Consider the following 60,948-nt stretch of genomic DNA (forward strand, 5'->3'; position numbering starts at 1 on the left):
TGAATATATATATTGTATTAATAGAGTAAGGAAAATGAATAATGTGTAAAATAATACGTTATTCTAAATATTTTAGAACGATATGTTATGTATTAAATTCACAAGATATTCTTTTCTTTACTTTTATTTTTATTAAATAAATATATAGATATTGTTAATGATATAATTGCGAAAATATTATAATTTTATATTGTATAATTTGGGTATTAGAATTAGGCGTTACATTTAATGGTATCAGAGCAACGTTCCATGTGTAACTTGGGGAAATGTGCTAACCATGTTTCTATTATAAGCTAATCTATAAAATTACAGATGGCAGGAAGAAGGAATACCGAACTAACAGAGGCTGTACAAGCTATTAGGGACATGGCTGCCGCCTTGTTAAGGAATCAACCACCAGGAAGAACAGGAGAGTCACAAGGACTTGTAGAATTCAGAAGCAATAACCCTTCCCAATTTGATGGAGGATACAATCCTGAAAAAGCTGAATTATGGATTAAAGAAATAGAAAAAATATTTCGAGCTATGAACTGTCCTGACAACCAAAAAGTAAATTATGCAGTATTTATGTTAGTAGGAGAAGCAGAATATTGGTGGGATAGTACCAGGAGATTATTAGAAGGAGGGGGAATAATCATTACATGGGAAGTATTTAAAACCAAATTTTTTGAAAAATATTTTCCTAATGATGTTAGGAGGGCTAAAGAAATAGAATTTATGCAGTTAAAACAAGGGAATATGACAGTGGGAGAATATGCTTCTAAGTTTGAGGAATTGGGAAAATACTCTACTTTCTTTTATCACCCTGATGAGAGGATGAAGTGTATTAAATTCGAGGATGGACTTAGATCAGAATTAAGAAAGGCAGTAGGGATATTGGAAATCTCTGATTTTCCCACATTAATACACAAGTGTCGATTTTTGGAAGGTTTTGATCATAATAAGGATAATAGACCAAAATCTTTTGGCCCTCAATTTAGTAAGAAAAGGGATAATGAAAGAAAACCTTATGTTCGACCACAATGGAAACCCCAATCTTCTCAATTTGCAGGAAATTCCAGTAGGTCCATTAATAATCAAGCCAAGTGTTTTAAGTGTGGACAGGGTCATTATACTAAAGATTGTCATCTCAAAGGACCTGTTTGTTTCAAGTGTGGAAAGCCTGGTCATGTATTTTCTGAGTGTGGACAACCAAAGACGCACGTGAATACTTCCGGATCCAAACCAAGACCTTCTACAACTGGAAGAGTTTACACCATGACCGGAACTGAAGCTGCTCAAAACAATGATCTAATACAAGGTAAATGTTTCATTAAAGGCAAAACTTTAAATGTACTGTATGATTCAGGCGCAACTCATTCTTTTATCTCCAATAATTGTGTTCAATATCTCCAATTACCAATTTCTTCTTTAGAGAATAATTTGATTGTTTCAACCCCTACAAACAAATCTGTAATTGCCAATAAGGTTTGTTCAGACTGTCCTATTTTTATTGGCGATAAAAAATTTCTTGTAAATTTGATCTGCTTACCTTTATCACAATTAGATGTGATTTTAGGTATGAACTGGTTATCTTCCAACCACGTTCTTCTTAATTGTGCAGAAAAGTCTATAATATTTTCTGATCCTAAGGACCTATCGATTTCATTATCTAAACCAATAAACAAGTTTCCTTGGGGTAAAGTTCAAGGATATTTAATCTTATCCTCTATGGAAGCTAAAGAGGAAGTCAACTTGAAAGATATAGCTGTCGTTCAAAATTTTCCTGAAGTCTTTCCTAATGATATTCCTGGTTTGCCACCTGACAGAGAGATTGAATTTTCGATTGATTTAATACCTGGAACTGGACCAATTTCAATGGCACCTTATAGGATGTCACCTTCTGAATTAGCTGAGTTGAAGAAACAATTAGAGGAGTTACTTGAAAAACAATTCATACGCCCTAGTGTATCACCTTGGGGGGCTCCTGTTTTGTTAGTCAAAAAGAAAGATGGAAGCTTTAGACTGTGTGTGGACTATCGGCAATTAAATAAGTTTACCATAAAGAATAAATACCCTCTTCCTAGGATAGATGATTTGATGGATCAATTAAGAGGAGCCACTGTATTTTCTAAGATAGATCTAAGATCAGGATACCATCAAATCAAAGTGAAAGCAGAAGACATACAGAAAACTGCATTTAGAACAAGGTATGGTCATTATGAATATCAAGTAATGCCTTTTGGAGTAACCAATGCACCTGCAGTGTTCATGGATTATATGAATAGGATTTTTCGTCCGTATTTAGACCATTTTGTGGTGGTCTTTATAGATGATATCCTCATATATTCTCGAACTCATGAAGAGCATGAAGAACACCTTCAAACTGTTCTCCAAATCCTGAAAGACAAACAACTGTATGCCAAATTTTCTAAGTGTGAATTTTGGTTAGAGGAGGTTAAGTTTTTAGGACATGTGATTTCCAAAGATGGAGTGTCTGTGGATCCATCTAAGGTAGAAGCAGTTCTACTATGGGAACCTCCAAAGACGGTAACAGAAATCCGTAGTTTTTTGGGTTTGGCAGGATATTACAGGAGATTCATTGAGGGATTTTCTAAAATAGCTATGCCTTTAACTCAACTCACCAAGAAAGGACAACCCTTTGAGTGGACCGAAAAATGTGAGAATAGTTTTCAGGAGCTTAAGAAAAGATTAACTACTGCACCAGTCTTAGCCTTACCCAATCCTAATGGACAATTTGTCATATTTTGTGATGCCTCAAAAATGGGATTAGGGTGTGTTCTTATGCAAGATAGAAGGGTAGTAGCATATGCTTCTAGACAGTTAAGAGCTCATGAAAGGAATTACCCAACCCATGATCTAGAACTAGCTGCCATTGTTTTTTCACTCAAAATATGGAGACATTATGTGTATGGTGGTAAGTTTGATGTTTTTAGTGATCATAAGAGTTTGAAATATTTGTTTGATCAAAAGGAACTGAATATGAGACAAAGAAGGTGGATGGAATTTTTGAAAGATTATGATTTTGAATTACATTACCATCCAGGGAAAGCCAATGTTGTGGCTGATGCACTGAGTAGAAAATCCTTACATGTCTCCTCATTAATGATTCAAGAGATGAATTTGATAGAAAAATTTAGAGACATGAGTTTATCAACTACGGTAAGTCAAGATAAAATACAATTGCATGCGGTTCAAATTACTAGTGACTTACATGAACAAATTGGTGAGGCTCAGGTAGTTGATAAATTCATTCAGAAGAAAAAGAGGTTGATAGGTCAAAAGGATGGTGAAAAGTTCGATTTAGATCAAAGAGGAGTTTTGAGATTTAATAATAGGATATGTGTACCAAATGATTCAGAAATTAAGAAAATAATTTTAGGTGAGGCACATAAGAGCAAGTTGAGCATACACCCTGGGGCAACAAAGATGTATCAAGATCTCAAAAGGATGTTTTGGTGGCCCAAAATGAAAAAGGAAATAGCACAATATGTGGCTACATGTTTGATTTGTCAAAAAGCTAAGATAGAACACCAAAAGCCAGCAGGAATGTTACAACCCTTAGATATACCTGAATGGAAATGGGACAGTATAGCAATGGATTTTGTAGTTGGTTTACCACGAACAATTCATAAGTTTGATTCCATATGGGTTATTGTGGATAGACTAACAAAATCTGCTCATTTCTTACCCATCAACATTAGGTATTCTCTAGAAAAATTGACTGAACTGTATATAAGAGAGATTGTAAGGTTGCATGGGGTACCATCTAGCATAATATCTGATAGGGATCCTAGATTCACTTCTAGATTTTGGGGAAGTTTACATCAAGCATTAGGAACTAAGCTTCGTCTTAGCTCTGCATATCATCCTCAAACAGATGGACAATCAGAAAGAACCATACAATCCCTAGAAGATTTATTGAGAGCTTGTGTGCTAGAGAATTCTGGTAGTTGGGACAAATACTTGCCTCTGATTGAATTCACTTATAACAACAGTTTCCATTCTAGCATAGGTATGGCACCCTATGAAGCTTTATATGGAAGAAGGTGTAGAACTCCTTTGTGCTGGTTTGAGACAGGAGAGAATTTAATCTTGGGTCCTGAATTGGTGCAACAAACCACGGAAAAGATCAAAATGATTCAAGAAAAATTGAGAATGACTCAAAGCAGACAAAAAAGTTATGCTGATAAAAGAAGACGACCTCTTGAATTCCAGGAAGGTGATCATGTATTTTTGAAAGTTACACCAACAGCTGGTATTGGTAGGGTAATGAAATCAAAGAAACTCACTCCTCGATTTATTGGTCCTTATCAAATCCTTAGAAAAATAGGTCCTGTTGCTTACCAAATTTCTCTACCACCTTTTCTTTCTAATCTCCATAATGTCTTCCATGTGTCTCAGTTAAGAAAATATATTTCTGACCCTTCTCATATAATAATGCCTGATACAGTACAATTAAAGGATAACCTTACATTTGAAACAATACCTGCACAGATCGCAGACAGGAGGATCAAGCAGTTGAGAGGCAAACAGATTGCACTGGTAAAGGTAATCTGGAATGATGTTACTGGAGATGCTACTTGGGAACTCGAAGAAGAAGTTAAGAAAAATTATCCTTACTTATTTTAAGCAATAAAAATTTCGAGGACGAAATTTCTGTAAGTAGGGAAGAATTGTAATATCCCAAATTTTATTAAATAAAACAAGTTATTTTGATTTTAAATATTTATTGAGATTATTAGAAGGTTTATCATATTTTTATTTACGTATTTTACTATTTACATATACGTATTTTACTATTCACATATACGTATTTATGTATTTATGAATAGTAAATATATTATTATTTTAATGAATAGTAAATATAATAATATTTTAATAAAAAGTATATATGATTAGAATGCCAATCATTCGAAGGAAATACGTAAGCCCTTACGTAAGTTTTCAAATAATTATATTAATATTAAATTATATTATATAATATTATGAATAGTAACTTAAGAATTGTTATAAATAAGAGACGGAGGTTTTGAAAAAAATGATACAATCGAAGTGGAAATTTAGAGAGAAAGATAGAGGGAGAGAGAGAATCCAAAAGAGGAGGTTCTGCTCAAGTTGTAACTCTTGTTTATCTAGGTAAGGGGGAGGAGAACCTTATCTTTTTAAAATTTTATATACTATTATGTGTAATTATTTATGCATTTATTTGATTATATTTATTTAGTGGGGTGCCCCTAACCTCACTATATTTATATATTTATTCAGTGAGGTGTTTCTAACCTCACTATATTTATATATTTATTCAGTGAGGTGTTTCTAACCTCACTATATTTATATATTTATTCAGTGAGGTGTTCCTAACTTCACTATATTTATATATTTATTCAGTAAGGTGTTTCTAACTGCACTATATTTATATATTTATTCAGTGAGGTGTTCTTAACCTCATTTAACTACTTAACTTTTAATTACAATGTTTATTTATGTTATTATTATATTTATTCAGTGAGGTGTTCCTAACCTCATCTAACTACTTAACTTTTAATTACTATGTTATTGTTATATTTATTCAGTGAGGTGTTCCTAACCTCATCTAACTATTTAACTTTTAATTATTATGTTTATTTATTTACGTTATTATTTAGTGGGGTGTTTCTAACCTCATATATTTGTTTAACCTTTAATTACTATTACTTATTCTATGATTATTCTTAAATCTATTTTGAGTAATTTTTTATGATTAATATAATTTGTTAAAATGTCTTTTACTCATTTTAAAGATAATTAATACTCTATGGCCATAGACGATAAAGTTTGAATTATTTGTAGCTGGAGGTTTAACCTTGGGGATTTAAATGAGTAAGAAATGGAGGTGGAATATCTTTTGGTTGGTATTATAATGATGCTCATTTATCCTGACTAGTCACTACAAGTATAATTCAAATTTTATTGTATCAAGAAAATCTAATATTTAATCTGTATAAATATATATTTATATATATATATATATGTTAAAATTTTATACATAAATAATTATGTTTATTCGTTCGAATTATTGTATTTATTGGATATTGTTCTTACTCTTTTCTTTTCTTTGTTTTTTTTTTAATTAAATATATTATAAATAGATGGATCAACTTGAGATTCCAGATCATTTTGCTGTTATTGTTACTGCTGTCCTACATGGAAGGAAATTGGAATACGGAGGCTATTTGATGGATCTGTTATAACTTTACTTGTCAATCATATTATTTTAATTGTAATTTTCTTTCCGTTATGAATATATATATTGTATTAATAGAGTAAGGAAAATGAATAATGTGTAAAATAATACGTTATTCTAAATATTTTAGAACGATATGTTATGTATTAAATTCACAAGATATTCTTTTCTTTACTTTTATTTTTATTAAATAAATATATAGATATTGTTAATGATATAATTGCGAAAATATTATAATTTTATATTGTATAATTTGGGTATTAGAATTAGGCGTTACATTGGTTGGATTGTAGGAGATAGATTATTGAAATTTATTTTATTCTCTACTTTTATTGTTTGGTAAAACACTATTTAGATTTTTAAAAATGTATTTCATTGATATTTTAGTTCCTAAACTTATAAAAAATTAAAAAAAATTCTTAAAATGTAAAATGTTACTCACTATTAGTAGGGATGACAAAACGAGCCAACCTAATCCGTTTAGGTTTGCCCTACTATTGGCCGGTCAAAAATGGATCGATCCAATAAGTGAAAACAAATTGGACGTTTTGTCCCGCCCTACCTAAGGATGGGTTGGTTAGTCAACCCTAAAAATAAAAGAAGAAAGAAAAAAAATGCATATTTATTTCTCAATATCTAAAGAACCAACATAAATTAGTGTACCTCACTACTAGAAAGTGACTGTTCAACATCACCAATTCTACATCGATTTAGGTAAAAACGATGAAAAAATCAAATGCAGTGGCATTTTTGTAAATAAGAGTATAATATAAAACATATTTACATCGGTTATGGCTGAGACCGATGTAAATATTGAGTGTTTTACATCGTTTTTAATTTGTGGGACTGATGTCGTTTTGAATGCGCAGTGACAATTTTGTGAAAAATTACAAATACATCTACATTGGTTCACCCAGTAACCGATGTAGTATTGAGACGCATATCCACAAAGAACATTTTGTTCATCTTGTTCAGTTTTGGTTAGACCTAGCATTATGGTGAAGCCTCCGCCACGCACACTTGTCGTGGCACCGAAACCCCAGCCGAGAACTCCGGCTCCAGCAAGCCACCGCCGCACTCAAACGATGCCGTTCTCGAGGACCTCCTCAACCTACTCTACTTCAGCTCGCTCTTCGACGTCAAGAGCAACTTTGCCTCCACGATGCTCACCTAGACGCACGAGTGTGGCTACTGCTTGACCTACGACTACGTCACCGACGACGCCATCGATCTGCTCGGCAAGAAGGACCTCGATTCAATCTTTGCCTTGCGCGCCCTTCTCATTTCACGCCCCGTCGATTCCAGCTTCTCGCACAAGAACCTACTCTAGCGCTGCATGGCACACGCTAAGCTATGGCTCAGCAAGTCCGAGCAGCCCATTGGGCTTGATGCTGATGTCACTTGTATGCTCCTATTGGGTTTTGCTTGTGTTTCGTTGTTGTTTGTTAACTTATTATTGATGTTTTCTTTTTCTGGTTTCTATTTTTAGATGTTGTATTGAGGGAGATGTTTAATAAGATTATGTCTTCGGAGTGCTTTACTACCACTCTAGAGATGAAGGCTTCGGTTGAAGTTGTTGTCGCTGCTGTTGGGGGGAATTACGTGTCTTTCCATGTGCCCGTGCATGGTTCTGTGGTTCCGGTTGAAGTCAAGCAACCTGTTTTCAGTCTCAAGAGAAGGTATAACTGTTATGCTAGTTGGATTTTGGTTGTTTTATGAAATATTTGTGTTTGGATGTGTGTTGCTTGTTTAGAATTTGTAAAATGTGGATTCAGTTTAGTTATGTTCATGGCTTGGATGATGTTTAGTTTAAATTTTTTGGATTGCTTTGAAAGTGAGGTACACTAGCGTTCTACATTACTTGATTTGGTGGGGCAAAATGTTGCAAAGTGAAAACTAGAGTAGAAAACGTGTCTTGTAGTAGTGCCTAAATAACAATAAATCTCAAATTTACCACATAATAAAATAGATGTCATAATAATAATAATAATTTTTTCAACAAATTTGTTACACAAAAATCTCAAATTACATGTAATAAAATAAATCAAATGCATAACATATTTATTGCACAACAAATTATAAATTACTCATATAATAAATCTCATATAACTTATTTAAACTTAACATATAAATAAAATAATAAAAACTTAGGTAGGCCAACTCACCCGGGCTACCAACCCACCCCGATTCGTCATTTATCTCACTAGGCTGACTGACGAGTTAAGTAGGGAAAGCTAGTGGGTTAGGATGCTCAACTCGACCTGCCAATTTTTTGTGGTTCAATGGCCAACCTACAAATCGGGCGAGTTAGATAAGGGTAACAGGCCCCTACTACTTGCTCTACCGAAGAAATATTCGTCTTACATATGTCCCCTTATCCATGTGAGTATTTGTTAAGTATGTACTCACATATTTTTCAATATAAATATATGTGAATGTTTATTTTAAAAATAATAAATAATTTTTCAAAACATCTTAATAATAATTTTTATTTATTCTAATAATTTCTTTAGAAATAATAGTTTAAAAGTCAACTTAAATTGTTCAAATATTATTCACAATTTTTTTTATCAAGATTCTTTAATATAAAAAACTAAATTTAATTGTTAAAGTACTTTATTCTCATAAATATAAATAAATTTAATATGAAATTATATAATTAAATATTAGCAAAAATCCAAGAGTACAAATACTGTGAAACTCGTACTTGCCTCGTTGATGTGTGTGTATAAAAAATATGCGTACTTTGTTATATGTGGATATCTATTTACAATTCATTTTTTACTCATAGTAGATTTTATCTACAAATACATACTCACTATAATCCAAAATTCAAAAAAGAAACATATAACTTTCTTTTATTCATTAAAATTATAATAATGACACTAGTGTTTTATCCAGAAATCTTATGCATACTAAAATGACAATAAATAATCTCTCTTAAAGACTTGAATTAAATAATTAAAAAATTTAATGACTTACATAATTTTCTTACGTTTAAAAACTAAAGTGCTGGCAAGATGTATTTTCCTAAATATCGACATACCCTTTATTATTTTAGAAGCTCTAAGACGTGACTGTTTGTCAGTTTGTTAGGGTCTATTTTGTTGCTTTTTTATTTTTTCCTTTGTACCTAAAAAAAAATTCTCCATCTATACATATCAGAGTAATAATTAAAAAATAATCATTGTGTCACAATATCTAGTCAATATAAGTTAAATGGAACTGTAACAACGTTAACGAGTGAGAAATTTAACTACAAATGTTTTAAAATACATATAAAAAATGAATTAAAATTTTGAAAAACTATAGAAACATACGAATTAATTTAACCAACATAAAAACACTCCAATAAAGTAAAAATAGAAAGAATCTCGAATATATCCCTTCTAATTATCTTAGTTAATTCAAATTAATAAAAATATAGACAGATTAATGTAAAATATAGACAGATTAATGTATTGTCTATTTTTGTATTTTTAAATTTTAACAAACAATGTCTTTTTTTTATAGATTATTAACACAACTATAAAATTAACAATATTTGTAATTGTTCATTTTTTATAAATCTAAAATAATAATAATATATTTCTTAAGTTTTACTAATGCAACTATAAAATTAATAATATTTATAATAAAGAAAAAAGAAAACTCCATGAAATAATATACATATAGTTAGATTTTATATACATACATCACATACTATTTTAAAATATTTACAATAACGTATTTATTTAAAAATTATTTATTTTTACACTTTTACAATAATATTTACATTGGGGTTAAAAATAAAGTTGCTATAAAATTATTATGATTGACAGGTGATAGAAAGAAAGTCATTATAATCGATCCAACAATAATAGTAGGATTCTTTTGATTGGAGAAAAATGTAAAGGAGGACAATCCAGTCCCTTGAAAAATAATGGAATTAGAAAATGCATCCACATTCCAACTCTCTCCAAGAAAAATAACAAAAATAACAATTGTAAAGGGGCCTAGGATTACTAGTAGATCAATCTATTTTGTAATTTAAATTTAATTTTATAACAAGGAAGAATAAGGAGTGAAAACAATTATCCAATAAATACAAATAAACAAATAGAATGTACAAAATTATTTGTAATTAATATTAATTATATAATTTAGATTTTTCTTGTTGTTGTGTAATTTGAATTATTCTTATAGCGGCTAGTCAGGATAAATGAGTTTTATCATAATCTCCAATATGACAAAAGGATATTTCACCTTAAGTTCTTTACTCATTTAAATCTCCAAGGTCATATCTCTAACTACAAATTAATTCAAACTTTCATTCTTATGGTCATAGATTAATATTTATCTTTATAAGGAATGATAATATAATAATAAATTGAGCTTAGGAAGATTAATAAAACTAGATTATAGTTATAAATAATAAAAATGTTTAAACTAAACGATTTATAATAAAAATAACATAAATTAGTAAAACCTTATTAGCTATTTAGAGTTAAAAATATCATAAAAAAAACAAATGAATGAGGTTAGGGGTACCTCACTAAATAAATATACTTAAATATGACATAAAATAAATAAATAAAATAATATAGAGAATTTAAAAGGGATAAAAGTTTCCTCCCCTTATCTTAATAGAAAAGTAGAATTACTTTGAGATAACCTAAGACCAGGTAAAAAAAGAAAAAAATATTCACACTTTCCTTCTTCTTGTTATTTCTTTCTCTTCCTTCTCAATTTTCCTCCCCCTCCTATTTATAGAAAAATTTGAAATAATTACTTAGTTGATTTCTAAAGCTTGGTTAACTTAGTTTAGTTTCTATCTAACCATTCTTTTTTTACTTCATTCAATATCATCATGTGATACCGCAGGTAGACAAGAATACAATATAATCAATATGTACTTCATCATTTTGTGCATGAATTTGTCAAATTAGATTTGATTTGATTTTTTTTAACCCTTGTCTAAAGTAACGCAAACACATATATAAACAAAACAAATAACTATGATTATAAAATACACTATCGTATGATATATATATATATATATATATATATATATATATATATATATATATATTATGATAAGATAAATATATTTTATATATATATAAAGAAAATAGAATTTCAATTGAATACTAATACTAAAACATCAAATTATACTATATACAACTTTACTAAAAATAACAGTCTTACACTTATGAAGACTAAGAATTGACAACTGAGAATTTAGAAATCAACTAAGTAAGTTTATTATTTATATTAAATATTTAAGATTTTAACTATTTTAAATATTTATATTTCATAATAATAATTAAAATATTATATTAAAAAATATTATAAATAGGATGTTTATAATATTTTTATATATTTCCATTTTATTTTAGTGGAAATATAAAAATTTTAAAGTATTAAAAATAAAAATATTGTACTTTATCTTTCTTTTTTTTAAAATATAATAACTAAAAATTGAGACTATTATTTTATAAATAAAATAATGATAATAAAAATTTAAAATATTATAATGTTATATCAGAAATTTAAGATATTACAGATTAATATTATATTGATATATATATATATATATATATATATATATATACTACAAATCATCTTAATTATTATAAATAATATAATAATAATTATATTAATTAATTAATTTTATGAATAGAATGAATTGTTGATGAAATAAGAACAATAAAAAAATCCTTAATAAGTTATAATCAACATTCTTTTGAGAAAATATAAAAGAAAATAAAAAGTATTGCTTAAAACTTTTATGCTCCCAAATTAAACAGGCCTGTCTGGAAAATGAGCTAGTTGCCACTGCTATATTGCCAAAGGCCCAAACATAAGCCCATTTGATATGAACTGTTTGGACTACATAGCTATGTTGCGCGTTTCTTGCCATCACAGTCACCACTGATAACGATTTAGAGATCCTTTGTAGTCAAAATAAATTGCAAGGATCGAATTAAAGCGTATTTCACACCTAAAACATATCTGTTCTTTATATATTCCACTAGTGCCATCAATATAATGTTAGGCCTGATTAAACTAACAGTTTGGAATTAGTTCACATAAAGAGTAATGAAAACAATATTCGGTTTAAGTTCACTTTTAATAAAGTAATTTTTTTAAATGTCTAATTTTGGACTCCGAAATTTTATTACAAATTTAATTTCTTTTAAATTTTAAAATTAAATAATATTAATTCACAAGTTAACATATCATTCAAAATTAACTTAAAAAAACAGATGTGCTTGTAGCAATTACTTTGTCGTATAAGCTTATTTTTAACTATGTTCATTATACATTTTTTATTTTTCTCAAAGGAGCAGAAAAGTAAATTAAAACTAAATCACAAACCAATCCAAATCCAAATCTCTTATCAGATTGAATTAGATCAAAATTTAAGTTTTTATCCAAACCCAATGAACAATGATTTAAAAAAATCAGTGTTGGAACTTAAATTTGGATTTAAGCTTAATTTAATCTAAAAAAAACTTTTTTCACATTTAAAAAAAATTCAATATAAAAAACTAACTTATAAAATAAAAGTTATTCTCTACTTACATACAACATTTATTAAACTCTCACATATTTTAAAATAGTAGTAAGAGTTTATTCTAATAGTTACTTTTAAAAATATCAATCAAATCACCTATTAAGTCATTAATTATTGAATAACCTATCTGACAAACTTCAAAAATAATGGTGTGAAGGGATATGGTGGGGACTGTGGAGGATGCACAATATTATCGCAATGAGAAGAATCTTACGATCAATTAATAAAGATGAGATACCATAATATTACCTTTGAAGAACCTTCGCCTATCATTTTTCCAACCTCAAAAAAAAAAAAAGAATGACAAAATATATAATATAGTTAGGTATATAGGCATCCCTACTTTTTAAATTTTTATATACCTAAAATTTATTAGTTTTTGTCCTGCATTCAAAATAAGTTTGGTTTACACACATGCAGTTGCATATATCATCACCACGTGAAGAATGGACCAGTATGACCACAGAAGCCAACATTTTGAAGAAATTAACCAACAGATATATATTCTTGGAGAGAATCGATTCGTTTTGAACTGAAGTTGCTGTCATGCATGATCCACATGTAATAATGGCCAAATAAGACGTATTTAGCGTGGTCCGTGACCCAGAAAAGCTACAAGGTAGACTCACCCTTTTCTTAACTGAATTTTGTTTGACATTCGGAATTATGATCATAAACATATATATGTGTGACTGTAATTAAAAGTTCATGAATCTATACATAGGTTCGCCTTTTCATTTCACATAAATTCTAGAACTGGGACATGCAGCTTGCCTAATTTAGCCAACTCAGATCAACTATGGATAGTGATATGCATCATATATGAAAGACTTTTGTGGCATGTCACTTTGTGGAGTATTTGGTTGCGAGGCCATAATCTCATGTTCCAGATTTCTTTTTTATTTGATGAATTTGTTACACTTGGTTAAATTTAGATGTTGGTTTTGGATTGTTACATCCGTTGGGTTTAAAGGTCTTGAATTTTTGGATTGGTCTTATTGTGGTGTTGATTGCATTAAGACTATATGTCAATAGTAGTTGTTACATGTTTTCTTTTTAGGTTGTTAATCTTAAAGTGTTTTTTAGAGGATTGTCTTTAATTTGTTGGTAGTTTATATTAATTTATTCTATTTGTATAACTTTATAATGTTGACTATCTCTTGTACTCGACTTTCAATATATTTTCTTTGATTTATAAAAAAAAAATATTAAAGCCATTTAGTGACTAGTGCATAAAATTAGGCGGCTAATAAAAAAATAGAAGCGATTTTTTAATAATTTAAATTTGCCCAATTTCTCTCAATGATGCTGCATGTTTACTATGAGTTGTCAGTTATGTGCCAAACATGTCTCCTCCTTTGAGTGAACTTGCAAAATCCTAAGTCAATGTTGCTTGTATATTTCAAGTATCGTACGTGTTAACAACTTTATAGTGGATTTTTCTAAGATTACTCGTAAACCTACTGACCACACTAATTAAGCTCCCAACAATACTTGAATAAGAAAATTTAATTTTACAATCCTTCTTTTCTTAGTTCTAGGTATAATGTAGTGCTACCAAGTCTTGTCAAAGAAGTACTAACTAGCTTAGAGTTTTCCATCTAAAAAGATTGTGACATTTCGATGTATTTTCGCTGAGATACATAAACTAGCTAGGTCTACTTTCCTATTTCTCAAAATCACCATGCCCAAAATCTTCTTGGTTGCAATGACCTTTGTCATCTAAAACTCATCATCGCTATGAAACGATTACTTTCAACCTTCCTCTAAATCAATACGTTGTACATATATATCGGAGGGAATATATATCTACCAAAATCATATGACAACTTTATAAAGTAAATATAGTTTTCAAATATTGCGCAAAATATAGTTATCAAATATTGCACACTACAAAAGTGTATCGGTTCATCAACAACCTCGTTTGTAGTAGTGCTTGGCTACGATTAATTAAGATTAACTTCTCATTAAATACTAACACTAAAACATTCTATATTTTTAAGTGGTCATGGGACTTCAATTAATTTTAATTTTGACAATTAAATTTTTATTTCACAATATTAGAGTTTGACATTCTCATTATATATTAAATTAAAAGAACATTTTAACATTTATCCTCAAACAAAGTAAAAATAAAAAAAAATTAGATTAACAACTAATTATAAATCATGATAGAGCTATATTCAATGTAGTTATAATATAAATTAACAAAATTATCGTACATAACAATTTGATCAATTAATAATGTAATTTGTTTTTAACATTGTTAGTGCATGTTCTATTTATTCTTAAAATAATTTAATTTTTTAATATATTTATGTTTTATTTATTTATTTCTAGACAAACACAATAAAAGAAAAGGAAACTAAACATTTTTTTTCTTCCATTTTCTTTTATAAAAATAATTAAGACACTACAAGGAAAGTGAGTATGTTTCCGTATAGATATTTTATTTTTACAGAACATGATTATTGTGGGTAAAACAAAACTACATTTGTTATAAATATTTAATGTAGGTAGAATTTAAATACTTGCAACGTTCATATATAAATGAAAAACATACATTTTTCTACAAATTTTAACTTTTAGTGACAATGTCCATCATTACAAATCAATTTCTTTTTTATTGGAACTAGAGAAAACTAAGATATCTTTGATTTGATTAATTTTATACCTTATTGTATACAAAACTAATTGATGAAATAAATTATAAGACAAAAAAAAAAAAAAAGGAGAGAAAAAAAATGTAGAATTACATGTTGCTGAAGGAGATTCTGATAAGGTTGAAGCCAGGGGTGGGTTTGGAGAAAATGGTGATGATGGTACACTGCCATGGATATTGTTGGGAGTCAGATTCTGGGTCACAGGGCGATTCATGAACAGAGGTTAGGAGTCAGATTAAATGGTGGTGATGGGTTAATGGGTCTTGGTTGTTGTGGCAGTAAATGCATATGCATGGCACAATGGTTTTATGTGTTGGGTCGACAATTTCCGATAAGGTTCAAAGAAAGTCGTCGGCAAGGAAGACAATGGGTACGGTTGTTGCTATGTTGTCGTAGGTGTCGTTAGCAATTTTGGATTCTTGGATGGAGGTTGAGATTTCTGGGTTTTGTTATGACATTGTGTTAGCACATGTTGTGTTCCATGTCGTAGGCATGGGCCTCTTTTAAATGCCTTGCTTCTGCATACGGATGGATGATGCTTCATGAAGAACAACTCATGTACGGATGGCTTCATGGTATTCCGAATTCAAAGATTTGTTGCAAGATTGTTTTCCATGAATCCACTTATTTGCAAAATTGGCACCATGAAAATAAAGGAATGTTCTTTTTCAAAACATTTAACTTGTTCTTAATTCTCGAACTTCTTCTTTTTTTTAAAAAAAAGAAAAATTTCATTGTGTGGATGTTATAAAATATTTATTAATTTTATTGATAATTAATTTTTAGGGTAAATAGTCATTTAGGTTCATGACAATGATGAGTGCTATTGTATTTGCTTTTAAAATTAAGAAATGTAAATAGAAAGTTCAATAAGTTTATATAAACCTAAATTTAATTATTTGTTGTTATTTTAGTTCTTAAATATATTATTATTATTATGTATTTTTTAATTTTTAATTAATATGATTTCCAATTTACATTTTGAATGACCTATTTGAAAAAAAAAAATCATGTATTAATATAATATCTCTCAAATTTAAGAATTAAAATGTCTATTTACTCTTAATTTTGAAAGAAAATTTGACTAACAATTTTTAATAAAGATATCTTTCATGAACACATTGTTTTTTATTGACAGAGTTCAATTCTTAAATATATTATTTAATAAGTAATTTGATGGTTGTTTTACTTAGTCTTAAGACCCACATTTAATTGCTTTATTTTAAAAAAAAAAAACACATTTTGAATATAACTTAATTGTGTTTTCCAAACAAAATCAACCCTTATAATGTATGTTTTCTATTTGTGAAAATAGAAAAGTATTTTACAAAACAGTAAGATCCTTAACTCTTGTCTTTTAACCTTTTCTCTTTTTTTTTTATTTTCTTTTTTTTTTTCTAATTTTCTCTTTCCAACTAAACATGTCATTACAATAAAGACAAATTAATTTATCAATTATGGAATTCACTATTATCTGTAAGCTTATCCTTATCCCTTATTCCCTTTCTTAGCCCCACGCATGTTACAAGTTCTTCTAAATTCAATTGGTTAACTGTTTGGTGATAAAACTTGTTTCCTTCCGGAGTAATAATAAGAAGAAAAATGTACATATCCTTGTTTTATTTATTACCCCGACAAAATAAAACAAAAATAATTAGTTTTTGAAATAAAATAAAAGCATAAACATAAAATATAAATAAAATAAACACATCAATATTCTACTCCTTCCACTTTCATCAGTCATTTAATATTTATCATACCATAAAGCACGTCTAATATTTAATTTTTTTTTTCTAAAAAATGACACTTTTCTGGTTTTGCAAATATAAGTTTGTAGAAATATAATTAAGGTGACGAATTCTTCATTCACCCAGCTTTATGTTTTAATTAATTAGGATGTATTTCCAAAATAAAGTATAGTTAGAGTGAGTTCAGTGTTCTTCTAGTGTACTTAAACTCAATTTTGTACATTATTTAAAAAATAATTACGTGGAAGAGTCGATGTATAAACAATATGTTATATATGTCTAGCTAATAAAAATGCGAACATTTGGGAACATTATTGGAAGAAGACAAGACCAGAAAAAACATTCGATCTAAAAAACAATGCTTCTGTTTCTGGATCGTGCATGCTTGTGTTTGAAAACAAGATCCTTGGAAGAAAACAACACAAGTATCACGTTTGGATGAAACGTAAATCTGTAGTGTCATTTCGCATAGATTTGTTGCTCGATGCAACTAAGGAGATTTCAGTTGTGACCCTCTTGTCATTAGAAGAATTAGGCATGAAACTGGGCAATGGGAACACCATGGTTCCTAACTGGTGGGCATTGGGAATTGACAACACAACAACGCGGAATCTTTGGAAAGATATGGTCATTAAACGAAGGGATAGGGTTCGATTTTTTCTTCAATGTGGACATGTTACCAATCTCTTTAACCCCAACAAGTGTGAAAGAATATGAATATGAATATGAAAATGAATATTTCATGGTGGGGGTTTTGGACTTTTGCCAAGAGTGAAAATCGTAGTGTTCTTTAATGCAAACTCCACGTTTCGGATGGATAGCCATAAACTGACAAATGCATTTAATGATTAAATTTCTCTTCTTTTTTGTATATATTTAAACGAAAGTTTACTCGGAGGTTTTGTAACGGGGTTTGCTTAGGGTTTTTAAATTTGATGAGAACCAATTTTTGTAGTTTCAATATTAGAAAAATTGACATGGCAGTTTTAATTATTTATTAAAATTGATGCGTATATAAGTATTCATTCTTAACGGGTTTTAAGGATTTTAAGGTAATTGTATGACTCGTTTTAAGTTTTTAAGTATGGTATAATTAGACAGAAAAAAAATATTAAAATTCTTAAATCTCATTTGACATTGTAGTGCCCTCCAAAAATGAATTAAGAAAATTCATCATTGTTGCAACATTTGAAATATTTTGAGATTTACGAACATGGGTCATGCACCTAGGTCATGTTTAAATAAAAAAAAAAAAAAAAAAATCTTTGTAAACACTTAAGAATAAAAAGAAAAGATATATAAAATTAGTTAATTTTTCTAAAAATTAAGATAAAATCAATTAATGCGCTTAACATTTATACAACTTGTTTCATAATTAACTCCAATAAAAGGTAATTAACCAAATTTAATTTTAATTTATTAATTTATTTTACCCTCTTATATAATTATCCTAAAAACATTTAAGAATAAGTTTATATAAACAAGTTATTCGGCAAAAATGAAAACCATGATACAACTATACTCGACAGAGAAATAATACTCTGCTACTTTTTATTTGTCTATTTAAGATTATAACTCATAAATCATATAAAAATCACTTTATTCTTAATAATTTTTTCACTATCTTTTATAATAATAATACATTACTAAGTTTAAGAATTAAATAAATATAAAAACATAACAAAAATTTTAACTTAGATATTTTTTTAATTCTTGTGAGTATGATTAAATTAGTCTTAAGCTTCTAGAGATATTTCATTGAGTGTAATTTTCGTACATTTAAAAGCTTTGAAAACAATTTCTCAGTTGTCACCACTACTAAATGATAACATAACAAGTATTTAGTCATATCATGTCCATGATCCTTCATCCTTGGCATGTAACATAACATGTCGAAATGTATATCAAGTCATTATTAAGTGATGACAAGAATTATCTTAAAGACAATTATTTAAAAAACCTAATCATATTTATGAGAGTATTTTTAATAAGAAATTTAAGTACAAATACACGGTGGTTAGACACGTTTCCATGACCAATAAAGCTCCACATAGTTTTCCACGGACAAATGGCCCATCCCAACGTGGGAAGAGAAAGAGAAGGATCTAGACATAAATCATGGTACCCATCTATGTACGTACTTCCTATCTGCTAGCAATCGACTTGTGTCCTGCGAATGGGACCATTTATGTGTTACACTTTGAAAAAAAAAATACTAAAATCAACTATTCTAACCTTTTTTTTTTTTTAACGACAAATATTAATGGTTAGTTTGTTAGTTGTTATTGGGGAGATTCGAACTCACACCCTCTTAGTCACTCAACCTTATATCCCTCTCCCCAAACCACTTGAACCACCCTTATCACTCCTCAACTATTCTAACCTATTATATACCTTTGGAATCTCAAAAAGATTGGACAAGCTCACATAAATAACTCAAGTCAAACTGTAAAATTACACATCAATATATGCCATGTATTTAGTTCACTTTATTTATAAAAAAAAATATAAAAAAAAAAACTACCATAAATTTTCTCACATTTTTAACAAAATATTTAAAAAGTGATTTTTCCAAAAATAATACAAACTAAATATATTTATAGTTATCACTTGAAGCTATTATTTTTTCTTATATATAATTATGTTGTTAACAAAATTTGACTTTTGTAATACTCTTTATTACAATTGAACTTTTCAAAGTAAATTATACATCTCTGTAATTACATTGAACTCTACCAACAAATTCAAATAGAACTGGTTTTTAGATATTATGGAAGGTTTGAAATTCGAATTTTGTAAATAAAACATTAAAGTAATTAGAAAAAAATATATCACTAAAAGTGTCAAACAAATTTAATTTTTGACTGAAATTAATCATTAAAAAATTAATAAATGCTTTATATCAATAATTAATGCAATTTTTATTTAAAATTATTTAGTAGGGTCTTAGTAATGGAAATTAGGATAGTATGTTCATGGTGGTAGATTAGAACCTTATTGTTATTTTGTAATTTCTATGAATAAAAAAAGTTATTTACATATTATTTTGCGAGTTTAATATATACTGTAATATTTAGTCCCGCTTTAATAAAAAAAGATTCTATAAAAGTAATTTATTTTTTTTCACTTAATCGATATAACTAATTTTTTGTGACTTTAAACTTCAGAAGATAAATTAACGGGGTGAAGTACCAAAGCCAATAATAGTATGAGTGTTCTAAAAATTGATAATTTTATGTTCAAAATTAACTCATGAATTGAAGACCAATTTTAGGAACTGTAAACCTTTTAATATAAGTTTATGTGACTAAGTGATTGTATAATAGACGAATCCAAATGAAACTCTCAAATAAATCATTTACAATTTGTTCCATTGAGTACGATAAAAATAACAATATATATTATATTGCACAATTTTGGCGTTTCTCCTTTTCAATTGTGTTAATTGAGTACGATAAAAATCGTATTGTTCTTTAATGCAAACTCCACGTTTCGGATGGATAGCCATAAACTGACAAATGCAATTAGTGACTAAATTTTTCTTCTTTTTTTGTATATATTTAAACGAAAGTTTTCTTGGAGGTTTTGTAACAGGGGTTGCTTAGGGTTTTTAAATGAGAACCAATTTTTGTAGTTTCAATATTAGAAAAATTGACTTGGCAGTTTTAATTATTTATGAAAATTGATGCGTATATAAGTATTTATTCTTAACGAGTTTTAATAATTTTAAGATAATTGTAGGACTCGTTTTAAGTTTTATAGATTGTATAATTAAACAGAAAAAAAATTATTAAAATTCATAAATCTCATTTGACATTGTAGTGCCTTCCAAAATAAATTATTAATATAAGTTTATGTGATTAAATGATTGTATAATAGACGAATCCAAATGAAACTCTCAAATAAATTATTTACACTTTGTTCCATTGAGTACGATAAAAATAACAATATATATTATATAACACAATTTTGGCGTTTCTCCTTTTCAATTGTGTTAATTGGATCCCAATAATATTTCTTATGTTTAGGTAGACATCAACACCTCACTATTAGATCCCTTCGTCAGTGTGTCATTAATTAATAATAACGCAGAAGGTGTAAATTGATGCAAATAAGAATGACTTTGGGATCATGTTTCATTTTCATCTAAGATTCCTAATATAAGGGTGTTAAATAAATTTAATTTCTAACTTTACCTATTAATTTGTTTAAACCCCAATTCCATAAACAATTAAAATTTTATCCATAATTAAAAACCTTAATTTCCTTGTGTGGATTTAAAAAGGAATAAAAAGTAAGGCTAAATAATGAAAATCTTTAATCTAATGACTATTCCCAACTTAAAGGATTAAGGCTCATGTTATAGAATACATTTTTAATGCTATTTTTTATTCACAATATAGATCAAAGATCATCTTAGGTTAGTTGAATGAACATAAATATATATATATATATATATATATATATATATATATATATATATAATTATAATATATATATATATATATATAAATTAAATATTAATAACAATTTAAAAATCAATGTTATCAATCATAATCAAATTGATTATTAGTTGAATTAATAGGTCATTATTTAAATTGCTTGAATCATTATTTATTAAAAATGTTAAATTTTATACTAAAAGTATTATATATAACTTAAAATTGTCATACTTTTATATAAAATGTTGCATTGGTGCAATGGTTACACATTGATTTTAGTTATTCTAAGGAACAATGTTTAAATCCTTGCAAGACAAAATTTTCGTGCAATGTGTGAAGTTGGAAAAGGTAAAACTAGTGAAGTGATGACCTCTTGTGATAAAAAAAAAAAACAAAAAAAACAAAAAAAAACAAAAAAAACAAAAAAAAACTACCTATTTATTGGTTTATTTCACTAGAAAATCGATCAATTTATCTTAATTTTCATTGGTTTAAAAGTATGTTTGAATGAATTATCAACTCAAACTAATTGTATCACCGATTCCTAGTTCAACTTGTTGATCCAAACAAGTTTTAATAACATTGTTAGAAATTCATGTGTTGCATTAAAATTCACTTAACCCTAATAAAAGAAAGGTTATAACTATATGTGAAAAAGATAACCTAAAGTATAAATATTGAAGAGAAGAAAGAAAATTCCATATCCCTAAAAAGATGAAAGTTTTCACCATTTTTGTTTATCTTTTTATGTGTAGAGCTTCTAATAAGAGAGATCTTCAAATACCAAGTGCAACTGAAAGTTCCAAAAATGAATCAAAGATTCCTCAATCTTTTTTTCTCTAATGATACCAAAAAATTGTTGACTATTATATGATTAATACAACAATTTTTTTGCTATTGTTAGGACACACAATGTCTTAAGCTACCTATTCATCGGTTTAACCAAAAAAATAGCAAATTTATCCTAATTCTCATAGGTTTAAGAGCATGTTCAATTAAATTACCAATTTAAACCACTTGTAACATTGATTCCTAGTTCAATCTAACGGTCTAAACAAGTTTAAATAACATCATTAGAAATTCATATATTGCATTAAAATTTACTTAACCCCAAATAAAAGAAAGGGTTATAACTATGTGTGAAAAAGATAAACTAAAACACGAACATTGAAGTGAAGAAAGAAAACTCGATATATCCTTAAAGAAATGTAAATTTTCACCATTTTCATTCTTGTTTTACATGTAGAGCTTCTCATTAGATACATCTTAAAATAACAAGAGCAACTAAAAGTTCCAAAAATGAACCAAAGATTCTTGGGTCCTTTTTTTTCTAACAATTTAAAAAAAATTGCTTTTTAGATCTAATACAATAATTTTTTTTTGCTATTGTCAAGACACTTGTTGTCTTAGAATATTACAGTAAATTCAACTATATTTTTTCTTCTTTATAACCTAAAATTAAAATATCAAAATAAATTAAAATAATTAAGAAAATCAAAATTGATTACTTTGAGATGTTTCCTCAAAATTTAAGAGAGTTACATTAATTACTTTTCTTATTAACTAAATTAGAAAAATGATATATTTTCTTCATTTTCTCTTCACGCAGTTTGTTACATTCCCTGTTATTCCCTAAAACAAACTATGTGAAAGTTAAAATAAAATTGCTTAAATCTAGCTTACAACCTAAAAGCATGCAAATCATTTTTCATCTTTTTTTAACATTTCTTATAGATATCCTTTCTCATAGAAAGTATTTCTAATAACACAATTAAGTACAAAATATAAACACAATTTAATTGTGATTTAACACCCTTTGTAAACAAATTGTCTTTTTAGATCTAAATCATGTTTATACTTGATTAAAAATACATCAACAATTTTTTGATGTTCAATTTTTTAGTCTTGGTTTGTCCAATATATATGTTCGATGGACAGAATATCTTAGCACTCTAACACTCAAGTTAATATCTTACATGAATATCTATGAGAGTAATAAATGAACAATATTTTTATCTTGATTTATATAACTATTTATACTAATCGTAAATGACTTGAATTTGATAAACTTTGACTTTTGATTACCAATTAGGTAATGCAAGCACTAATGACAAATTCATCTACTAACCTTAATTATTTATTTCATTAACCATGTAATTTGAATTATCGCAGCCTAGGATTCTATATATGTATAACGAGTTTTGATAGATGAAAACACCAAAATCATTATGATAAGGTCAAAATGGTAGAATTTTACGCACAAATGATCTTCGACAATGTCAAACCCATCATCATAAGGTCAAAAAGTGTTACAATGGATGAAATAAAACAAGTAAACATCTATCACCTAAAAACTTATGGTGGTTAAAAATACCAAAAATAAAATATAATTAATATATTCATTCGAGATTATGGAAATCGTGACATTTGAGTCACATTCTCCATAATATCTTCGGATGTAATGCTAATATTAATATTATAATTTTGGTGTGAGGGCACAAACTTATGATGCTAACACCACATTGCAACTACCCGTTTTGGTATGATGCCTCTACATGCACTAATGATTTCCTAGGAATAAATTCCCCCGAATAAATTTACATGGCCAAATATGCAGAACATAATGGCTTCATTAATTTGTTGCAAGAATTCATAAAAGCTTATGGGATTGTAAAGGGAAATAGGAAGCATATTGTCAGTCAATCATGCTTGCTTGAAGGGCTACCCAACTTATCCGATACAATCATAGTGTTCAAATAAAGTAGAGAGTGATAAATATTGAGTGCTAATGATTACAGATTACATGGTGTATTATTGGCCAGCAATACACGATTTCTCTTACCTGGTTTGGTTTTGGTACATGCACATTAATTAATATTACTCTTCCTTCATTCTGTGCCTGGCGACAAAAATGTTTGGAAGGCCTCATCTACTACACAGGTTTTGAAGCTAATGCTAGACATGATATCACTTTAAAAAGAAATTATTAACCATGAGAGGAAATCCTTGGATGACCATATTTTAATGACCAGTGCTTTATAGCAGCTTCATTTTATCTCTAAACAACTCATGTGCAATGTATTTGTGCTGTTTGTGAACTTCGCCTTTGCAATTTATTTTCTCCCATGATAATATAGACAAATGACGATTATTTTCAAAAGCATTATTAAACAAATACGTACAAGATATTATTCTAAGCTTAACTAAATTCAATATCCTTTTAAATAGGGTTTTGTGTTTAAATTATATGTATGAAAAAATGTAATTGAGAAGGAGTGTTCCAAGGTTACTTAGCAAAATTTTCAATTGATAGTCAGAAATTAAATATTTTTAATCACGAAGAAATTATTAAAATAAGTTTTTTTTTTAATAATATATTTGTGTGTATATATAAATTTATGTTTATCTTTTTATTTTCACGATATGGAACTTTGATTCTTTTCTAACGATAATTAATTAAGACCATATTTAATATGTATTGTTAAATATTTTTAAATATTTGATATAATAAATATTTTATATTTTATCAAACAATTCTTTACCTTTTCTGAAGGGGAGAAAAAAAACTAGTTAGGATTTGACATTAATAACAAAGCAACATATATAGTAGAGATTGGGTTGCCTAGTGAAGCCACGTTGTGAGTATTTATATGAATGTGAATATGAACACGAATGCTGCAGCAGTTTCTTGTTCCTCCTTGTTAGGCAGGTGGGAACCGACCCCTTACCATATTCCTCCCCGTTAGTTAGTGCCCGTTAAATCAAACGCCACGCCAGAGACACCGTTTATAAATTATAATAAAAGTGATACTTTTTTTCTCCAATTTTATCTTCTTAAACATTCCTTAAAGTACTCTATAAATTACTCACTTCTTGTTTGACTATCCATTAATATATGATTTTTTTTTTATAATTTCTTTCTTTTCATTTTTTTTTTGAATAGAAAGATACCGATCGAGTATCTGTTTTTCTTACCAATAATGAGAAAAGTGATAAAAAAATTTTTTGAAAAGTATAATTGATGTCTAAAAATCATTCTTCCAAATATTATATATATTGTTCGTTTCATCTTATTTTAAAAAATTTCATCAAACTTCTGTTAACTTTTATAATATAGAAAAAGTTTTATTATCAATTTTTTTTATACACTCTTGAAAACTATCAATCAATCTCCTCCATCATTTCTTTAATATTAAAAGTAATGACGGATCCAAAAATTTTAAATAGTGAGAGCAATATTTATACATAAATTTGTAGCATTAAATGTGTAATTTATATTTTTTTGAAATATAAATATATATCAAATTATTCTTTGAGATTTCATATTTTAAAAATATTGAATGATTTTCTCATTTTCAACACTTTCATCTCTTTCTATATCTCATATAAAAAATTTGACCTTTTTTCATTTTTAAAATAGTATATTATGAATTTAGGTTAATCATCACTCCTTAGTTTCTTTACCAACTTGACTTAACTATAATTAGTACTCTCATTATCTCATAATAATTGGTACTCTCATTATCTTATAATAAGTATGATTTTAGGTTGTTCTACATATGCTAGAAAAAGAAATCTTGTGATTAATCTTCTTTACTATAAACAATACAATACAATATTCACTTTCTAAAAAATATTATGAAGGGTATAAATAAAAAAATTAATATTATATTAACATAACACTTATTTTAAGATTTATTTTTATTCAAACATGACTCTTATTACGAGCCAGAGTATATTATATATACTGTGAAGAAATACTTCAAAAACTTAATATATTAACTTTGACTTTTTTAACAAAATAAAAATATAGAAAAGAGTGAGAAAATTTAGATTTAACATGGAAAGTGTGAGTACATTATTATAAAGAGTGAGAACATTTAGATTTCAAAAAATCTTTTTTTAGTTTTTATACTCAAATTTTGTTAAAGAATCTATCAAATATTGCTACCTAAAATCTATCTACTGACGCCTTTATCAGTAAAGATATCACATTAAATTCAGTTAAAATTATATTACTATCTCAATTTTTCATTTTTATATATGTTATTGATGACTTAAGAGACTAAAATGATATTTTTAAAAATTATAGAAACTAAAAATAATAATTTTAAAATTAAGAACATAAAAATATATTTGAATCTTGATTATATATATATATATATATATATATATATATATATATATATATATATATATAAATTAAATATAAAGAATGTTAGTGGGGGAAAATGCCCCCACTTTCATGCATGTGGATCCGTCAATGATTGAAAGTGGATGGACCCACAACGCTTGGGAGAGTATCAACCAATTACATTGGTAGATTACATGATAAGATACTAGCAAAGATATTATCAAAGAGAACGAAAAGGGTTTTACCAGATTTAATTGATCAGTCATAAAGTGCCTCTTTGGAAGACAAAAATTTGATGTACAATGTGATGATAGCAAATGAAGTAATAGAAGAGGTGAAAAGGAAAAAAAAAAAAAAAAAAAAGGTGCATCCTCTTAAAAGTAAATCATAAAAAGGCCTATGATTTTGTTAGTTGGGATTTTTTTGATATATTTGCTACAAAGATTGAGTTTCTACAAAAAAGTGGGTTGGGTGAATTAATTAGGAGTGTCTTGAGATGTCAATAGAATGGAAGTCTAACAAGGGAATTCAAATTACGTAAGTAGTTATGGTAGGGAGACTCCTTAGCCCCCTTCCTCTTTAAAACTATGGCAAAAAAAACTTGGTGGAATAATGAGGGTAGCAATGAAAAATAATTTATATGCAGGTTATTTGGTTGGGAAAAGAAAAGATACAAGTTAATTCGCTGAAATATGCTAATGACACGATTTTTATGGGAGAGACAAAACTCAACAATATCATTACTATTAAAAGCATGTTGTGATGCTTTGAGTTATCTTGGAATTAAAGGTAAATTTCTCTAAGAACAACTCTAATGTGCATGACACTTTTTATGACGAATAAAAATGACTTTTTATGTTGATTTTAAACATGTCATAGAACCCAAATGACATAGAAAGTAATTGACTTTTTATGTTGATCATAAAAATAACCAACATAGAAAGTCTTAACTTTTTATGTCGGTTATAAAAATAACCAACATAAAAAATCTTTTTAAAGTTAATGAATGCTTCTTCAATGTGCTCTTTCCCTTTCGTTGCGTCTTTTTGTATTCCATCGTCGCACCTTATTTTCTTCTCATTGTCGCATCCCCTAATGTTTCATCGTTGCACTCTTTCTCTTTTATCAAATTTCTTCACGTTTTGCCGTTGCACTTTTTTCTCTCATCGTATTTTGTTGCCATACTTTTTCTCTCTTGTTGCATATTTTTTTCTCTCTTTAGACCAACAAAATCAAACAACACCAATGTCATACATGAAATGAATGAAAAAAAAAAAAGATAACAATAATGAACTTGGGAGCACGAGAATGAATGATATATTACGAAACGAGAAAGAAGAGGAGAAGAGTACGAGAAAGAATGAAAGGTTTCACTAGAAATCACCTCAACAATCATTGGTGTATCAAAAATCACCTCTACAGTATACAAACACTTATCGCCAAAAATCACCCCGATCACTTGAATGAAGAAGAAGATAAAACAGTAGAGCACGAACTAGGTTTGCACTCTCACTATTAATAATAAGAAGACATTCTATGACTAGTGATAATTTACCTATCATAGAATATTTCTTTCTATAATCGGTAAGTCAACACTCGTCACAGAAAGGTTGGAGTTAAAGGCTGACCAACACATTGTATGACGAGTGTTGACTTAGTCGTTATACAAAGAAACATTCTATGATGGGTAAGCCAACACCCGTCATAAAATATTTTGACATATTTACAAGTATGTCACTATGTCACTTTCAATGTTGTGTGGATAACACCTAACATAGAAAATGCATCAAAAAATCTTACTTTCACACTTGTGCAAGCTTGGTGCAATAGGGGTGGAGTCAATAAATTTAGAAAAGTTTGTAATTCTCTTAAACTACAATCTAATGTTTGTACCTTTCTCATATTTTGGCATCTCGATTAGAGCTAACCCAAGGAAAGGACAAACCTATAGGCCTATTATATTGACAAATTCAAAAACCTCTCTTCCTCGAAAAATAAGGTTTTATCTATAATTGGAAGAGTTTGTCTGATAAATTATATATTATCTACTCTTCTTCTGTATTTCTTATCTTTCTACAAGGTACCTAAAGATGTGGTAAAGGAATTGGTGAGAATCCAAAGGTGTTTCTTGGGGGAGTAGAGGAAGGAAGGAAAATTTTTTTCATAGATCAAATAGGGAAGGATTTGCAAACCAAAAAGTCATGGAGGGTTAGGAATTAAAGACTTAGAATTTCTTAATGACTCACTACTAGCTAGATGGAGATGGAATCTATATATTGAAAAGGACAAGCTGTGGGGAGAAATCTTGGAATCTAAACATGGAGGGTGGAAAATTTTATGCGAGGGAGATGTGTGTAGCTTAGCATCAATATAATATGGTGGAGAGTGTAACACCCCAATTTCCTTAAAAGGATATTTTTTATTAATAATGGCATTTTCGTAATTATTGATGGCATTTTCGTAATTTTAATAAAGGGACAAGGGTATTTCTGGGTTTCGGAACGGGCCGTTCCAAATGCAGAACGGGCCGTTCCAAAAGAAGGAATATGCTTGTTTTTAAAGACCCAGAACAGGCCTGGAACGGGCCGTTCTGGTATGGAGAACGGGCCGTTCTGGAAGCAGTACGGGGCGTTCTGCTGAGATTGAGAACGGGCCGTTCTGGTTTCAGAACGGGCCGTTCTGCTTTTTGGGAACGGGCGTTCCGGTTTTGGAACGGGCCGTTCCAGTTGAGAAATTTGCCCACGTTTGAAGGATCCGGAACGGGCCGTTCCGAAATCAGTACGGGCCGTTCCGGTTGCGCCAGGAGGCCTATAAATAGGGGCAGGGGGGTGAAAATTTTATATTCAGTAAGAAAGTGAAATCCTAGAGAGAGAAAGAGAAGAGAGAGAGAGAGAAAGAGAGAGAAAAGGAAAAGAAAGAGGGGATCCAGAGGAGGAGGTCCTGCCCAAGTTTCAACTCCGCCTATCCAGGTAAGGGGGGGAGTGAGAACCTCGCTCAGGGGTGTGGGGATAATTGTTGGATAGTTGTTTGTCGGATTGGCCCCCAATCCCTTGCCGTTGTTCTGTCTGATTTTCTATTTACTCTATTTTGTTCCCTGTTGAGGATGCCGTTGTTCTGTTTGATTTTCTATTTACTTTACTTTGTTGTTTGTTGAAGGTGCCGTTGTTCTGTTTGATTTTCTATTTACTCTACTCTGTTTTTGTTAAAGGTGCCGTTGTTCTGTCCGATTTTCTATTTATTATACTTTGTTCTTTGTTGAAAGTAATAAATGAGTATGAAATTAATGTTAATAATAAATGAGTTTTAATATGAACAAAAATGCTCTCTGTGAATACCTATGCGGACCTTATGAGGAGTATTGATGACATGACCATGTGAAATATGGACAAATGACATGAGACCTAAGAATGGACTATTGAGACAAACTATGATTATGATACTATGACAAATAATGATATGATGTACTAAATGAAATTATGTAATAAGTTAAATGTTGAGTCCATGAGATTATGAATGTATGACATGCATCATATGCATATATTACTCCAGGTGTGCCGCTGAGGCCGCATACCCACGACTAACAAGGTGTACCTTATGGTCACCCACGACTAACAAGGTGTACCTTAGGGTCACCCACGATGTAACATGTTAACAAGGTGTACCTTAGGGTCACCAGTGATGTAACCAGGTGTACCTTAGGGTCACCAACGATGAATTGTGAATCTTCCGTATGGCGCCACATGCATGCATTTATGAGTTGAGTCCATGACATCATAAGCATGATAAATGAGTATATATATGTGATATTGACTATTTATGTATTGTTTACATGTGACTTATATATGTTGTGTGTGTGTGTGCTATCTAGCAGTTATTTCTGCACCTGAAACTGAGTGAGATGTTTCTCACTCCCTTGTTGTTTTTGTATATGTTTTAAATTGTGTTGCAGATGATCAGCATCATGAGGATGTTGGTGATGAGGCTTAAAGGCTTCAATTGGGCATGCTCTGATAGGATGTGACATCGGGGCATAGTTATTTTAGTTTAATATGTTATTGTTTTAATAACTTTAGTTTCTCTTCTTTGTAATTTCTAACGAAGAGATAACGTAGATAAAGTTTATAATTTAAGGAAAATGTATGTTAAGAATTGTAATTTGAACGTTCTTGATAAAAGACCAGAATGAATATCTTTATTTATATTTTATTACATGATTTGGAAAATATAAATTGATTCCTAACCAGGAGGCACTGCCACCTTTACTGGAGTTAATTTATATTTCCTTTATTATTATTTGTATATATATGATTTCTTGTTTTTCACTAAATTGTATTGAAAATCTTAACTTCTTTTCTTTTATAATTCTTTTACACTGTAGTTATGATTTATGAGTTACGAATGTGAATCTTCTACCTTGTGATATTTGAAATATTTGTCAACTATGAAAGATTTTATTTACCCAAAAAGAAGAAAAGAAATATTTTATTGTTACATTTGTTGTATATTAATAATGGGGTAGAGGGTGTCACAGAGAGACCTCTACAAAGTGTGTGGGAGTCAAAACCAATTGAAACAGTTTGACGAAATAGCATAATAGAGAGTGAAGGGAAAAAAGCACACAAGATTTGGATTGGACAATTGGCTGGGGGAGGACTGTTTGGCAAAAACCCATACAAGATTATTCCTAAACTTCAAACAATAAGAAGAAAAAATTATGAGCCTGGGTAGATGGGAAAAAAATGTTTGGGTGTGGGATCTCAAATGGAGGTGAGACTAGTTAGAATAGGAAATAGGGCAAATGGAGAATCTTAAACATTTGTTGTAGAACACCAAAATGGCAAAAGGAAAATAGGACAACTGGCTTTGGCTTCATATTACTACATGGATATTTTCAATTAGCACAACATATACTTCATTATACAAATTAATAATAAGGAGTCAGATGGATAACACAATGTCTCAAATATGGAATTTGAAAGTTACCTCAAAGGTAGTTATTTTACTATGGAGGTTGTTTAGCAATGGACTACTAATGACAAATAACCTCCTTAAAAGGAATATCCCACTAGATATAGAACATTGTTGCTTCTATTTGAGGCACACATATGTATAAACTATACCACATGTTGTTTTCTTATGTAGGGAAATAGATACATTGTGGAAGGAGTGTTATAGGTGAGCATCAATATCAACTATAATACCATAAGATCCAATTCAACATTTTAAGTAGTTGCCATACAATTTGTCAACTAAAAGCATCAGGGACAAATGACAACTTGTATGGTATATAATCATCTAGAGCATTTGGGTCTGAAAAAATAATCGTGTCTTTAGGGGAGCTACTTTTGACAAACAAAACTAAAGCAAGACATCAAATTATTTTCATGGTTGTGGCTTAGTTTAGACAAGAGCCTTTTTAATTATTCATTTGAGTAGTGGAGTGCCAATCCGGGTGCATGTTCCTTTGTGTAGCCACCTATAATAAGAATGTAACCAAGATGGATGAGGGTCAAAAAGGTGCACACAATTGATATACAAGAAAAAGGTTTAGAAGGAATCAATAAGGGCAACTAAAACATATATAGACTTATTTTTCTATTTACATTAATAGTTGTGGATTGGTTACATTATGAATATTTTGTTTGACTTGAAATTGTGTTGCAATGATTTCTTTTTATATATGCAATGTAATTATACAGGTTGGGAAAGATTGTGTAGGGAAAGATTATAGGCTTATATTGTTTCATATATTAGTACAAATTCTATGTCTTGGTTCATGTAAGGGATGTGTACCCCTTGTACCCTTTATCCTTTTAGTGAATTTTCCTTTGTTGACCAAAAAAAAACCTCTTCTAAAGACTATAAAAGTTACATTATTTTCTCTTCTTATATAGAAAAATGTACTTCCACCCTATAAAAGATAAAATATACAATTTTGACTCTTGGATGCTTAAGCAAATTGTTGACTTTCCAATGTTTATTACAAGAAAATGACGATTTTGCGACGGTTATATGACCTACATTGCGACGGTTAGAACTGCCGCAAAGACAACATTGCGACGGTTTGGGAATCGTCGCAAAATTGTCCGTCACAAGGCAATTTTGCGACGGTTATCAGAACTGTTGCACAAACTGTCGCAAAATTGGAATTGCGACCCTTCTATATTAACATTGTGACCCTTTCATCAACTGTCGCACCAACTGCCTCTAAATTAATATTACGACCCTTTTTTTACCCGTCGGAAATTATAATTTTTTTTAATTTTAATAAATTTATTAATGTAACAATCCTCATATTTAGCCTCTCAAGGGTTCTATTTCACGATATTTCACTGTTTAGCGTGTTTTATCCTTACTTGTGCAATTTCTGGGAAACTTCCCAGAAGGTCACCCATCCCTGTACTACTCCAGGTCAAGCACACTTAACTATGAAGTTCTGATGAGTAAGCTACCGAAATGTATATGTATGTTGTCAGTATAACTTGTACAAATTAATTCATTTAAGTCAGCCTCAAATATACAATCTCATATTTGTACTATAATAATAATATATAATAATTTTATATTACGAATAATAATAATAATAATAATAATAATATATTTAGTTATTCTTTATTTATATGTACTTACTTTTATAATTAACATCTACTTATTTTTATTTAAAATTATAATTTAAATTATTTAATTTTATAATTTATAATGATAATATAATTTATAAAATTATAAATATTTATTTATTACATACTTATAAATTAAATTTTAATATTTTAAATAAATTATTAATTAATTTAATATATTTATTTACCTTAAATCAAACATATAAAATTCAAAAAAATGTATTTATCCTTGTTTTATTTTCTAATTATCAACTATTATTAAAATACTAACTTAAAATCTTATCTATTTATATATAATAATCTCATATCAAATTTAAAACCAAATATTAGTTATACAAAAATATTAAGATCATATAGTAAATTGTCAATAAGATTTTAGTTAAATAATTTAAAATAATTGTTGTTTCAATTATATTGTTAATTAGCAAATAATTTATTCCAAAACTAATTAATTTTTTTATATTAATTATTAGTAAAATTTAATAACTTTTAAATTAACAATTAATTAGATCGATGAAATTCAATACACACAATAAGTTATTGAGTGGAATAACTTTACCAAGAGTTATTTTGTAAGTTATCTTAAATCAAACATATAAAATTCAAAAAATGTATTTATCCTTGTTTTATTTTTTAATTATCAACCATTAATAAAATACTAACTTAAAATCTTATCTAATTATATCATAATATTTTCATATCAAATTTAAAACCAGTTCTTACATTTTCGAAAAATATAAATTTTTCTAAAATATTCCGTCAATAATATAGTTTTTCCTACAAAAATTTTCTCATCGAAAATATAAATTTTCTGACAGATTTAATTTTTTTATAAGAAATCATCTTCGATTAATATAACATTTTGTATATATGATTTAAGAGTAAAAGATTTTCAATTTAACGGTTGAATTTACAAAATTCACATTTAATATATAGTTATTGAGCGGTGTAACACTTAGTAAAATTTACACCGATGTAATTATAACTTCCCTCATATATATATATATGTATATATATATATATATATATATATATATATATATATATTAAATGTGACTTTTACTAAGTATTGCACAGCTCAATAACTTTATATTAAATGTGAATTTGGTAAATCCAACTGTTAGATTGAAAGTTCATATCTCTCATAGATTATATATACAAAACTTTATATTAATCCAAGATGATTTGATACTTCATTTTTATAAAACAAAATTGATGTAATATATTCATTTCAAAATACACTAAAATATAAACACTTTGATTACCTTCCAGTTGTTGTTCAATTTTAACAAAATTTGATATACACTTATAAAGTGATATGAACTTTCAATTTAACGGTTGGATTTACAAAATTCACATTTAATATAAAGTTATTGAGCGGCATAATACTTAGTAAAAGTTACACCGGTATAATTATAACCTCCTATATTATATATATATATATATATATATATATATATATATATATATATATATATATATATATACAAGGACGAATGCACGTTTGGAATAGTGGGGCACTTGCCCCTACTACTATTTGACATATACATTGTAACATCCCAAAATTTATACAATGGTTAATTATTATATTTATGAAAATTATTTTCTTATAGTTATTAATTAATAAAAGGGTTCTTTTTATATAGAATATTTTAGAGATTTTAATAAATGATTACTATGTATTTTAAATATTTATGGGGATTATTAAAAGGATTTTATAATTAAAAATAATAAAACAATATTCTGGGCTCAGAACGGGCCGTTCCAAGTTTTCGAAAAGAGTTGTGTTTGTTGGCCCGGAACGGGCCGTTTCAAAAGTGTAAAGAGGCCTACTTTTCTTATCTCAGAACGGGCCGTTCCCAAAGTGAAACGGGCCGTTCCAAGAATGAAAAAAATGCCTAAAAATCTTAGTTAGAAACGGGCCGTTCTACTAATAGTCAATGAGTGCAAACATGAACCTAATAACGGGCCGTTCTGCTTTTTGAAAATGGGCCGTTCTGATTTTAGAACGGGCTGTTCCAGATTCAATACGGGCCGTTCCGGGTACGCCAGGATGCCTATAAATAGGAGGCAGGGGTGAAAAAAATTATAACTGAGTGAGAAGTGAAAATCTTAGAGAGAGAGAGAGAGAGAGAGAAAGAGAAAGAAAGAGAGAGAAAGAAAGAGGGAATCCAGAGGGAGAGGTTCTGCTCAAGTTTTAGCTCCTGCTTATCCAGGTAAGGGGGAGGAGAACCTTATCTCTTTAAAATTTTATATATTACTATATCTATATATTTATGTTATTTTTTATGTGTATTTATTCAGTGGGGTGTCCCTAACCTCATTTATTTGCTTAATCTATGATTATTTTTATCCATATTAATTATTAAATTGTTTATATTTTATATTGTTTAATTATTTTATAATGATTGTCATTTTTATTTATATCATTGATATTCTTAATATATTCTTTTGACGTAAATATATTTATTGTAAATATATTTATAATCAACTATGATATAATTGTGATATCTTGGACCCGTCTTGTTATTTCTTCACATATTTATGAAGATAAATATTGTTCTATGGCCATAGAAGATAAAGTTTGAATTATTTGTAGCTGGAGGTTTGACCTTGGGGATTTAAATGAGTAAGGAATGAAGGTGAAATATCCTATTGTTGGTTAAGGTGAAATATCCTTTTGTTAGTTGGTATTATGATAATGCTTATTTATCCTGACTAGTCACTACAAGTATAATTCAAATTTTATTGTATCATGAAAATCTAATATATGATTTGTATATATTTATATATATATATTTAATATTGATTATAAATAATTTTGTATATTCTTTTGAATTATTGTATTTATTGGATATTGTTCTCACTCCTCTCTTTTCTTTGTTTTTAAAATTAAATCTATTATAAAATAGATGGATCTACTTGAGATTCCAGACCATTTTGCAGTTGTTGTTACTGCTGTCCTACATGGAAGAAATTGGAATATGGAGGCTATTTGATGGATCTATTATAATTTTATTTGCCAACCATATTATTTCAATTGTAATTTTCTTTCCACTATTAATGTAAATATTGTAATAGAAAGGGAAGAAAGAAACAATGTGTAAAATAGTACGTTATTGTAAATATTTTAGAACGATACATCATGTATTAAATTCACAAAATATTCTTTTTCTTTATCTTTATCTTCATTATAAAGAAAAAAAATAATGTTGATGATATAATTGCGAAAATATTATTTAATAAAATATATAATTATTATTAAATCGGGCGTTACATTCATAATTTTTTATCTAAAAAAATAATATATTTTAAAAAATAAAAATTATATTCTAATAAAATAAAAATATAGATTCAGAAAAAATGTTTATTTATTTGATATCTGTCAAATTTTTGAAAGAAATTAATTCTCATGTGATAAAAAAAATTTCTTAATAATGAATTAATTTTTTAAAAAAGTTTAAATATATATATGTATATATATATATGTGTCTTAATATTCACATATATAATGTAATATATTAAAATAAATAATTTTTTGATAAAATAAAATTTGTACCATGCATGTTTATCTTTTGTGTTTTTTATTTATTGTATACATTGATTGAAAAAATCAAAATAGTAAAATTGTATATATTGATTAAAAAAATCAAAATAAGAAAAATCAGAAGATTTATGTTCCATTTAGAATTGTTATTATAAGATATATTTTAAAATAAATTATCATCTAAAAATATATATAAGATATTAAAAATATATTTATATCATAAATAAATTAAATTGGATTTTTATAAAATTTAACATATTTTTTTTTGTATTTTTAATAGTGTTAAAAAGATGGACATTTAAAATAAAATTCATAAAATTTAACATTGTAAATTATTCAATAATATGTGATCTGATAACTCAAAAATTAAGTTATAAAATGATAATTATATTTATTTATATACTCTAACACATCTTACATACAAGATAAATTCATAAGTTTGTTGAAAGATAAATTTATATTCTAGTCACGATTTTGAAATTATATAAAGAACAAAAAATCGTGTACCTCATGTTAAAGGAAGTATATATAAAATTGTTAATAAAATATAAGTTTATTAAGATAATATACATAATACTTAAAAAAATCCTTTTAAATTCTAATAAAAAAAATTGTCTTTTAGATTGCGACGGTTTATAGTAAACCGTCTCAATGCTAAAAAGTTTGCGACGGTTTATGACTAACTATCTCAATGTTAAAAAAAATTTGCGACGGTTTATGATTAACTATCACAATGTTAAACAAATTTTGTGACGGTTTACGATAAACCGTCGCAATGTTGAACAATTTTGCGACGATTTTGAAAAATTGTCGTATGAAGGGTCGTAATATCAAAGCGACGACGGTTTCTAGATAACCGTCGCAATTTGTCCTTCGCAATTTATCATTTTCCTTATAGTGGTTAATAAATAATATTTGTATGATATTTTATAATTTAGTGTGACAATTTTTTTGTCATGCATTTTGTAATGACACTAGTACAAAAGATGTATTCCACATCGGATATTTTGAGCTTTTTATGTAAAAAAAAATACCGATGTAGAAGCGGGAGACGTAAATTTACGTCGGTCCTGTAAAATCGACGTAAATTTACGTCGAACATTCCAAAAATCTGACGTAAAAAAAGTAGTAAAACTAACAAAAAAAAAACAAAAGAATGCAAGCAGAACGACTCGTTCTGCTTCATAGAACAACGCAAAAGAAAAGGCCAACGACCTACACAAATAGAACAACAAAAAAATTGAATAGAACATATAGCCACAATAACAATGCGATGCAAAAAAGTGTTAACGAAACCTTGATTCATACATGATGAGCTGCAACAGTGTGCGAATGAGTAACAAAGAGTTCACCCCTCTGCAAAAGACAAAAAAATGATTCAGTAACAAAGGAGAGGGAGAGGGTTTACGGAGAAAAAAATGAAAAGTGATAAAGAGTGAATGCGCGCGGTGTAACAGCCCAAAATCGCTGGGCCAAAGACCCAATTGATTGCCCAGAACGGGCCGTTTCAAAAGTGAAACGGGCCGTTCCGGTTGGAGAACGGGCCGTTCTAGTTTGGAGAACGGGCCGTTCTGGAAGTGGAACGGGCCGTTCCAGTTGAGATTTTTGCGTAGTTCTTGAGGGTCCAGAACGGCCGTTCCACTTTTGGAACGGGTCGTTCCGGTAGGTGAGCCTGAAATCCTATAAATAGCGCCCCTTACCTCTCATCTTCACACTTCTTTCCCTCTTCTTCTCTCTGAAGACCAAGGGGCATTTAGAGGAGGAGACCAAGAGATCCCTGTTTTAGTTCAACTGCTGTTTATCCAGGTACGGGGGAAAAAGGGAACTATTTATATGTAGAGTTGCATGAGAGAATTGGACAGAGAAGAACCCTTAAGATTTTGAGTAATTTTATAATTATTTCTGTTTGGAGAATTATTGGTTTTATGTGATTCTGTATGAATTTAAGATTATGAATATATATTTTATTTGGAAAAATGATGCTCTGGGAGAGAGAACGAAATTATAGAAAAGTGCCTATTAGTTAGGTTGTGAAAAATTGGATTATTTCTGTTTGAGGAATTAATTATACCATTAGATTCCGTATGTGTTGAGGATTAGAAATATATATTTAATTTGTAATAATGATGATCTGGGAGAGAGAATGAAATTGTAGAAAAGTGCCTGTGAGCTAGGTTTTGGAACAATTGGGGGTTTTACAGTTTATGTTGAATTTATATTAAATTCCTAATTCTATTGATTATTAATTATTATATTAATTTATGAATGTTATTATTATATTATTTAATAAGAATTGATGATCTAGATGTGAATTGCTTAAGGGATGTGTAAACCCTTATTTTGTTAGACTTATCTGTTGAGTATGTGATATGGAATTGTATATGTAATATGGAATTGTGTATGTGATATGGAATCGTGATATGAGATGAGATGTTGTATGGACATGACTATGAATGTGTGATTGCGATGTGTTTCCTCACACTAATGACTAGGGATGGCACGACCCCTGGGTAAGTGGTGCTACAGGGAGGGCGTGACCCTAGCATGGTGTGGGATGAGTAAGACAGTTAACACACACCACTTATGTCGATTTATGGAAGCCCTGACATAGGGTTAATTGCAAGAGATTGTATGGATTGTAATGTGATTGTGGTTCCTCACACTAATGACTAGGGATGGCACGACCCCTGGGTAAGTGATGCTACAGGGAGGGCGTGACCCTGGTATGGTGTGGGTTGAGTGAGGCAATTAACCCGTATCACTTGTGTCAGATGTGGCGAGGTCTTGGCATAGTGTTAATTGTAAGATTGGCGTGAATTATGGGTGTGGAAATGATATTGTTAATTGTAAGATTTATGTGGATTGTGATGAATTGATGTGATTATGATTGTGATGTGATTGTGGTTCCTCACATTATGACTAGGGGTGGCACGACCTTGGGCAAAGAGATGCTACAGGCGTGACCTTAGCATAGTGTAGGATGTGTGATTTCTCATGCTTATGTCGGGGGTGGCACGACCTTGGGCAAAGAGATGCTACAGGCGTGACCTTGGCATCAGGTGGGATGTGTGAGGTAATTAATACTTCTGTCGGGGGTGGCACGACCTTGGGCAAGAGATGCTATAGGCGTGACCTTGGATAGGGTTGATTGCAAGATTTGTGATGATTGTTGTGATTGCGAATTGTGACTTGATGACGATGCGCGATTGATAAAGTTATGATACATTGAAATGTTTATGAATATTTTGTTAAGTATCGAGTTATAATGAGATGACATGTTGTGTGTTTGTATGTACTTTTCATATAAATGTTTTCTTTTCTCACCGTATAATTTTGTGGATGTTTTAGGTGAAGAAGATCTGGCTTCGAGTGACATCTAGAATGCCAACAATGGAATTGTGGGTATGCTATGATATTGTGACATCGGGGCAGGGGATTTCTTTTAGGACATCTTTTTATATGGATTTGGAATTGTAATTATTACTTTTGAAAATAATTTGTAAACTCTTGTGTTTTATTTTTATTATTGTGGTTATTGAAGAATAATTTCGAAGATTCTCATGTGAACCCTTTTACCAAAATTGAAATATTTATTTATAAGTTTTCATTATTACAATATATGCATTGGGGTAGTAAGGGTGTCACATTTAGTGGTATCAGAGCAGGTCGATCCAATCGGCCGTGAGTTATGAGTCTACTATGCTTGTTTGGTAGATTAATAATGTGACAAGTTGATTGTTGAACTTATTGATGTGCTAATGTGATGATTGATTAGGTTGTTGTTTATTTATTTGTGTGCATTGTGTTCTCAGGATTTGTCTGATAGACATGATATAATTTGATGATGCTATTTCTGATTGCTCTTTGTTATTCTCATGATTGCTTATTTGTTTGATACTTCTTGCTTACGTAAGAAGTAGTGGTTGAGTAGGATCACTCATATGGTGAGCATATGTACTAATAGTACGGACAAAGCCTTGATAATCAACTAGAAATTATTGAGACCTTAGATTTGGGTGAGACATTGATTTGTTAAGGGTTTACGGTTAATGGAATTTAGGAATCTATAGTAGTAGCGATTGAATCCAAGGAGGTTGTATCTGAGAATTGGAGTTTTGATATTTTGATGAGAGATTGGAACGTTCCTTGAGTATTGGTGCTTGCATGTTAACCTTTTATGGTTTAGGTAGTATGTGAATTTTATTCTCTAAGTCCTTTGCACTGAATATGTGAGCTGTTTTGGTCTAGGATTGTAATGGAAAGCTTGAATATGAGTTTAAGGTGGAAAGGAGTGAGTTTGGAATGGTTGAGGTATTTTGTGAAATGTTAGTACACTGTTGCTGTATGATATGGGGAATATTTTCGTTGAAATTTTGTTGTGCCAGTATGAGTATTATATTGATAGAATTAGATTTTGTGGTCTTCATGAAAGTTGTGGCTTTGGATATTATCTTTCCAATGGAACTGGAATCAGGTAAAACGGAGGTCTAGAACTCCAATTATAGCTACTTTAGTGATCAAAGGTCTAGCTGTAATCGCCAAATATATCTACTGCAGTTTGTGAAATTTTTTAGCTAAGAAGATGATCTTTTTAGAATCTTGTCTTCATAAGAGTTGTAGCTCATTCTCTTAGCTTTCTTTTGAGATAGGTTTGAGATCATTGGGATGAGTATAACTTTCTGTGTGTCATTTGCTTTGACAGTTGTTGAAGGTAGGTATATGCTGTCATGATGTTTTTGAGTTGTTAGGCATAGCAAGGATAAAAATAAATTTGGATATGATGTTTTGAGGTTTGGTCATTGAGAGGATGTTTAAGATGATATGATACTATGTGGTAAGGTTGGTTCATGTACATGCTATATGGTGTAAACGATGATTGATTCATACATGCTTAGGGATGGTATATATGAAGGTTTATAGTAGGTATTCTAATATGATTTGATTTGCATGTATGTTGATATGAGGATAGATAACTTTATGGATCAATTAGTGGATGTTTGTGTATTAATGAGATTGACCTTAGGATGTGATATCATCATATTAAGAGTTAAGTGTGAAGATATATCCAAGATAGATTTAGGCTAAATTATTTAAGTATGATTTTTGATTGTATGAGGTGAGTGTTTTAGGCATTGTAATTTCTTGCGGAGGTATAACGTAAATATACCTAAGATAGAAGTTGTGCTTAAGTGAGAGATACATGAGTCTATTAGCGAGGTTATGAGTTTCTTGGATTAGCTCATTGTTGTTGGATATTTATTGAGTAACTTTCTAAGATAGCATTACCTTTGAACAGATTGAGTAAGAAGAGTGTTATTTTTTTGTGAGATAGTAAGTGTGAGAGTAGTTTCCAAATTCTTAAGGAAAGATCGACTAGTGCACTAGTGTGAGCATTGGCCGATCTTAGTAAGCCTTTTGTGGTATGGGTTGATGTTTCTAAGATAGGTTTGGGTGGAGTGTTGATGCAAGAAGGAAAGGTAGTAGCTTGTGATTCTAGGCAATTGAAAACTCATTAGAAGAATTTCCTTACCTATGATTTTTAAGTTAGCAGTTGTAATATTTAGAGACACTACCTATATGATTCTAAGCTTGAGGTATTTATTGATAATTAGAGCCTTAATTATCTGTTGACTAAAGGAGTTAATTATGAGACATAAGAGATAGTTTAATTTCTGGAGGACTAATATTTCAAACTTAGTTGTTATTTGAGTAAAGCCATTGAGGTGACTGATGTTTTGTGTAGGAAACCTTTATATTTATCTTCCCTTATGATTAGAGAGATGAATCCTTTTGGCTCAATTTAGAGATTTAAGTTTGGCTTATAAGGTTACCCTTAGTAGTGTGAGACTAAGTTTGACTTGAGTAACGAATGGATTGTTGAAGGAAATTGGAGAAACATAATTTTGGTGAAAAGATATAAGGCTATAGGATAAGGTGATGGATAAGAGTTTGACTTGGGTATATATGGAGTGGTGAAATTAGAGATATGATATGTATACCTAGTGAACTTACGCTTAGGTGCTTAATATTTAGTGATGATCATAGAAGTAAAACCAATATTGTGGCAGATGCCTTGATTATGATGACCTCTGGTATATCATTTTTGATGATTTAAGGGTTGGATTTGATTGAAGAATTTAGAGACTTATGCTTTGTGTGTGAGATATTCCTTAGGAGCATTGAATTGATTATGTTGAAAGTGACTAGTGAATTAATGGATGAGATTAGAGAAGCCTAGGAGTTAGAGCCTTTCTTAGAGAACCTAATAGAAAAGATAAGTAGGAATATAGATAACTTTTCTGAGTAGAATCGATGTTGTTTTGAGGTGCAAGAACAAATTTAGATGCTTAGTAACCTTCAATTAAGAAAGATGATTTTAGAGGAAGGACATTCATTTAGGAGCTACTGAGATGTATCGGGACCTTAGGAGGATGTATCAGAGTGGTGCAGCGGAAGCAGGGTAGCCTAAGGTGAAGAGAGGAGTAGAGAAATTGTATGCTCGTGTTTAGTATGCAAGAAGTATTTAGGAATTTTGTAGCACTTAGACGTCCCATTTTGGAACTGTAATGGTGAGTGAATAGACCTTAATTGTAGGTTTGTCTGAGACGCTTAAGAGATCGATTCTATTTGAGTTTTAGTGGATAGATTCGCCAAGTTTACTTGTTTTACCCTTAGATATCCTTTGGTGAAATTGATAGAGTTGTACATCAATAAGGTAGTGAGGTTGCATAAGAATTAGAAAGTAAGAAGCGAGGAGTCTACCATTGCAAAAATTTCGGGGATGAAATTTCTTAAAGGAGGGGAGTATTGTAACAGTCCAAAATCGCTGGGCCAAAGGCCCAATTGATTGCCCGGAATGGGCCGTTTCAAAAGTGAAACGGGCCGTTCCGAAATAGGATAAATGGCCAAAACTGGAGAAGCAGAACGGGCCGCTCGGGTTGGAAAACGGGCCGTTCTGGTTTGGAGAACGGGCCGTTCTGGAAGTGGCACGGGCCGTTCTGCTGGGATTGAGAACGGGTCGTTCCGGTTTTGGAACGGGCCGTTCCAGTTGAGATTTTTGCGTAGTTCTGGAGGGTCCAGAACGACCGTTCCACTTTTGGAACAGGCCGTTCTGGTAGGTGAGCCTGAAATCCTATAAATAGCCCCCCTTACCTCTCATTTTCACACATCTGTCATTCTCTCTTCCTATTATTTTCTGTTCTCTCTTCTTTCCCTCTTCTTCTCTCTGAAGACCAAGGGGCATTTAGAGGAGGAGACCAAGAGATCCCTGTTTTAGTTCAACTGTCGTTTATCCAGGTACGGGGGAAAAAGGGAATTATTTATATGTAGAGTTGCATGAGAGAATTGGGCAGAGAAGAACCCTTAAGATTTTGAGTAATTTTATAATTATTTCTGTTTGGAGAATTATTGGTTTTATGTGATTCTGTATGAATTTAAGATTATGAATATATATTTAATTTGTAATAATGATGATCTGGGAGAGAGAACGAAATTGTAGAAAAGTGCCTGTGAGCTAGGTTTTGGAACAATTGTGGGTTTTACAGTTTATGTTGAATTTATATTAAATTGCTAATTTTATTGATTATTATATTAATTTATGAATGTTATTCTTATATTATTTAATAAGAATTGATGATCTAGATGTGAATTGCTTAAGGGATGTGTAAACCCTTATTTTGTTAGACTTATCTGTTGAGTATGTGATATGGAATTGTATATGTGATATGGAATTGTGTATGTGATATGGAATCGTGATATGAGATGAGATGTTGTATGGACATGACTATGAATGTGTGATTGCTATGTGTTTCCTCACACTAATGACTAGGGATGGCACGACCCCTGGGTAAGTGGTGCTACAGGGAGGGCAGGACCCTAGCATGGTGTGGGATGAGTAAGACAGTTAACACACACCACTTATGTCGATTTATGGCAGCCCTGACATAGGGTTAATTGCAAGAGATTGTATGGATTGTAATGTGATTGTGGTTCCTCACACTAATGACTAGGGATGCCACGACCCCTGGGTAAGTGATGCTACAGGGAGGGCGTGACCCTGGTATGGTGTGGGTTGAGTGAGGCAATTAACCCGTATCACTTGTGTCAGATGTGGCGAGGTCTTGGCATAGTGTTAATTGTAAGATTGGCGTGAATTATGGGTGTGGAAATGATATTGTTAATTGTAAGATTTATGTGGATTGTGATGAATTGATGTGATTATGATTGTGATGTGATTATGGTTCCTCACATTATGACTAGGGGTGGCACGACCTTGGGCAAAGAGATGCTACAGGCGTGACCTTAGCATAGTGTAGGATGTGTGATTTCTCATGCTTATGTCGGGGGTGGCACGACCTTGGGCAAAGAGATGCTACAGGCGTGACCTTGGCATCGGGTGGGATGTGTGAGGTAATTAATACTTATGTTGGGGGTGGCACGACCTTGGGCAAGAGATGCTATAGGCGTGACCTTGGCATAGGGTTGATTGCAAGATTTGTGATGATTGTTATGATTGCGAATTGTGACTTGATGACGATGCGCGATTGATAAAGTTATGATACATTGAAATGTTTATGAATATTTTGTTAAGTATCGAGTTATAATGAGATGACATGTTGTGTGTTTGTATGTACTTTTCATATAAATGTTTTCTTTTCTCACCGTATAATTTTGTGGATGTTTTAGGTGAAGAAGATCTGGCTTCGAGTGACATCTAGAATGCCAACAATGGAATTGTGGGTATGCTCTGATATTGTGACATCGGGGTAGGGGATTTCTTTTAGGACATAGATTTTTATATGGATTTGGAATTGTAATTATTACTTTTGAAAATAATTTGTAAACTCTTGTGTTTTATTTTTATTATTGTGGTTATTGAAGAATAATTTCGAAGATTCTCATGTGAACCCTTTTACCAAAATTGAAAATTTTATTTATAAGTTTTCATTATTACAATATATGCGTTGGGGTAGTAAGGGTGTCACATCCGACGTAGATTTGTCTTTTTACGTTAGACCATACTAGGTCCGACGTAAAAAAGTTCGCAAAAATTACAAAAATGCCACTGCATCTTTTTTACGTCGGATTTTCGTATTTCCAATGTTAAAGAGGTGACGTAAAATTCTAATTTTCTACTAGTGTGATGTTTTTTGTTACATGTTAAAAATAATACTTCAAAATATTATATTCTATACATTTTGAAAATTGAAAACTACCTCATCATTAATTTAAAACTTATCAAGTCAAAGCTATAAAAAAATCAATAATTACTAAAAAAAGAACATTAAAATTTGTCAAGGAAACAATTATCGGATGAACTATAGTAATTGTATACTTAAGCATGATAAATTGAAAATTAACATTTTTGTATTTGATGACAAAAGTATTTAATTTTAATATTAAAAAGAACAAATAAATTAAACTTGAATGCTTAGAAATAAGGTACAAAACTCTTTATTTATAAAGAGACAACATCATTTATTAGTTACAAATTTTTAAAGCCCTACATTTTTATGGGATGAAAAATAAAAATAATTTATAACTACTAAATTCTTTTCATTAGTTGGGATCTCAGTCTTGAGATTATTCTTTAGTGCATTTCAATAATACAACTTGTGGTGAAAACTCTTGCACTATTGCTCGGGCTTTCTCATTTTCTTCATTGTTCCCATGTTTTTGCTCCTTCTTGGGTTCAATGAAGAGTGGCTTGACTTCCCACAATTCAAGCAAACAACAATTGATATAGGACATTTGAAATGTGTGTACTGGAAAATAGAAATACCTTGTCAATCACGACCCGATCACCGTTGTTGAAGTTCACACAACCTGAATCAATATCAGAAAGAAGTAAGAAGAATCAATACTGAAGAATTAGATTAGGAAGAATTAGGCAACAGAACTTTCAGAGAGAAACATACCACGCACATGATTTCCCCTAGTGCACGTAGTTCTAAAGAAATACATTCTCTCTCTTACTCCTCATGCTTTTCCTACGTCCATTTCCTTGCTGATCATTTGCCACGTGGTCTTATGGTGTAACTAACTTTTTCTCCCCACTCTGCTTAGCATTTCGTAGGCTCATATTTTTTTTGCACGTTACAATACTCCCTCCTTTACAAACAACCTTGTCCTCAAGGTTGAAGTCTGGGAATGACTCTTGTATCTCAACTGTATCCTCCCAAGTAGCAGCAGCAACATCTAAAGAGTCCCATTGAATTAAGACTTGAGGAACTGATTGGGATTGTCTCATAATAATTCTAGAATCCAAAACTTGCAAAGGTTGAACAGTAGGACCCAATTCAGTAGTAGTAAGGGGAAGAGGTAAATAAACTTGTGAGGGACTTCCCTTAAATGCCTTAAGCAACGACACATGAAACACTGGGTGAATTCTCGCAGTGTCTGGGAGCTTAAGCTTATAAGAAACTTCTCCAATTCTTGTCAAAACTTCAAAGGGACCAAAATAACGCATACTTAACTTCTGATTTTTCCGTAAAGCAACAGAATGTTGTTGATACAGTTGTAATTTGACGAGGACCAAATCACCGACAGCAAACTTCAGATCCCTCCGGCGTGTATCAGCTTGTTGTTTCATGTATTGCTGAGCCTTCAACAAATGCAATTTTAATTGTTGAAGAATTACATCACGAGCTCGAAGCATATCTTGAACAGATACGGGATCCGTTGGAGCAGTTTCATACCATATGATAGTAGGAGGATCCCTACCGTATAAAGCCTTGAAAGGAGACATCCCAAGACTCTAATGCAAGGAAGAGTTATACCAAAATTGGGCCCATGGAAGCATAGAATACCACCCTTTTGGATTGTCAAGGACGAAACAACGAAGATACATTTCTAAGGTTTTATTCAAAACCTCCGTTTGCCCATCCGACTAGGGGTGGTATGAAGAACTCATAGCAAGTGTGGTACCTTGAGCCTTGAAAAGATGTTGCCAGAATAAGCTCATGAAAATTCTGTCCTTGTCAGAGACAATGGAACGAGGTATACCATACAATTTAACTATGTGTGTAACAAAAGCTTCAACAACAGTCTTACTTGTATATGTAGCCTTGAGTGGAATGAAATGACCAAATTTGGAGAGCCTATCCACAACTACCATAATTGTTGAGTACCCATGAGATAATGGCAAACAAGTGATGAAATCCATGGCGATATCATCCCAAACATGTAATGGAATTGGCAAGGGTTGTAGTAACCCCACTGGTAAAGCTTGTTGCACCTTAGCTTGCTGTCAAATCTGACATTCACGGACAAACTTTCGAATCCTCTGTTGCATTCCAGGCCAAAAGAATTGAGAACAAATTCTAGTCATGATCTTTGTAACTCCAGCATGACCTCCTACCTTTAAGGAGTGAAATTCCAACAACGCACCTGATTGATAATATCTTCATCCGAGGGTAGCATGATACAACCCTTCCAAAGTAATAATCCATCCTTAATCAAATATTTTGGGGACTGTAAGCGATTTGCCACACACTGATCATAAAGATCCTTCAACCTAACATCTTTTTGAGTGAGATCAGCCACCCTTTTAAACCACTGACTAGTGGGTTCTGACCAAGCCAGCATAAGGCTCCTCGATAACGCATCAGCTGGAATGTTGTCTTTTCCCGGCTTATATTGAATTGTAAAATCAAAGCCCAAGAACTTTGGTAACCATTGTTGCTGTTCTAGAGTTTGTAAACGCTGCTCAACTAATTCCTTTAAGCTCTTCTGATCTGTTTTAATAATAAACCTGTGGCCCAAAAAATAATGTCAAAATTTGGACAACGCCTCAGTAATAGCATAAAACTCACATGTATATGCAGACTGATTTTGCATTCTCGCTGACAATTTCTTAGAAAAATAAGCTATAGGATGATTCTCTTAACTTAAGACTGCTCCCACACCCGAGCCTGAAGCGTCTGTTTCAAGAACAAAAGGAGCTGAAAAATTTGGTATGGCCAGAACCGGTGCTGTAGTAAGTGCTTCCTTCAGTTGTTGAAAGGCATTATCAGTTGTCACATTCCATTGAAAAACATATTTCTTCAACAAATCAGTTAATGGAGCAGCTATTTGCGCATACCCTTTGACAAAGTGTCGGTAATACCCCGTAAGACCAAGAAAACCTCGCAACTATTTCAGGTTAATTGGTCGTGGCCACTCTTTGACAACCCGTAATTTATTGCAATCCATAGCAACCCCTGATCCTGAAAGAGTATGCCCAAGATAGTCGATCTCCTTTACTCCAAATGAACATTTAGAGAACCTTGCATACAACTGCTGCCTCTGTAAAATCTGTAAAACCACTTCTAAATGATACAAATGATCCTTCAAAGATGAACTATATACCAAAATATCATCGAAAAAAACCAGAACAAATTTTCTCAAAAGGCCTTGAAAAATATCATTCATAAGACTTTGAAAAGTGGCAGGGGCGTTTGTTAGTCCAAATGGCATGACAAGCCACTCAAAATGTCCATGATGCGTGTGAAAGGTAGTTTTATAACGATCTTTCGGATTCAACAAAATTTGATGATATCCCGATCACAAATCCAACTTAGAAAAAATCGTGGCACCAAACAGCTCATCAATCAACTCATCAACAGTTGGTATCGAAAAACTATCTTTTATGGTAATTGCATTCAATGCTCTATAGTCAGTACAAACTCGCCAAGAACCATCCTTCTTTTTCACAAGTATAATGGGTGAAGAGAAAGGACTCTTGCTAGGCTGGATAATCCCCTCATGAAGCATCTCAGCAACAAGTTTCTCGATTTCCTCTTTTTGACTATGAGGATAACGATATGGCTTCACCTTCACTGGAGTAGATCCATCCATTAAAGGAATAGAATGATCATGTTCATGCGGTGGTGGCAATGTGGAAGGAGTAGAGAAAACTAAAGCATATGTAGTCAACAATAAAGCAACTTCAGGTTCTATATCTGACAGTAATTCCAGCGATGTAAAAGATGGTGTGTTGGGATCGACCATTTTCATGCTATATACCTCGACAATGGAATTAGTGTTGACCATTCGACGAATATGATGTAAATGAGCTTGCTGCGGAACCTGATCAACATCCCCTTGTAATGTTACGAACTTACCATTATACAAGAATTTTAAGTGCAAGGATTCATAATCAGCCACATGAGGATCGATAGTTTTTAACCAGCTAGCTCCCAAAATAAGATCTGCACCTGAAATTGGAAGTAAATATACAGGATTTTGAAACAAATTCCCTTGAGCTTGTATGACCAATTGCTGAATTAAACCTTCTACTGTCATATAATTCCCATTTCCCACCATTACTTTGAACATGGGTTTTGGTTCAACAGGAAGCTTCAAAAATTTTGCAAGACGAGGTTACAAAAAATTATCAGAACTCCCTCCATCAATTAAAACAGTCACAGGTAACTTGTCAATATAAGCCAAAAATCGAATGGTACCCACCCCAATACCACCTTTGAGAGCATTCAACGATAAATGATGGTCATCAATTCCAGTCTCTGTGTTAATGACAGGCTGATCAATATCAGGTGGAGAGTCAATATTATAATCCACAGAATCTTCCTCTAAATTCATAAGCAAATACTGTCTGTTTGGGCACTTATGATTAAAAGTAAATTTGTCATCACAAAAATAGCATAGTCCCTTTTCTCTACGAAGTTGCATTTCAGCCGGGCTTATTTTTTTAACCTGACTATTGGCCAAGGGTGGAATTGAAGGTTTTGGTAATAATGGTGGAAGAGATGCCTTAACCACAGGTTAGGACTGTTGCTGAGAGGTATTAAAACTCGTTGAATACACAGGAGAATAACGTCGAACAGGCGTTGAATCCGATTTAACAGTGGGTGAATATCTCTCCTCATATAACTTGGCCAAGGCAACTGCTCTGATCAAAGAAGTGGGAGTCTGAACGATCACATCTCTTCGAATTTCAACATGGAGACCACTCAAAAAACACTTTAATAAAGCTTCATCGGGTAACCTAATTGATCTATTAGCCAACGACATAAGCTTCATATAATAATCGAAAACTGTACCAGTTTGCTGTAATTTAAACAGCTCAGACATTGGGCAATCAAATGGAGAGGGACCAAATTGGGATTCCAAAGCGCGCGTCAAATCTGTCCAGGATTGAACAGTAGAAAGACGTTGAAGCATTTGAAACCAAGGCACGACATCTTTTTCGAAATGAATCGCAGTAATCTCCACTCTTGTAACATCAGGCGTATGATGATAGTTAAAGAATTTTTCTGCCTTAAAGATCCACTCGAGCACCGAAGAGTGTCCATCAAAATGTGGAAAGCCCAACGAAATGTCCTTAACATGCAACTGATTTGCAGACGAAGAAACACCATGGAGCTGAGAATGCGATTGTACCAATAAATCTAAGGAATGTTGGAATTGATCCATCCGAGCTTGAGCCTCTGCCTGGACTTGTTGAGTATGAGCCCGTTGTTCACTATCACGAAGCTCCAAAAGAGCCATTAATTTGCAAAGTTCCTCAGAATGACCACGGACTTCAGCCTGTAAGTCCTTCAAACGTGTGCTCTCAGCCATGGCGTCAATGAAAGCACCAATGAAACGTGTGTACTGGAAAATAGAAACACCCTGTCAATCACGACCCGATCACCATTGTTGAAGCTCACACAACCTGAATCAATATCAGAAAGAAGTAAGAAGAATCGATACTGAATAATTAGATTAGGAAGAATTAGGCAGCAAAATTTTCAGAGAGAAACATTCCACACACATGATTTCCCCTAGTCACGTAGTCCTGAAGAAATACATTCTCTCTCTTACTCCTCATGCTTTTCCTACGTCCATTTCCTTGCTGATCATTTGTCACGTGGTCTTGTGGTGTAACTAACTTTTTCTCCCCACTCCGCTCAGCATTCCGTAGGCTCATTTTTTTTGCACGTTACAACATTCCATTTAATAATGGGACATTTCATTGCAATAATATATAACAAAAGAATCGATACCTCTTATTGGAGAAGGATCAACCTCTAGCCAACATGTTATTGTATTGCCTTTGATGTTGATTGGTAAGATTCTCTCAGTTTTTAGAAACTTTTTTTTTTGTTTTCCTTTTAGGATCTCCTTTTCCATTGGGCTTGTCTTGCTTATGTATCATCTTCATAGATTCTATAATGGTTCTCTTAGAGTGGGGAAATTCTCATTATGTAGGTAGCCAATTTCTTGCTTGATATAGGCCTTAAGCAATTCTCAAATTTCAAGCATCTAGATCTCTCATTGATTCCTTTTTGGAAGTTAGGGTCATATATGGATAGTTCTCCAAACATGGAAGGTACTCACCAGTAGACATATGTCCATGCTTCAAGGTAAGGAATTCAAGTTTTTTTTTTCTTTTTTCCAAGTCTTTTGGTAACTATTTCTCCAAAAATCACGATGAAAGATAGCTCAAGTAACTCGTCTTTCATTAACTTTAACTTGTTTTTTAGAATACCTCCACCAATTTTCTGCATCACCAATTAACATGAAAGCAACATAAGCGACCTTGTATGCATCAGTGCACATCATTGTCGTGAAAATATTCTCAATTTCAACTAACCAATTTTGTGCTCTATTGAGATCAAAATCACCATTGAAAGTAGGAAGTTTATTTTTCCTAAGAATAATTAATCCTCTATATTTTGTTGTTTCAATGTTGGCTTGGTTGAAATTCTTTTGGATTGTAGTCATACTTTTGAGGATTTGTTGAGTGTTGTTTGGTCATGGAAGTCTTCCAACTATTGCACTGGTTAGTTTCTCAAGAAAGAAAGTGAGTGACGATGAGCTACTTAAGTACCAAGTCTTTTTCCTTAGGCAAAACCTTTCCAGACATTTCATGCACTTAAACTTAGAGACTAACAATAGGTTTATTCTTTAAGCAAAGTCTTCAATTGTGTGTGCCAACCATTCCTTGTAATGTTATCGTCATAGGTTGTTTTTGAAGTAGCTTTTCTTAAATTTTTAAGAATTTTTATGTATTTCGTATAGTGAAACCATTACTTTCTTAAAAAAGAAAATGTCAATCTCTCACTATTTCTATCTTATATCATTGTTTCTCAATAGAGGATATATGAACAAATAATTCATCTTACATTTCTTTTTTAAACAAAGAATACAAGAACACACAACATAAGAATTAGTTATGTCCATACCCCAGACTTGACAAGAAAAGAACTACTTTAATACCATTAAATGTAACACCCTATTAGATATATAAGATACATTCCTTACAAGTCATTTACTTATTTGTTATTATAAAAAGAGGATAATTTTTTTTTGCATTTATTAAAAATATATTGTTATTATAAAACAAAGAAATATTGTAAATAATTATATAAAAAACCATGATCTTTTTAAATATAAGTTCTTATTACAAATAAATATAGGAAAAATACATACTAACCACTAACACTTCATAAAACCTAACTAGAGAAGTACATAAATTATATCTTATCCCAAACACAAGTATAAATAAAATTGATGTTTGAGCTTCGTATCTCATTGTTAGTCTTTGAAATATTCAAGATGCTTATAGAGGTGAGTGAACTTGATCATTGTGTCTAACTACTATATATCTTTCTATCGAATGAGTACATACACAAACAAAAGAAACAAAAGAGTGAATAATAATGATTTTTTAACACCTCTCATATTTGACGTATTAGAGGCTTTAGTTCATGACACTTAACACGGTTACACTTCACACAACTCCTCGTTAGTCAAAACCCTTCACCAGTCAGAGCTCTTTGTGGGTAGTTCTTTTTTAGATATTTTTCCACTTTTAGATTAAAAATTACCACATAAACCAACACAAGACTTTTTAGAATTTTTGTCCTCACTCACATGTTTTCTAGGAAGCTTTTCAGAAGGTCACACATCCTTAAATTACTCCAAGCCAAGCACGCTTAATTATAGAATTCTTTTGTGATGGGCTACTGAAAAGTAGATGCATATTATTGGTATAAGTAGTATAAATTAAATTCTTTAAGTCATCTTCCATTGTACAATCTCATCACACTTGTAAAAATCTCTGAATCCCTATCATTTTGATGTTTCCAAACTGTTACAATTTTGACTTATTTACATATTGAAAGTAGGAATACTTACCTCCAGACACACAAGATTCTATGGGGAAATCTATAATTTATCTATCAATCTTGACATTAAATTTGTATGGATCCATGCTTTTTTCCTTTCGGGAGTGTTCGGGACAATATACACCTCTACACATGATACATGTCTTAATATATCATAAATGAAAGCAAAATTATTAACTTAAGACATCTACAATCCTTCTCTAAGGCATACTTGTGAAGTTAAGATAAACACAAGAATGAGGGTTGATTTATGTTTGTAAAAAACATCAACACTATTTTTGTAAGCAACAAATTAAACACATAAAGGTTTGGCAAATCATTGAACACACACAAAAAAAAAAGAATTTTATAATGATTCGCCTCAACTATCAAGACAACATCCCATTCTTGATCAACAAATCAAGTTTCATTATCTTTCACAAATATGCAAAGTATTCTTTAACATGCCTTTGCTAGCTCAATCTAAGTGTTCTTTGATTTGTCTCTTCAAACAAACTACCCAAGTATTCTTTCATAATAAATCATTTCCAAGCTTTGTACACCAAGTATTCTTTGAACACAAAGCCTCTTAAAGGTTCAATTTGAAACACAGTTTAAACTTTGGGCAAACTAACCATGTTAGTCTTACATACAAGATGCAATATATAATCAAGTACACATAATATTTTTACAAAGAGTTGTAAGAATGACATAATTAAAGTGTGTAATCTTGTTCTATCTCTCTTTGTGCATCCAATCTTTTTATATATGCAACACTTGAAGGTGACTATTGCAAAAATCCCTTAAGTCTTCCTTGTAGGTTCGCTTCATGTGTGAGGAACAATGCATTCAGTTTGATAATTGGTGGACATTCATAAAAAATAATATGATTTTAATATTATGTGCATGCAATCGTCTTAATTATACATTAGTCTTTCTATACTTTACAAAATTGAGTATGTTTGTTATCATTAAAAATAGATATTGAGGGATCATATTTTGTCCTTTAATCTAACAATACTCTTGCATTAATCATAGAATGTCAAGCGACTATCAAAGTTGTCAAACTTGGTTTGATGAATATCTTAGCGCATGGTCTACTCTCTAACCACTGGTATCTTCATTGTTCAACTCCATACCCTTAAGATCTCCACAAGTGGCCCCTAACTTTCATTTACTAAGTTATGACTTCCCGTGCAAAATGTCCTGTCAACACATCCATCTTCGCATACACTACTCACTTAGAGTACTTACTCATATTGCAATGGTTTGTTCTAGGTAGAAATTTCTCTAGTCTTTGCTTCTTAGAGCACAAATACCTTTCTAAGGTCTCTTTGCCTTACATGACAAAAATATCCCTAATCTTAGCATCTCTGAGTAAAAATATTTTTCTAAGGTCTCTTTGCCTTACATGACAAAGATATCATTGGTCTCAATATCTTTAAGCACCATTATGTTCCTAAGGTTTTGGTATCTCATTGTATAGATGTCCATTTTCAAAAAATTCTCTAGTGTTCTTAGCCTTCATGAGCACTAGTATATACCATGTTACCCCTACCCATTAGGTTACGACTTTTCCACTAAGATTAAATTAGCATTATGGTAAAACAATATACAATTAGATTAAACAATTCACAAGTTATGTAGCTAATACATGAAAATAAATCACAAATTATGTAAAAGGACATTTTTAAATACACAATTCAAGATAAAATAATAAAATTAATAAGGAGTAATTAAATATTAATGGTGATTAATAATTTAAAATACTTGATACTTATTTGTATAAAACTCTAATTTGAAAAAAAAAATTAAACTTATTTTAGTAGGAAAATAATTAAAATCATAACATAGAAGGAAATATTTACAACTCTACTTTTGCCCTTTAGCTCTAAGCATGAGAGGTATGATGCTAAGGTGAGAGTAGTAGTGAGTTTGACACTAAGCAAGAATGAGTTTTCGCTAAGTGTGAAAGCTCTAGAGAGCAAACCTTGTTCTATGATCTATCTATGTTGAGCAAAAAGTGGTTAGCACTAATTACGGAAGTGTCAAAGAACAACTTGTGCTCTCTACCTCTTTGGTGCTAAGTGTAGGAAAGTTCGTGTTAAATGTGAAGTCCTTGATTTGTACGACTTTGACATATTGAGATTTTTACTCAAAAATGAAGTTGTGTACTTTTTTTTTTGTTTGTGTAATGATATTAAAAGACGAGTATGTTTGTGATATCAATAAATAAAATGAAATGTCATGATATATTGTGAATTGATTTAAATGAGTTTCTATTTTGTAAAGGTAAAATCCTCGATATAAGACTATGTAAAACCATATACACATATTTTTGTGTGTTTATGTATCATATCATTATGAAATTATGTTTTTTGAAAGTACTTAAGAACTAGTCATTGGTGGAGGCCACAAACAATTGTTACCCATGACCTTGGTGGAGATTACTAAGTGAAAAAATTCCAATAATTCATTCTGATTTCATGTGAGCCAAAGCATACCATTGTTATTGAGTGACTTTGACAAGTCATTAGAGATATCTTATTGGTTGAAATTAGTGGTGATCAAATCCTGTGTTGATGGCAAACACTAGGAGAAGTGGTAGATGTTCTTCTCCTCGGATTCACCAATGCTTGGACCTCTTCAATGGAGATTGAATCCGAATGTAGGACACTTGAAGGAAGGTAGATTTTCGGACTTAGGGTTCCTAGACTATGGATGGAAGCATCCAAGCTTAAGGAACAAAGGAAAGCTCACTTCAAAAGGTAGGAAACCTAGATAAGGTTCCTAAAAAGTGATGGCTCTCTCTTGGTGACTTTTGGAAGAAACTTGGCAGAATATTTGCTCTCAAATTTCATATATCAAAAGTGAATACAATGAGTGAAGGAGGAAGCTTAAATGGATCCGGAATTAGGGACACTTGGCGCCAATGTGGAGGCTTCACATGTGGCGCCAAATTTTGAATTCAAATTTTGAATTTGAATTCAAAACTTAACTCACATGTGCAAGTCCGGTTCACATTGATGCTAGGTGTATTTAGGTTTGATTTAGTGTGCATTTAGGGTTGAATTTGAGTCACACATGTTCAGCCAAGGTGGCACCATCCATGTGACTCAAAATGCAACTTAAATGCATGCTAAATTAAACCTAGTTTTGAATTTTGAATTCAAAACTTAACTCACATGTGCAAGTCCGGTTCACATTGATGCTAGGTGTATTTAGGTTTGATTTAGTGTGCATCTAGGGTTGAATTTGAGTCACACATGTTCAGCCAAGGTGGCACCATCCATGTGACTCAAAATGCAACTTTAATGCATGCTAAATTAAACTTAGTTTTTCCTAATTCACTTAAACTAATAATCCTCCTTAAATCCTAATCTAAAGACCTAAATACAATGGTCAATCAAATACAATGAATAGGAAAAATTACAAGAATGAAAATGAGCCCAATATTGGGTACCAAAAGCCCAAAGGCCCATGAAGCCCAAAACTAAGCCCAATAAGCTTATGGCCCAAAAATGCTACTCTATGTGGTCCAAAATACAAGACCAAAATATGTGAAACCTATACTAATATAATATGTACAAAATATTAGAAAAATGGATTTATTAAGAGATGGCCCATGTGAAGCTTAAATTGGGCCTTCTAGGCCCATCGGGCCCATCGGGCCTTGACTGGCCCAAACCTTCATGTCTAACCAATTTCTCTTGGCTCCTTCAATGTGTCACCCCTTGCCTTCCTAGGCATGATTCCATCATCCCCTCCCTCTTGAAAAGGATTTGTCCTCAAATCACGAGGATCCATGGGAGAAAAATCATCACCTACATGCACAACAAACCATGTATAAGAGGTGACATGTTCATGAAAAGAAAATGGAATGTGGATCCTAAGAGGAGTCCTTCTATCTAGCCTAAGAAAGAAAAATAAACTATCAAAATTAGACTCCCTAAAAGTAAAAATAGGATTCTCTTCTAAATATAACCTAGAATGAAATCCTAAAAATGTAATGACACTATGGTTAAGACAATGAAAAGAGTGATTCTTAAAAACTACAACATCTTGCCTAAAGTACCATAAATGGTAACCTAGGCTTTTCCTAAAATATAAAGAAACAAATACTAGAAAACGTCCTAAACAATTTTGAATCATATTGTTTGGTAGATAAAATGTCTTGGAAAATCTTGAAAACTCATATAAACTATTTTTGTCTTGTAGGGAAGGGTGCAAATTAAGTTTAAATAAAGATGAACTTCCCATAAGATCAAAAATAGAATATGAAATATGACAAGATGTATCTATCAAACAATATTTTCCAAAATTTGGGTGCATTATTAGAACAACTAAGGTAGAAGGAGTCCTAAAGAGAGGAAGACTATCTTCCTTGGGCACCTCCAAGGAAGTAGCACAAGAAGTAGATCTAAGTGTAGTCCACTCCTTCTTCACTACATCTTGAAGTTGAGATTCATTTTTCTTTAAAATATTTTGTTTTAGAATCTCCACTTCATGACTAGTGGTAGCATAAGGGTAAGAGTTTAGGTCTTGATGTATGAAGAGAGTATTTTGCAAATGGTTTATAGAACAACTCTCTTCACTCACAAGTCCTTTAGAGGAGATATTTTCCTCCTTACTCTTCCCTAAGAGAAATGCCTTTTTTCTTTCTTTTGCTCTTGTTTTTCTCAATTTTTCTTTTGCTAAAAGTTTTTCTTGCTTTTGTTTAAGAATTTGAATTTCTTCCTCTAAAATTGCAAGTCGTGCTTTTCTTTCAAGTTTTTCTTTTTCTCTTGTTAACACTTCTTGCTTTGTCCAAAGTGTTAGTGATTTAAGCTCTTGAGTAGGATGTGAAAAACTTTTTGAGGAGCTTAAGTCCCTACCACTTGAGGAATGTTTTCTCATAATTAAACAAAAAGAGTTTTCCAAAATAAGTTTTCAAAAATTCCTAAAGAAAAGTTGGCTAAAGATTACTAGCTAAACGTGGTTCTAAACAACACTAAGCCTTTGGAACTTAGAGATTGTTTCCCTTAAACGTCCACAAGCAAGAATATAGCAAACTTGACAATTAAACACATTGAATTTAAAAGTTTAAAAACAAGAGAAAATGTTAAGCAAACTAGTTAAGTTTCAAGAATTTTTAAAATGCAATGCAAAAAGAAAATATTTTTGGTCTTTTCTAGGAACAAAAATAACACTTGGAAGTCTAAGTGTACAAATTTCACTATCAAGGGAGGTGAGCTACTAAGAGCCACTTAATAACCAAGTCTTTTCAAGTGGAAATCACTAAACTCCTTTGTGGTATTTTCAATTCCACAAAAATTTTCACAAAGATTTTTATGTAGTATGCTTTTCACAATTGTTTTTAAGCTATCTAAACGTGAACAAGTAATTCTACACAAGGCTAGTCGAATCAAGGCAGCAAAATAAACAAAATTAAAGATCAAACACTTAAAGGAAGCAAGATTAAGCAACTAGTCGTTTTGCCCTAGTGGAAGCTTGAAACATATGAAATTTCCAAGCCACTTCCACTAGTACTACACGTGAGTGAGCTACCAAGAGATTAGATATACCTGACCAGCTTCTTAATACTCCCTCCAAGCTTTACAAATTGATTAAAAATACAAGAGAAATTGCAAAAAATTAAACTACACTAGGAAACAATTTGTGGCGGCTTTAACCAATTAGTGACGGATTTGTTGTACAATTTTTCTAACACTTGTTTAAGTGTTTTAATCCGCCACTAACCCTTGAATTAGGTTGCTCCTGGACCTGCACAATGAACACAACAAAATAGTTTTAAAAAAAAGGCTGCTCACAAGGTGAAAGGAAGGTTCACTCAAGTGAAGGAAGTTTAGGAAAAGTTAGGTCACTAAATTAGGTCAAATTTGGTAGTCTTAGTGTCCAAAACTTTTCCTACTCTTTGTTGAGTCAATGCTTGATCCTTAAGCAAGGATTTAAGGCCACTTCCAGCACAGGAATTTTAAGGAAAGAAAACAAGACAAGCAACAAAAGCACAATTTGAAAAGCTTATACCAAAATGAAGAGTAATAGGTGTATATGACAAGACTCAAAGAAGTTCAACAAATAAAACTGAAAATTAGGACTCCAAAGAAGGCTAGCACTCAGTTAGGAAGGTTCCTAGATAGGTACTAGAGTAGAATAACAAAACAAAAAAAATTTGAAAGCAATTGGATAAGTATAAACCAAATAGTAGTCAAAACAAGCCAAGGTATCAAGTGAAATTTTCAGATTGTACACTTCTCGGCTTTTTCCTTTTAATTTTCTTTATATATATTTTTTTATTCTTTCTTTTTCTAAATTCAAATTAAGATTCCAGAGAAGGTATATATTTGCCTTTTGTTTCAAATTTTTTTAAGATTCCAAGCTATAGAAACCGAGACTACAAGTTAGCCAAAAATTCAAGTGAAAATGATGAAACTAGTGCACTAGTTTTAGGTTTTTGTGTTGGATTCTTTTTGTACACTTTTCTTTTGAACTTTAGAACTTTTTCTTTTGTTTTAGGCTCTGTATTCTCCTCTATTTTCAGCCTCTTTACTTTTTTTAAAAATTTGAATCCAAAAATATAGTGCACTAGAAGTAGGATTAAGCACTTGAAATTTTAAGTAACACAAATTTTAATAAGATTTTTCAATGGAAAGCGAATTGAAAACTTAAGTACACAATGGAAACCTAACTCTAAAGAAATTTGCTAGAACTAATAGCAAATTATGAACTCAATAAGGCAAAAGGAAAAGCACATATAGGTAGGCACAATAGAAAGCAAACCGAAAGCAACAATGATGAATAATGCACTCAAAACAAATTAGGTCAACATGCTATTCAAGGAATTCTTAAACACATAAGGACTAAGCACAAACTCTAAGACAAAACATGGATTCAAAACCAAAATCTAATGCAATGCATG

At 30.9% G+C, this 60,948-nt stretch overlaps 1 protein-coding gene and 1 long non-coding RNA gene across 2 annotated transcripts; one reads left to right on the forward strand and one right to left on the reverse strand.

Moving 5' to 3' along the window:
- Positions 1 to 28,473: 28,473 nt before the first annotated feature.
- On the forward strand, positions 28,474 to 30,971 carry LOC145949496 (uncharacterized). The gene is made up of 2 exons (XR_014427723.1): positions 28,474 to 29,741; positions 30,722 to 30,971. It is a non-coding gene; the product is annotated as an uncharacterized LOC145949496 (long non-coding RNA).
- Positions 30,972 to 47,824: 16,853 nt separating this feature from the next.
- Positions 47,825 to 51,498, reverse strand: LOC145954300 (uncharacterized). The gene is made up of 7 exons (XM_083068291.1): positions 50,741 to 51,498; positions 50,386 to 50,530; positions 49,517 to 50,274; positions 49,135 to 49,276; positions 48,843 to 49,068; positions 48,325 to 48,671; positions 47,825 to 48,181 (listed from the first exon to the last, which is right to left on the reverse strand). Exons 1-7 carry the CDS (start codon positions 51,496 to 51,498, stop codon positions 47,825 to 47,827), a joined length of 2,733 nt encoding a protein of 910 aa, XP_082924417.1.
- Positions 51,499 to 60,948: the final 9,450 nt, after the last annotated feature.

Source organism: Cajanus cajan, chromosome 1, assembly GCF_000230855.2.
Source record: "Cajanus cajan strain Asha chromosome 1, NIPB_CcT2T_4, whole genome shotgun sequence".
In the NCBI taxonomy this organism is placed as follows: domain Eukaryota; kingdom Viridiplantae; phylum Streptophyta; class Magnoliopsida; order Fabales; family Fabaceae; genus Cajanus; species Cajanus cajan.

Excerpts from the sequence above, each read along its gene's own strand:
- LOC145954300 (XM_083068291.1), bottom strand. The coding sequence starts at position 51,498 with ATGGCTGAGAGCACACGTTTGAAGGACTTACAGGCTGAAGTCCGTGGT. Across the intron at positions 49,069-49,134 it reads ATACTCTTTCAGGATCAGGG|TTGCGAGGTTTTCTTGGTCT; the intron begins GTTGCTATGGAT and ends AACCTGAAATAG. Across the intron at positions 48,182-48,324 it reads ATGAAGATATTATCAATCAG|CAAGCTAAGGTGCAACAAGC; the intron begins GTGCGTTGTTGG and ends CAGATTTGACAG.